Here is a 60,948-nt window from a genome sequence, read left to right as displayed (position 1 = left end):
AGTGAGATTTACATCATTCTCACAGGTGACGGGAACCAGTAATAAATTACCATTTATGTAATTTGTTTATGATTTGATAAGTGTCTATTTACTATTTTTGTGATGAAATGTTTATTTATTATTGACCCACTTGCTAGGATGGTGTACAGTGAGAACATAATTATTACTCTTATTTATTTGCTTTTCAGAAAATATTAAATAGCAGCATTAATTTTACTTCTCTCCTGTGAGAGTCCTCCCTCTCTATGAAGTAGTGTTGCAATTGTATGGCAAAGCTCTCGAATTTGTGCTTACCGAAAAATCCTTGAAAATCACATTCCTTTCCATTCCAGGAGATATAAAATCACACAAAAGTAGGAAAAAAAGAAGTTTATACTCCATATATATATATATATACAATACCCAATAAAGGACCACTCTTCTACGGTTCTCTTTCTGAACTCATTGCGACTGGGTTAGTATCTTAATCTACACATTGGATTGATTTTGATCCATTTTTATTTTCTGGGTTGATTTTGATTCGTTTTATTTTCTGGGTTTTGTTCTGTGTTTCGTTTTATTTTCTGGGTATTCCTTAGCTTTTTGTTTGGTTTCCATTTTTCTATTTAAGTCGGTTACTTCTTTATATGAAGATAGATCCCAAATAAGTACTAGGAACAGATTTTTTTGTGGTTTTGGTTCGTTTAAATTGTTATTTCGTTTGATTTTTCATGTGGGTTTGTGTATATGCGTGATCATTGTAGTATGCTACTAGAACCGCGTTATTGTTTGAATTATGAATCTATGTTTTTGAATAAGAATTTTATTTAGATCTCCCTTTTACTGTTTGGCGCTTTGCTAGAGGTAGTTCTGGGAAAAATCTGTTTGGGAAGTTTAGAGAACTAAGATAGTATTTGATGTTCATTAAAATTCACTGTTGGCATTCTTTTTTTGGTACAAAAGATGGAATATGGGGTACATATACATGTTCTAGGGTTGATTCTCATGACTAGGATCTATGATGTGTGAAAAATAATGAACAATCATTTTTATTGATTTTTGACAATAAAATCTAATTGGACTAAGTCCCATGGTTTTCCATTATGGACCATCAAGTACATTTTACCTATTCTCCTACTTGTGAGCCATTGTTTTGGTTCTTTACCCTTGTATATCGTTTGATTATTTAGGTTCTGCAAACACTTGGTTTTAGATTATGCTAGTGTGGCATGGACTTTTATCAAGAAAGAACATCAAATTCTACTGCTTAAAAAATTAATATGGGTGCATATCGTGGCAAAATTCGACGGAAGGCGTAATGATACAAGGCATTTTACTTATTTTGTTGTCAACATCATGATTAGCTCAGGTTATGCACCCTAAATTATGGGGCCAGTGATTAGCTTGTGTAAAACTAAAAACTACAGACATGGAGCTATCAAGCATAAATGATAGTAGGTGTTATCTGTGGCTGAGTAGGGCACCCGGATGTATTTGTAACCTATGGTAGAATTAGTAGTCATATCAGTTGATCATGTAATTTATGTTACTTTAACATGTTGCAGATTGTCCCTTAGCTTCTTTGCTGTGTTTTCGGTTAATTGTTGACACAGGAGTTACCTTTCTTTCTATCCAAAGGATCCTATTTCTCAAATTCTTTCATGAGAGCTAAACTACAATGCTCTTTAGACATACATAAATATATATGTCTGTACTTTAATACACATCCTTGGTCAGCTGAACAGAAAGGCTTCACAACTAGAGACGGAATACATTTTCCCCTGGTGTTTACTGGGCCTTGTTCATTCAATTCTCAGAAAGAATGTTAATTCTCTGACTTTCAGTTTTTAGTTATTTGTTGTGATCATGCCTCTGAGCCTGTGATTTGTAAGATGGTTTTTGTAGCATTCAAGTGGATATACTTCATATCCTTCATGCTTGTTAGAGATAAGGTCTTTTGGTTGTAACAGATAATGTAAATTCATTAATATTGTCCCATTGGTGTCTATGATTATATCTATAAAAACAAACTTGTGCACAGAAATGCTGTTCACACACACACACACACATATTGGGTGAGACCACTGCTCTTAATACATGACGGTGTTAGCCAGATCGTTTTGCTTCTGTCAAGAATTTTTTTTTTTTTTTTTTTTTTTTTTTTTTTTTTTTTTTTTTTTTTTTTTGGTTTAATTGTTAATTTTTACCTTCTAGCTCTGACTGTGTTCCACGCTCTTGAGTTATCGTATTACATTGTTTTTTTTTTCAAAAAAAAACCTTTTCAAATGACTTATCTTGCTGTATTCTGATTCTTCTTTAACAGAGGAAGCCATCATAGTTCCAATGGCTCATGATACTTCTAGTGCTGAATCAACTCGTCGAAAGCCTTGTCTCTTGAAAGATCAAGTTCGATTAGTCAAGAAAAAGGATTCTGAACGTCATGGCATTGTCCCTATCCAGGATTCCCTGTCATTTGAGAAGGGATTCTTTATTGTAATCCGTGCATGCCAATTGTTAGCCCAGAAGAATGATGGACTAATATTGGTAGGATTAGCTGGGCCCTCAGGAGCTGGGAAGACTGTACTTACTGAAAAGGTACTCAACTTTATGCCAAGCATTGCTGTCATTTCAATGGACAACTACAATGATTCCAGTCGAATTATTGACGGCAATTTTGATGGTAAAACCTTCTCTCCAGGCGTTCTGCTTTTTGGACTTTTTAATAGCACTTCTTGACTGGATTACTGATGGTTTTTATTACAATCAGGTTTTTGTTTTTCAGTTGTTCCACAGTGTGGAGAAAACATGCTTTTATTTTTATTGAATTTGTTTTCTCTCTTCTTTCTATATGCTTAATATGAAGCTTCTAAATTTCCATGATTATTTAATCTCAACTCGCAAGAAGTGATGAAAAACAATAATTGACCTTAATGAAAACTTGAAAGGTGTATAGAGCCTATAGGCAAGAGATACTCCTTGTTACTATGGTCGAATATGGTTATTACTTTTAGGTATATAAAAATGACGAGTGCTAATATTGTCATTTAAAATGCTGGTTTATCATGCATCTTCAGAAACCCCGTCCAGTGCTATTACTTTTAGATGGAATGCTGGTTCATCATGCATCTAATATTACTTTTAGATGCAATGTGACGTGAAACCTCCTGTCAGGTGCTATGGTCAGGGTTTGAGTCAAGAAATCTTCGGAATTGTTTTTTTTTTTTTTTTTAACTCTTGCCAAGATTATTTTATGTGTAGGTTATTTTATTTTTGCTCAAGGAAAGGGTAGCTACTTAGAAACTCATCTTGGAGATTGAAATTCCAGGACAAAACGATGCAAAACAGACCAAGAGGGGTTGAGACTGTCCTAAATTAAGTAAGAGACTAATTGTTGCCTACGAAGATTATTTTTAAATTTGTACAAATAATCAATATGCTTTGTGCCTCAACTGAAGAAAGAACAAAAAGGTGTCACAAGGGCTTCTAGCCCAGTGGTATAACCTCTCCTCCCCAAATGCGGAGGTTGAGGGTTCAAGTCCCTCTAGGCACATGTGGATATGGGTGTGTGTGTTTGTTTTAACTTCCAAAAACCAAAAAAAATTTTAATAAATAAAAATAATACTAATAATAAAAAAAATACAAAAGGTGTCACTTTTTCATTTACAAACAATCACTTTTGTGACAGGGCTTGATCTACTTTCAGCTAAACTTGTTTGCAAGCTCCTAATATGTAGAGCATTCTTTAGCCCTTATATGGATCTTTACAGTTTGTTCGCGTTCACATTTCTTTAGCATGCATCATTGATTTTTCTCAGCTTGGTCCTTGGGCATACAACATTTCTTTCATTATCAGCATCATCTCATGCCTTCCTTTTGGCCATTTAATGAAGGGTAACACTGATGCTAGAACTGTTTGGTTGATTCATTGCAAATCCAAGCAGATCATGGGCAATTACTCTTGGGAAACCACAGAAGCAACAAAAAACAACACTGCCCTTGAATGAATGAATGAATGAGTGAAAGAAAGAATTGATTTCTTGTTTTCATTATCATATGCATTTAGCCAAAAATTTATGATTTCATAAATATCTTAAATTTTGTGTGTATAAACTAGATTGTGTAAGTGAGAACGTATCTATGTATTTGCTGATTTCCTTTTTTCTTTTTTTAAAATCATTGACGTCTTGCATTTAGCCAAGGCTTGTATGACTTCATAGACCCTTTCATGTATCTTCTAGATTGTGTTAGGGAGTAGTGGGCATGCATTTTTGTGTGTGTTTGTTGTACCTACCAGTTTAAATTTGAGATGGTTCAATTCCTCTAGATTTTTGGCATGCAGAGAACATTCTGGAACTCAGTGTCCCGTCTTCAAAGTAGGCTAACTATTTGAAATTGAAATACAGATCAATTTTTAATGGGGTCTAGTATCTCTCTCTTTTTTTTTTTAAAACAGATCCACGCTTGACGGACTATGAAACTTTACTCAGGAATATCCATGATTTAAAGGCAGGAAAGCAGGCTGAGGTTCCGATATATGATTTCAAGTCTAGTTCTCGCACAGGATACAGGTGGAACTTCTTTTCGTGTTATACATCTGAATTGCTAACTGTATACCAAAGGGCTTCATTACTTTCTTAGAAGTTATTGGGGGCTTAATAAGCTTGAGAAGGAAACTACATTTGAATAAATTTCTAATTTCTTGTTAAAATATATGATCAATTTTACCATATGACAAGCATCAAAAGTGTTATTCTGGTTTACTTATAAAAAATATTAAAATTATTCTGTTTCTCTTTGTTTTGCTTTCCTGATGAGTTATTTGTATGGTCATTCAGTGAAATGTTATTTCCTTGGAAAAATAGTAAATAGGGATTGGTTTGTGCTTCTGTTTTTTTTAAGACGATACTTTTCTCAAAGAAGAAAGTGTACTAGTTTATCATCCTTTCTTTTCTCTCTACTGGTCTCAAAACGTTGACTTAGAGCTTGAGAGTTAAGACCCAAAGCCCCTAGGACAAAGGTAGACCAGTATACTAGCCTATCATCCTCGTCTGGATCAATCGATGTGGATATCCTTCTTTTCCTTTCATTAATTTCACATTGCATGTATTCATATCTGACCTCCACAAGCTTTTGTCATACTGTAATGTTCCAAGTCTTATTTCCCCGCACAAGAATCCAACTTTAAGTTTGCTTTCGCTTTTGTTACTTTATTATTATTATTTTTTGAGTTACTACTTAGTCTTAAGATGCTCTCTCTGTCTCTCTCTCTACTCACGCATATGCACACCCACACACGCCCACACAACGCACCATGTAGTAGATCTTAGAACTCATTTCAGTATTTGCTGGTAGCAGGACACTTGAAGTCCCAAGCTCCCGAATTATGATTATTGAGGGCATCTATGCTTTGAGTGAAAAGTTGCAGCCTTTACTGGATCTTCGTGTATCTGTTACCGGTGGAGTTCACTTTGACCTTGTTAAACGGGTTATACGGGACGTACAACGTGCTGGGCAAGAACCAGAAGAAATAATCCACCAGATATCTGAAACGGTTTTCCACTTATACTCTGTTAAATATATTCATGAACTTTGATGATCTTCTCTTTGAAGAGTTCTCAATCACACTCTTTTATGCAGGTATATCCAATGTACAAGGCTTTTATTGAGCCGGATCTCCAAACGGCAGATATTAAAATCGTCAACAAGTTCAACCCATTCACTGGATTTCAGTGTCCTACTTATATTTTAAAGGTTAATCTTCATTACTAAAATTACTTTGTATTTACTTCTTTAGTGGTGGTCCACGGAACAGCCAAAAATTATATTCAATAATGAGTTAAGAAATCTATATTATAAACTGTGTGCTACCTGTTAATTGTAGTCATCGAGAGACGTGACCGTGGATCAAATCAGGGCCGTAATGCCTGAAGGACTGAAAGAAGCTATGGAACAGACTTATGATATATATCTTCTTCCACCTGGTGAAGATCCAGAATCATGCCAATCATATCTAAGGATGAGGAATAAAGATGGAAAATACAATCTCATGTTCGAGGTTTGCCCTTTTGTCATAATAACTGGCACTTTTGAGAAATAATAGGCAGTTATTTGTTATAGTTTAGTCTTCTTGTCATGTCTGTGCTCATTTTGAGAAATTAATTGGTAGGTTCAAGGATCCTGAATTTTATGTGTATTGTTGCTACTATCACATAGTGATATGTTTACAGAGATGCATAAAATGTTAACATATTTTCAGCTGGTAATTTGAGATATATATAGATATACTGCATAAACATGTAGGAGTTATCATAGAAAGCAAAGCACAGAGGTGGAGGACGCACTGTCAATGTGTTAGCTCACTAGTTGAACTGCTCTAAGAAAATTTGATTGAAACCAGAGGTTTATTGCAACCTAGAATGGAGGAAAGTAAGAAATCAAAGAGTTGGATGATATTAGTTTTTGGGTGCTGATGAAGAGCAATTGAGGCTTTTAAGGTGTGTCTTCTTACTATTTGAAACAAAGTTAGGGCTGAAGATGAATTTGGGTGAGAACAATGATGGGTAGTGTGGAACCAAATAAATACAGTACACCAAGGCCCAACTCTGCGGTTCCATCACTGTGGTAAGTTGGTGGGGTGTTGTAGGGGGCAGAGGCCCCCTGCCTGAAGGTGGGGGTTCGGGGGCCTGCCCCCGACCCGAATTTATTGGGAGGTTATTTTGGCAATTTCCGTACTTGTTATGTTGCCCTAGTGCGAGGGTATTTATTCATTCTGAACACTCTGTATCTGCTGCTATTTTTTATCATCGTATTTAAATCCTTGCAACCCTTGGACATAGCCCTAGTTTTGAGTGAACCAAGTAAAATTCGTGTGTTCTTGTTGTGTGTTTGATCTATTTTTTTGCTTAATTTTGCAACAAACAAGATGACACTGGTGGAGAAGGTGGATAGCTTGGTAGCAAATTTGAGGGGTTAGGATCCCTTCCATCTTCTTACTGAAGACACATGTTAGGTGCACTCTTTAAAGCTAAATATGTTAAGAGCACTATGATTGTAACATTTGAGCCTACATTGATGATTGGAAGCAACAATATCTTTTGAAATGGGATGGGCTCACTCCCATGAGAAGCACCCAATCAAGCTTCCCAAGTTTTTGTCCATTTTCTCATTCTTGCATCAATTAATGAAAAGCTCAAGGAGCTCTAAAACATTTTATTGAAGGAGAGAAATGAATCCAAGTACCATTTGATAGAGTGGAAAAAAGTCATGAAGTTTGCTTACCAAGCAAAGAGGGATGTGTATCAGGAACCTTAGCTTGTGTAGTTAAGTTCCGTTAGGGATATGGTTGTAGAGATGCATGCCAAGGAGAGGAATAGCCTGTTGAGGTCAATAGTTAAGAGGAAATATGGGAATGATAGGGGTGTCAGTGGAAGTCGTGCCTCATGTGGGATGTGAATTTGAAAGAGAGATAGTGGATATAGAGAAAGGTTCTCTGAGTATATTAGTGTGGATATAGAGAAAAGTGAGATAGTGGCTTGACCATTAGTGTGGATGATAGCCCTTTTAGATCAGCTTTTCCAACTCTCTTTAGGCTCACTGTTAATAAGCAGGGCCTTGCTGCAATTATGTTATGCTCTGAGAGGGTGGAGCAATTTGGGATCAGAATTCAGGAGCCTGTTGTAGGATTACAGGGTGGAAGTTGTGGAAGCCTTTCCTGGCAACTTGTCTGCTTGCTGCTTTGTTTGGAGGTCAGATGATTCCCAAGACGGGAGAGGAAAGTTTAAGGTTTGCTCCTATTGTAGAGTACCAAGGAGTCTTCGTGCTTCTCTTGAAAGGTCATTTGGCTTGTGGAAGTCTCTTCTAAGATAGTTTTTATTTTATTTTATTTATTTTTATTTTGTTGGACAGCATCCCTAGATATGATTCCAACTATATAGAAAAGTTGGGGAGGAGGGGAAAATTCATCCCGAACTAGTTTTGTATGTGCAATAATGCTGAAGAAACATTGAATTATCTGCTCATCCCTTTCTCGATGGCTATTGATTTGTGTTTTATTCTTCTATCTTTATTTTTTTCACAAGGTCATGCCTGGATTGAGTTGCCGGTTGCAAAGTTAAAGCACTTCATCCAAAGTTTAGCGTTCTTTTTAATGATGTATATTTTATCTATTTCGGCTGATTCTTTTGTTGATACTTTGAGATGGATAAGATTACAGTTCTATATAGTTGGATTTCTTTTTATTTTTATTTTCTTCCTTCCTTTGTATAATTGTGTTTTCATATGGCACCGTCTTGTTGTAGTGGTTTCCTTTTATTTATCCAGAAAAAGAGGAGTCCTTTGTATGGCACCCTGGATTTGCTAAGAATTTGAGTGACTGGTAGAACTGGAAAGCAATTCTCCATACTGACATCTGATCAAATTGATTATGCTTTTGTATTTCAGGAATGGGTTACAGATACTCCATTTGTTATATCACCAAGAATAACTTTTGAAGTTAGTGTCAGGCTTCTTGGTGGGCTGATGGCTTTGGGATACACGATAGCAGCTATTCTGAAAAGAAGCAGCCATGTATTCTGTGATGAAAGGGTTTGTGTGAAAATTGATTGGCTAGAACAACTGAACCGTCATTATATTCAGGTAGTACAAATATTTTTCATCTTCGTCTTTTTGCCGGTGATTTAAGAGGAGTAACCATATATTAGAATTTTCTTGTCTCCTTTTCGCTAAAGATGATGTTGCTTTTGCCTTCTCTTGGTGCTTCCTGTTTCATGTTGGTTATATTGCCTTTGTTTTCTGTGATGAATTCGAAGCAATTTTCATATTCATAATTAAGCTGAAAATAACAGCACTTTAGTCTCTAGTTGGCCACGTGCCAACAAATCTTTGCTGTAGGGTTGATCAGTGCTGTTTGTTGCTGAGGAATATAATGCTTAAACCGGTCTTCTATTTTATGCCTTCAAAATTGTTGAATGCTTGAACAACTATTTCATACTTATAATATAGGATTCACATCACTGTACTAGCTGTATTATTATTGTTATTTTTAATTTTCTTCAACAGCTTGAATGATGACTCCTCATTTTTGTTGCTTTTAAACTCTCCCATGTAGTTTGTCATGCATTGTGTGCTAAGTAGAGCTAAATTTTAACAAGAAGTTTGCCATTTTGATAAAAAAAGGTGCAAGGAAGAGATCGTCTAGTTGTGAAATATGTTGCCGAGCAGCTGGGATTGGAAGGTTCATATGTTCCTCGGACTTACATAGAACAGATACAGCTGGAAAAGCTTGTAAATGAGGTTATGGTATGACAACTTCTGAAGACTATTATTATTCCTTTTCCTGCATTTGAGTCCTGATCTAATCATTCTGCAGGCATTGCCAGATGATTTAAAAACAAAGCTCAGCATAGATGAGGATCTGGTGTCAAGCCCTAAAGAAGCACTTTCTCGAGCCTCTGCAGACAGGGTGGCCATGCGAATTAAGCATCTCAAGAGGTGCAATTTCCTGATCCTGCCATTGTCTGGGCATTAATTGGATAATGATGTTTGTCTATATGGATAATGAGGCTTGAAAAACATAACTGATCATATTAATTGGTTTGAGGCTGCATTTATATTTAATATGTCTATATCATTGTTATTCAAGGTTACAACACAAGTCAGCTTCTTGAATTTAATATGTCTATATGTCTATCAAATTCTGCTCCGCTGTTCCATCCTGTTGAGACATGTCTATGAATTGAATCATGGGTCTTGCAGAACTTTTTGACTATGTGCCGATCTTGATTTTTTACTACAATTATTCATTCGTTTTTGTTTCTTTTGATGATGTCAATATATCTACTTGGAATTTATTTGTTTTTAATACTTTCCATGAGATTGAGTGCTTTTTTTTGCCCACAAATATCATACGGATATCATTTCTCTACTTTGAACCTCTTTGACAGTCAGACTGCTCTTTGAAATTTATCTTTGTTCCATCTCGCTCTTTCAATCTTGAAGTGCTGATAAGCTAGTTAACAGATGATGTGCATAATTTTGATTCTATTTGTTCTTGCGATGGGGTTTTCACCAAGCTTCTAGTACTTTTATTATCTTGATAATTGATTGAGTAATTTTGTCAGCCAGGCCAGCCCAGTATCTGAACCTGGATTTTCACTCCGGCCTACAAACTCTCTTCTCTTACACCTTGCCATGTTTCTTTTTCTTTGACAAGTGTGATCTACGAAAGTTATATATATTGCTATTTTGTTGATAGTTCTTAGTTCGATATTAAAACGGATCATAAATTATCTTGTGTTATGCACAATGTGCCACTGAGGCATGGAGGTGAATTTGGACCATCTGATGCTCGAAGATATCTAGGACATCTATGAGAATATACTTCTTGTTGTATTTGAGAATGCATATCAGTATTTAATGCACCAAATTTCAAAAAAAAAAAAAAAAAAAGACTTGACGGAATAACCTTTATTTTGTTGACCCATTGGTTGATGCCAATTTCCAATGCTCTATTTTAACAGGGGATGCACATCCCAATTAAGCACTCACACTTCCATATTTTAAATATGAATGAGCTTATATGTTGATGCACTTTTTTTCTCTCTCCCTGGACATTTGATGCTTTCTTAAGACCCACCTTCGATGCTATGTCAAACTAAATTGTGGTTTATTTATATTTTGAATACAGGGGCATTTCCCATTCGTATTCAACACAAAGAGACAAAAATTTTCCCAGGCTAAGTGGATATGACAGGACTGCAGAATCGCCAGCAACATTAGCAAACCCGGTGATTTTATGCATGCTTCAAATATATTTTGTGCCTTGTTTAATCTTTTGGTTTCACTCTGGCATCTAATTCTGTACTAATCAATCTCCTTTGCCTTTTTTTCTTCCGTCCAGGGAGCCATCACACAGCTCTCAGAACAAATTTCCACGCTAAATGATCGGATGGATGAATTCACATCTTGTATTGAAGCGCTGAATACCAAGATAACTAACAAGAGTGTTTCTAGCAGCCAACTAAACATGGGTTTGCAGCCTGAAGCCTGCAATGGATCTGCTCCCGCTTCTTACTTCATCTCTGGTTCAGGCAATGGCTACCTGCCTGGATCCATAATGCGTAATTCATCATCTTCCTCTCAGTTAGCAAAGGAGTCTTCCTTGATGGAAGAGGTACCATGACTAATCTCATTATACCTTTTAAATTTTATAATGATCATTTTCTGCAGATCTGATATATATGAGAAGAGTTGCCCGCTATAATTCTAAAGTGAAAGGCAGAAATGAATCATTTTCCTTCCATGATGTCAGACAAAGACTTTTGTTTCTCCATGAAACTTGAATAACAAAATGAAAATGAATTCCCAATGAAGGCCAACTATTGTTTCACAAAAAAATTGAATGGGTTAAATAGTGATGGAAGTCATGTTAGTAGAATAAAAATAAAAAGCTGTTAAAAAAATGGTTTATGATATCTTACATTAAAAACATACATGAAACTTTTTATTTGCCAAAAGAAATGTTCAGATTTTTGTTTATCAAACAAGTCAAGAATATTATAGTGGCTTGACAAAATGTTGGAAGAACATAGAAGGTAGTACACAGGACCAAATTTTGAGGCAATGGAAATTTGAGAAGAGCGTTGAAGCATAACTGAAGTTAGTGACGCTGATAAAATATTTAGAATGAAATTAGGACAACTGAGTTATCTTCTTGTGAAAAAATTGAACAACACTAGTAATAGAATGTTTCCTGCACATAGTTTGATCCAGAGTTTACTATCACAATTACTAGGTGCTCTTACTACTGCATGAAAATTTGATATTTATGATCAGGTAGTATGTTACAAGTACTCAAAACTAACGTGAAATAGAAAATATCGTGTTCCCGTCATGATTTGATTTTTTTTTTTTTTTCGTCAATTTCCCATTTGGCCAATTACTCAGATATGTGACAATGTTCCAAAGAACTGATATAAATCTCTTAAAAGAATTTATTTGTTGATTTTTTCCTTTTTAGGTTAATAGAATCCTACTGTTTCTGGATACATATAGTTTTTAGGTTGATGATTGATATCGATCATTCAAGGTACTAAGTTACTGACTTGGGGCCTGAAGTTAATTCCACCATTGTGTATAGATTCAGTGCCAGGCGATACGAAAAGATACACTGCAAGGCTCGAAAAAGTCCAAAAATTATGAAAAATTAGAACAACATAACTAGCAGAATAGATATATAAAATAAAACCAAAAAGCAACATCTAGAAGACATAATATCATGTAAACGACCAATATAAGCACTATGACACTATTCTACTACAGTATGCTATAACTGTTGGATAATAAATATTCAATATTTATCATTACATAAAAACCCAACGAACCTAGATATATTCATATTTCATTATGAAATTGAAAAAAAGATTGAAACAAAAGTGCACCTTCAAGTGTGATGAAAGAAGATAATAGAAACCGAACCCAGAGAAGTTTGATTGTTGCTCGAATTAAAACTCCTGCTGGAGTTCTGAAAATGGAAGCCTTTGTTTGTTTCTCATTTATGTAGAGTAGAGATTAAAGAGAGAGAGTGAGAGAGAGAGAGAAGGGTGTCTAGGTGGCTGACCGGTCAACTCGGCAGATCTCGAGTGATGACTTGCAATATCACAATAGGTATTGCAAGTCACGGTGAGTTGGCTGAGAAAAGAAATGCATCTAAGAAGCCATTAGAATCTCGAAAAAACTGTCTACTACATGATATGTTACAACAGACCAACAACAAACCAAGAATCATGACAGAAAATTAAACACGCTACACTCAAAGAAAACGAAGATTTACGTGGTTACATCCACAGTAAAGATCCGGTGAAAGATTTCATTATGCGAAAAACAGGAGATTACAAGTTTCAGCCCCCAAACCCTAGTTCTCTCACTCTCTCTTTTCTGCGGTTTTCATTGTTCTCTTGTTATCCCACTCCAAATTTTGAAGGCTTGATATAAGGGTTACAAGAGTCTTGAACAAGGTCCAAGACCCGCAAGAGAAAATGGGTCAAAAAAAATTTCCACCCATTTTTCAGGCCAAAACAAAATTTGGTCCACAACATCATATGATATCATATCGGACCCCTCAAAATACGAGCCGATTCAGCCACATCATCTCAGCATCAACAAAAGATTTGAAACCCACATGCTATGCGTTAACACTTCACACACATGGATAGGGGTATGAGTCCAATTGGTATGGATAGTATATACTCGAGAAATCTGCAATTAATATGGATAGTGGTAGTGATTTTACTGATGTGGGATTGAAGTGAACTAAGCATCTTCTTCTTGCAATCACCAGTCCTGGACTGTTGAGTCATTAACTCTCTCATCAATGGTTGGTGTTGTGAAGAGTAATTGATCAATAATAAACTTCAAAGCAAGCTAAAAATGCTCTCTAGAGAAGGGTTCAGCAGTCCAAATATATATATATATATATATATATATATATATATATATGTATGTATGTATAGAGTGGTGTTCGACTGCTCCGTGGTGAGCAGGGAAAACTATACTCACTTTTGATTGTAGCATCTTGCAATGTTTTAGGAAATTTGCTTATTTAAATTACCCATTAATCAACATTGAGGTAAAATGACCATAATGGACATATTCATAAAAAAAAATAAAAAAAAATAAAAAAAAAAATCGAAATCAATTTTCTTTAATACAACCTTTCAAGATTTGGTCGGAGTATCTCTCTGTAGAATTTGATTAACGGTGGATTTTCTCATCTCTCTCAAATATAAGATTTCACCAAAATTATATATTCAGATTTGGCCTATTTGTTGAGCCAAAGCTATCATGGCCTTTAATGGCCGCCTGAATAGCATGACTCTGTTTGAATATAGAAACTATATTTAACTCTATAGAAATTAATGTTCTTCAACCATTTTTTTCATAATCAAAACTGAACATTAATTTCTATTGTGGTTTGGAGGTACAAAAATATCCCTCTTAGCGAAAGTATTTCCAAAATGGTACTTCCATCAGAATTCTAGTAACAAAACCTTCTTCTCTATTATTTGCCCACAAACGGAAACCCCTTAAAGCCTGTATCAACTAATTCATGATCTCCAATAAAACTCAGACAAAGAAGAAATTAGGGGGGAAAATTAGATTAGCAAATCCAAAAAAAAAAGTTTTCTGTTATATCCATCCTGCAAGTTTCATCTATCAAATTCTATTTTTGGTATTTTCTTTATTGACTCTTATATTTAAGAGAAATGAGGAAATTCACGATTAATCAATTGTAGAAGGAGATACTCGGACCAAATCATGAAAGGTTGTTTCAAAGAAAATTGATTTATTCTCTTTTACGAATTTGTCCATTATAGTCATTTTACCACAATAGTAATTAATGGCTAATTCAAAGAAAATAAGTTTCCTAAAACAGTGCAACGATTCTATTAGCCATAGGATTAGATCATACGGCTACAATGACAAGTGAGTATAGTTTTCCCTGCTCACCAGGAAGCAGTTGAACACCACTTTGATAAATAGCCCCTTCAGACATTAGGAGTAATTGGATTGGCTATAAATAAGTGATGTGGTTTACCACAGATGGCTATATGTATTTGGTTTACCTGCTTTATTTAGGAAGTGGTTGGCTTTCAATGTTCCAGTAATTGCAAGATCCCTGATTATTACAAAGATGATCTGATTATGGGGTTAGTGGCATTTTTGTTTGTTAGAAGTTAAAAGAGGCATGAATCAGTTTTGAGATGCCTGACTTTTATTTGGTTAAATATTTTTTTATTTTCTTTTCTATCTCTCTCTCTCTCTCTCTTTTTTTTCCCCTTCTGATTTGTGCTCACTCTATTTTAAACAGATATCAGGTATTGCACGGGGGCAACGTCAAATCGTGCATCAGTTAGACAATCTTAGCAACCTTCTCCACGAGAAGCTGGGAGAGAAGTCTGGTCGTGTAAAATCAGAAAAGAAAAGCATAATGGCAGATGTTGAACCCATTAGAGTTTCTCTGATTTTAACGTTGGCTATTGGGGGTTTTGGAGCCATCTTGTTTAAGGGTTTTCTACCCCGAAATTGATTCTCTACCAAATAATTCACATTTAGATCTTCACATCTTCTTTTCTTTATTTCTTTTTAGTTTTTTCTGATTGGGTCCCACCGAGCATCTTGCAATACTACCTTCTGATCGTGAAGACATACTGTTGATTGACCATATGATCTGTGGTCGGAGATAATGGAGGCAAATATTCACCTTCAAGCTTCTCTTAAGAGTTGTTTTTTTTTTTTTTAGAAGGGCATGCTTAAGCAAATTTTTGTAACTTTGTGGGATTCCTTGTTCCCGGTGGAAATGTTTCAACACGACGCTTTCAAGAGTATAATCCACACTAATATAGGATACAATTATAATTTCCTTCACAAAGTTTACCCTTCAATGCAGATTATAAATCCGAGACCAAGTTGATATATATAGACTTGCTTAGTTCTTTTGATTCTTGTTTCCTACCGGCGTTCTGCAGAAAGTTTTATATGTGCAGAATAATTTGGAAGCAGGCTCTGTATTTCAGCTGAGTTAGAGGGATTGGGAAGCTTCTGTTGATATTGCTTATACTTTTTAGATGATTATATGGTCATTTTGTGTAGAGTGGCAAAGATGCAACATATATGACTACAGTACAGAAAGCAGATTATTATGGGACATTTTAGTGCACAGATATATTGAGACATATGAACAGGATGCTAGATATTTCCATTTGGATATATTTGATTATGTAGAGTTCTGTGCACTAAACCTTAGTTGGATTTGAAGAACATGTCTCCACAGGAACATTCCATGGAAAAAATCATGTTGGTCTCTGTTTAACGTGTGTCACTTCTTGTATCTGTAGATGCGTTTTGAAAATTGTGACTATATAGATTGTGCAAAGTAGACAATATATGCACATTAGGGCAGACGGTGATAGATGATCCTGTTTCAGTATCCTTGAGAAACACAGGCACAAAAAAGTACAAAGGAAAGAAAAATCTTCAAGTATTCAGAGAAAAGCACACAACAATCGAAGTTTTTCATAATAGTTGAAAGCCCCTTCTCTCTTGTGTAAGTCACAGAAGTACAAAGATTAAACATTCTTCTGTAAATATATATATATAGAAAGTAAGATATAAACTAACTAATGCCATTTTGGAAGAACTTTATTCTTGCAGTTTTAAGACTACTAGGAAATCCCCAGAAAAATGCTTCACTCTCACAAAAAGAAAAATGACATGTAACACTCAAACTGTCAGTTTCTCAAAATCAGATTCTGTACAGTCAGAAATTAACACCACCCTTTGGAGCTTCAATACCATGCTACTATACAACAAAACTCATTTCAACACTCAAATTTCTTTGTTATCACATTCTGTGATAGATTTTTCTTCTTTTCATGCTTATTCTCTTTTCTTCTCTGAGATTTACTTCACCTAGGTCCTGAGAGCTCCATGGCTTGGACAAGTAATGAAGAGTCATCAGTGAGATCGGAGTATCGCTCTGAAGAGGAGAATTCATTGGCTCTGCACCTGGTTGCCTCGGCTCTCTGGGAAGCTTCCCATTTCTCTGCTAGTCCATCTCCTTCAAGCATCCGAACCACTTCAGACATCTTTGGTCTATGACTGGGAAGATACTGAGTACATAAGAGAGCCACTTGTACCATTTCCTCCAGCTCAATTCTATCATAGTTGTTCTTCAAGTCCTTGTCAACCAGCATGTCAAGCTTCTTTTCCTGGTGGATTTTCTTAACCTGCAATCACAGCGAAAACCAAATGAATCGACCAAGGCAGAAAATTTTCTACCATATTTGAGTAAAAACATCGCTGTTTCACTCACCCAATCAAGCATAGCTCCTTTCTGGTTTGCTGCTTTTCCGAATTCTAAGGCTCTTTGGCCAGTGATTAATTCTAGGAGAAGAATTCCAAATCCAAAAACATCTGTTTTCTCGGAAGACTGGCCTGTTGAGAGATACTCTGGAGCTATGTGCCCCACGGTGCCCCTAACAGCTGTTGTGACATGTGAATCGCGGTGATCCAAAAGCTTTGCCAATCCGAAATCCCCTACCACAGCTTCACAGTAGTCGTCAAGCAATATATTTGCAGCCTTCACATCCCTGTGAATAATCTTGGGGTCACATTGCTCGTGCAGGTATAGCAAACCCCTTGCAGCTCCCAGGGCAATTCTTTTCCTCGTGCCCCAATCCAAGGCCGGTTTGCCTGCAATAGAGAGCGATGAATCTAACTATGAGTTGCAGAATTTATACTCACACAAGAAAGAATTATGTTTATGCTAGTGACATATATGTTAGTGACTTCATGTCATTGAACTAGACATTTTGATGGCTGTTTTACCTTTGAGACGCGAAGCAACACTCCCATTGGACATGTAAGGGTACACCAGAAGCCTCTCTGATGTTGTCATACAGAAGCCGTAGAGCCTCAGGAGGTTTCGATGCACTGCAAGGCTGATCATCTCGACTTCAGTCTGAAATTGGATCTCCCCTCCGATGGCATTTCCATCTTTGAGCCTTTTCACAGCTACAACAGTCCCATCCGAGAGGTACCCTTTGTAGACATTTCCGAAACCACCCTTTCCAAGTATGTTCTTGCTGCTGAAGTTGTTCGTGGCGGTCTGAAGTTCTCTGAATGAAAACCTCTTCAAGTTTCCAAGGCAAACTTCTTCGCGGTGTTGTTCTGTAAGTTAGCCAAAAAAAAAAAATGTCTGTTCATAAAAAAGTTTGAAACTAGCTAGTATTTGCCAATTTGTGAGGTTATTTAATCTTTTACTAACCATTAACGTCGAAGAATATTTGCTGGTTGTGTCTGTGCCTCCACCAGAGAAGGAATCCGAAACCAAGAATCAGTAGACAGATGCACCCAAGGCTAGACCCAAAGGCTAAGGCAAGTTTGTGACTTTTAGGCCTTCCTAAAGGTTGAGAATCTAATAAAAGCATACATATAATTACTCCTCCATGAGAAGAAACAGTTCAAACCAATTCAACTACCAAATAGCTGCAATGACATATGTAAAACTCGAAAGAGGGTGAAGAATTATCCGTTATATGGAAGTTCAAAACCGGGAAAAGTTTCAAAGAGAAGCAACAACATAATATTTGGAACCACAAGAACAGAATGTTTCAGCCAAAAAAACTAGTGATTGTGTTCTTACTTAGCGAATTGTTGTAGGGGAAATTAAGTGGCATTGGTGCTGTTCCATTGCAGTCTGCCTCTTTCCCGGTCGCGCATATCATAGGGTTTCCCAAGATGCTGTGCCATTGAAATAAAATAATGAGCAAAGAGAGAGTTTTGGTGATCCATCTTCCTAATTCAAAGCCAAAATGAAAAAAAATAAAAATAAAAATTCAAATAACTTACCTGAATGTTTTGGCAAGCCTAGGCACTGGACCACTCAAATTATTGAAAGACAAGTCCCTGGAACATGAAACAGAACCCCAAAAAAGAAACTGTCAAATAAAAATTTCAGTTGATAAATTCAGAGAAACATATCAATTGTAAGAGGTTAGAGGAGACTTACAGAAACGAAAGCTGAGACATGTTTGACAAAGACAAAGGAATTGCTCCGAAAAGACTGTTATTGTTAAGCCTCCTGTTCAAAATGATCTAAAAGATTATCCCTTCACAACTAAAAAAATTCTATACAAAATTCACCAATACAAATACACACACACACACACACACATATATATATATATTCATTTAGAACTTACAGATATTGGAGACTTTTGAGATTGGCTAGAGAAGAGGGAATTTCACCACTGAAGTTATTGTTAGAAAGATCAAGTGTGTGTAGTTTTGGAAGCCTCCCAATCTCAAAGGGAATTGATCCTGATATGTTGTTATTCTGTAGAAGCCTGCATAACACCTCATTTATATATATATATATATATATATAAATATACTCTAAAACACTTACTGTAAATCATTGAAATCATTCTTTTGTTCTCTTTTTTAGGGTACTTACACAATTTGGAGATTTGTCAAGTTCCCAATACTCGGTGAAAGAGTACCGGACAAATTCTGGCTAGGAGTTCCTCTGCAACAAAGACCAAACTCAGTATTACTGATTTTAGCTTTGATGGACACCATTTTCAACTTTATTGGTGTATATGAATTTGGAAGTATGATATAAATTTAATTGTATGTAACTTACAGTCCAATAACTTGATTATCAGGTAATGAACATGACACCATAGTCCAGCTACATGGATCAACAGCATTTTCATCCCAATTCTCAAGAACATTATGAGGATCCATTAAAGAACGTTTAATATCCATCAAAGCTAGCACTGGAGAGAATCAAAAGAAACCGAAAATTTCAAAAAAACAAATTTGTAAAAATGAAAAGAAAATAGAAATTTATGATAATTTTCCCAAATTAACAAACATTTTGTTTTATATGAGATTGGGGGAAAAAATCAAGTTACCTTCATAGTTGACACCTTTCGTGGTAAGCGCAGCGCTTGCACAAGTCAACAAACAGAACAGAGTCACACAACACAAAACATTGCCATATCTTGATATTCCCATTGTATCAAAGGTTTGAAAAATGAGCTTGTGAGTTGTTAGGATTGGTTTGATGGATTGAAAAACACAACCAAATTTGAGATGGGCTTATTTGGTATTTTGATGAGCTCTGCTCATGCTTTGACAAACCACAACTCGTGCACTCACTCACAGCTTCTGATCACAAACACAAGGGAGATAACAGAGGCTTTTGGTAGTAAAGTGAGGGAACTAACATGCCTGCCACTTGTTCAGGAAAGTAAAGAAAAGAATATATATATAGATATACAATATATAAAAGCAAAGACAGAATTCACCCAATCTAGTTAAATTCAAAAGATGATGGAAAAAAAAGAAGAGAGAGAAATTCCTTCAATCATGCATTGGTTTAGCAAAGAATGACTTTAGAATTTTCTATGCTATTCCCAGAATTTAAAATTAAAAGCCACTGAAGTGCTAACCTGTTAAGCACTGTAAGTAGTTTATTATTAAGTGGTTCAATCAAAAATTTCTGTGGGTCAGACATTTTCTCAATAAACGTGTTATATATATATATAAACATGGCCAACCAAGAACACAAATATCAATCTCTCTCTAAACCGGTTCTTTTTTGTTAATATACCCGACTAAATTCTTAAAATCGGGTCCAAGACCTGCAAGGGCGAAACAGGATTTGGGTCACAATCCAAACCCTAGATAATCTTATATACTCATAGTCCTAAAATTGGGTACATGTTCTGCAGTACCCCTGTGAATACTACGACCTGCAAGAACAAGGTGAAACAAAATTCGGGAAACAATTCAAATTAACTTGCCCGCTTTGTCCCGCCTGCTTCTATTGGATGGATTTGAGATCATCCTAATTGGGTTTAGAAAAAGAGTTTAAAACCCATTGAAACTGCCCAAGTTAATAATTATTATATAAATAAATATTATTTTATTAACTATAATTTTTCTTTTTCTTTTTATTTCCTATGATAATTTTAAATTTTAACGATATTTTTGTTATTATTATTATTATTTGATATAAGACTATACTATAAAAATTGACAAAATTTATCTTAAATTTATATAAGTTTGATTTACTTTCCTTATTAAAATATGTATAATGGGGTGCTTCGAACCGTTCGACATCGCATCGGGCACCACAAATCGAATTTGAAAAAATATTTTTATTAGTGGGACGGATTTGAAAAATAGGTACTCATCACAAACTCGTCCCATTGATATTCCTAATACAAATACTCAAACCCTAACCGAATCCAGGACCCGAAACAAAAATAGGTGCACAATGTGTATATATTTAAATTATGTACGGGTGATACACAGGAGAGAGAGAAGACAGCACAAGTATGTTGAGATTGCTTTGGTTTGCTAAGCTTCTTTACAGTGGCTTATGAGAAACCAACATTCCCTGATTTTGGCTATTCATTAAAGTCACAAATATCATTTCTTAAGAAACAAATACACATGCATAGTACATAGATACACATATACATATATATATATATATAGTGAGAATCTCGAGGATATGACTCGAGATTGGTGAAGTAGTGGCTCCTCGTGAGATCTTTATCGAGTGAAATTATATACCCAACTTTTTTCTTTTTTAATTAGGTGAGTTGGGTTTTGCTTTATTGATTCTATAAACACTCACAATGTCCACATCGTCAAGAGAGTCCAACCAAAAAAAAAAAAATCAAAAGCAGGCAACTTTAAAAAGCAAAAGCTGCAATTTACTCACTCTCTCTCAATCTCGACTTTCTCTCTCTAAACTGAACTGTGGGTCCATCATATATCGTAAGCTTCTGTAAAATAGAAACTTTCTTGAATTAATGCCTTCGATCAAGAACAATGGTGACTCAAGTGTGCCTTGCTAGGACTGAAGTTTAGGACTGAAGTTTAAGTGCATGAAGTCACAAACACACCCTCTTTTATAATCATAACATCTATATATATTGTATAGATATAAATATATATGTGTGATTATGGAGTATTGTACCCACGTACACGTGCAGTGTGGACCCTATATGCTGTTGACTTGATCTTCAAACGGATTGATTAAATGTTCATGATTATTAATAGAGAGGAAAGTACATTAAATTAAATGACCATCATTATTATTGATCAAATGTGAGAATGTTCATAAGTATAGCACTAAGCTTTAGATTAGAGACGTTATTATGTTTAGAAGCAAATTGAGGGTCTGATTGGATATAGAGATAACCTAGCACAACCATTTTGAAAGCATACTTTGGTGCAACCGAAAAATTCCTTACAAATTCAAAACAAGGGACAGTTTCTCTCATACTAAAGTACTTTTGAGATGTTGCAGAGGCCTCATGCATTGGATTAGTCCTTCAATTAGGTTCAGAACTGGTCGTTGGTTATAAATATATATATATGTGTGTGTGTGTCTGTGTGCAGGAAACAATTATAGTCATTAGGTGAGAATTGAACAGCTTACGGCAAGACTAAGTAAGCATGAAAAATCAGTTCCAACCACTAAAGGGGAAGTGTACGAGTCAGGTGGGATGAATTATAAGTGAGCCCTAGTGATTGGAACATGTTCCCCAATGGCAAGAGCAGGACAAGCATGAGAAAAGAAGGTCCTTATATTAGTGCATTAAGGGTTAATGCACTAGGACTAGTTGGCTATTTATTCATTTATTGTCAATTCTAAATACATCCCACCATAGGCCACAGCCAATAAAGACATTCCACTGGCTGGATTCTCAAACCTTGGTATAGATATGGTTTCTTTTCTTGTCTATTCACTCCTTCCAATTTATTATTATTATTATTTTTTATAGGTCCTTTAGCTCCATTTCATGCCCCTTTCACTTCCCCACCCCACCCTTTTTTTTCCTTTCCCAAAGTGAATTCCCTTGCGTTTGGAGGGTCATGTCCATCAAAACAACATCGTTTTGATACATAAGTATGAAACCCAATTCGCAAGAATGGAGCCAAAATAAGCCTATGGGGTCATGTGCCCGCTGGCTTGGCCCCCTCTATAATATATGTGGTATTTTTAAATTTTTTTTCAATATATATAAACAAATTTATAATGCCTCCTAAATTTTTTAGTCTCTTAAATTATGTCTTTTAACTTTTTCTTTATTTTTCTCTTTTACTCTTTAAATTTTTTTCATTTACTTAAAAGAGAATGCCAAATTTCTTTCTTTTGTCTTTTTATATTTCTTAAAATTCTTTTTTTTTTTTTTAACATGCCATATTTAAATAATTTTCTTTTTTTATATTTTATATTTGTATGTTATATATCACTGTGCTCCTCCTACTAGAAATCCTAATCCGGTCCTGCCAATGTAGGACCCATGTTGGAGCTCCATGCAATTTACTTTGAATTTCGTACTTACGCATTAAAACAACGTCGTTTAATGCACAAGACCCTCCAAACAGATGGGAATCCTTATCTTTATAATTAAATCTTCTCTCATGAATTTACAAAATTCACTGTCAATCAACTAAGGGACTCTCTCTCTCTCTCTCACACACACACACACACACACAATATTGTAGTCAAAAGAGAGTCAAACAAGTGGGTTTGGACAAATTGACCATAATCATAATGAAGATATTCACTAAGTGGGTGGTAGCCAAATGAGTAGGAAATAATTGTTCTTTTACAAATTGGTTAGTTTGAATAGAGGGAAAGAGCTTACTACTACTACTACTCCTCTAGCTTTGAACAATTTGTACCAACCCATATCATATATCATATGCCTTTGGAACTGTCCCTTAAAGAAAGGGAAACATTATAGAGCATCCAAAACAGTTGACTCTCTCAGACCCCACCCTTGTCTCTATCTCTCTCTCTCGCGTTTCACAACCTGCACAGTCCACTCCACCTCTGAATTTCCTACCAACAACATCACCTCTACTTTTGTACTCTGTACACAACTCTGTCAATGACATCAACCACTCACCTCCTAGCAGATCTGAATCACTCAAGGACACAACTACTTGTGTTACATTTTAACACATATACTCCTTTTCAATGGGTAGCGCGGACTCGTGTTACATTTTAACACATATAATCATTTTCAATGGGTACCGCTCTCATGCTACGCACTCGCTCTTACCCACATTCTCTCTATTTGTAACTTAATGTTATCGTTTTTACGCTCTCGCTCTTGAATTCTCTCCTGTTCTCGTTTTATGTGACTTAAGTTATATTATATATATATATATATATATATATATATATATATCTGTTATACTGAACGATCTGATATACAAAAAACTCGATGGAGATCACGCTAGAGTGAACCCCACCTCCTCTGGATGGTTGGGGTTCATAGTTCATTAGGAGAACATGACTTATATGTCACTCTTGAGACAAGTAGAGTCGATTTAACGATAAGAAAGGGCAAAAATATTATGTTATGTAGTGTAAAATGGCATCTTATTTGACTAAATATAGTATATTAGAAGGGACCATTGTCACTTTCAAATTTTAATAAGGTCTATCCATGAGTGAAGATAGAATATATTCCTTTTTCAATGTTGTGCCGTTAAAAGCTTAGGATGCCTCACACACCACCTATGCTTTTCTCACTCTTTACAATCTAAATTCTTCATACCACTACATAAAGTGAGAAGGAACGGTCATCTCCCTCTCATAATGGATATTTAAATTTGGGTTTCGATTTAAATATATATATATATATATATATATATATATATATACTCCGTATAATAAAAAGAAAACAAGAAAAAAAGGTGATATAATTCAAATGCAGACAGGCCCATGTACACCCACATATAGTACCATACTACCAAGGAAGAAGCTAGTTTGAGGAGACATGGGTCCCACTAATTTCCTTTTTGATGAATGATGATGAAACCTTGAAGAGGACCTCTCTCAGTCAGACACCTTCTTGCAACTGTTGACACCCCAACCACGCTTCTGCTGTAATGGTTTGTCCCTTATAACATTTTGTCACACACACACACACACACACACACACACATATATATATATATTGACATAATATTTTGTCATTAACATAGAAGAAAATCTGCTCTATTTTGGCTCTCTCTATATCATTCTTTGCTTTTTTAAGTGCAACAATAATGATCACAGTTTGAACATGTCATGTTGATTTATATATAGTTGTGTGATTTAACATGACTTTTAGAAGCATTAGCAAAAGAAAAAGTGAGGAATGAGGATCAAGACTGGGACAAAAAAGATTAATTGGAATTTAAAGTGAAAATTAAAGAAGCCACCATCAAACAAACCAAGATTTGCCAATAAAATCTACTACTACTGTTGGCCTAATTGGAAGTTAATCACTATCTTATCAGAGTGATAAAGTGTCATTGCTGGCATCCATATATTATACATATGACACAACAAAAAGATGCTTAACACGCGGCAAATTTTGACCAACTATTCATCTATTGATTTTATTTAGGCTAATATTCTACTTTATGCGTAAATATATAAAAAAAAAATTTGACAAGAGAAAATTCAAGTGAAATGGGTATGGATGTACGTAGAGCCCGGATCCTCTACTAAGGGTTTTGGGCATGATAGTTTCTGTAGTGTTTTTTAATACGCTTATATATATTTTAACATATTTTATTTATGTAAATTCTATAGTATTTTTCAACGCACTAACGTCTATTTTCAACAATCCAATAATCGTTTCATTTACATTATTTAGTGATGCAACTGCATTAAAAACGTGTTAAAAATAGATGTAATTTATCGAAAATCACTACAGCACCTAGGCATCGAAGTAGCGAATTCAGGCTCAATGGCACCTCAGTTTATCTCGTTTGTATGGCACCGGCCAGTGACACAAGCTTAAGCATCTGTTTGGTCAATTATTCCATCAGAATTGTTTAATACAGATTCTTTGATCATCTAAAACAAGAGAGAAAAGGCCACCACACAGACACAAACACTTTTGATTATACATGATTTTCTTTTCACACACAAACAGATTTTCTGGGATTTGAGTTTATTTTGGGCCCATGACTGTGTCACGGAGGCACAGTTTCTGCTTCCAACTAAGAAATAGCAATGCAATGCTAGTGTTTCTTTACCTATTCAGTATTCGTCGGTGAGTAAGTCATTTATATTATCGTTGATGTGGTCCAATCACAAATGCATAAATAGTTCCTAATTACAAAATTAGAAAATCAATAAATAAGGACATTAACTTTTAATTTTCTTATTTATTACTTTCTTGATTTTGTAATTGCAGACCACGTGTACCTTTGTAATTGGACTTTATTAGCAGTTGGTGGGGATGACCAAGACGCCCCACAAATGCACTATCCATGGGGCTCAAACTGTCACTTCTCCTAGGGAGAAGAGGTTATACCACCTGAATCATCTATAATCAATTTTGTTACATTTCGTTGGTAATTACAGTGAGGTTGTGTTTGACGGCATATAATTAGAGCCTTGGAATTGGTAAAAAAGTTGGTTCAATTTTTTGAATTGCTTTTTTTTTTTTTATTCCAATTTCAAAACTCCAATTTCAATTCCAAAACTCTAATTCTATACCAACCAAACAAAATCTGAAAATTTTGTTAAAATAATTACATGCCTGTCTTCCAAGTTCCTCAATCAATTCAAGAGGTCAATAGTAACAAGGAAAGGAACAAAGAGATGATCCATAATAAGGCAGAGCTATGTTGCAGAAGTGACCACAAGGTCCACAACCATGGGTACTGATTTGAAACAAACAAAGCAGAGTACGGCCAAAAAAATAAATAAAAAAAAAAAAAAAAATAAAGAAGAAGAAGAAGAAGAAGAAGAAGAAGCAACCAGCTCCTCGAAAAGCCAAGTTTTTAGTGGAATTGGTGATTAACATGGTTTTAGAGCATGCTGATAAATGAATGAATGAAAAAATTAAGTAACGCAATCTTTAATATAGTTTGCCGTATCGGTCGGTTTGTAACCCTTTTTCAAGGGTCCGATATTGTTACACATCTCTATGAACCAGCCAATTTAGCAGACCCGATATCTGTCCAAGTTTGTTACATCGCGACCGCGAACAATACCACGACTGCCAACCATCATCACTAACAAGTTTTTTTTTTTTTTCTTTTTCTGTTAGGGGTTTTTTTTGTATTGCATGAGTATCAAATTTAGGCACGCAATTAGTAGCATAGTCAAAAGGGTGGCAGTGGTCCATGTCCACAACTAGCATCATGTTCATTTTAGTGGAAGTGTCAACCCCAGTCCCACTTGAACTAAATTTCCAAAAACAAGATACACACATTCCCTCAATCAATATCACCTAAAATATGGCCATTAAGTGAATGTATTGGCATGGACATGGTTTTGACAAAGATTTCTTGAGATGTGAGGACCATTTTTAATCATGTCTTTGCATCAAACACCCTCCACAAACTCAGCTTTATTTACCCGCCTCCCTTATTTACTTGAATTTCAAATATTATTAAACTCTAAAAGGAACATAGCTCATCATCCTTCTAGGTCCACAGCACGCACGCATATATGTTTAGTCAGTCTTCCAAAGAACTGAACATACGAATTCAGACACACTGATCAATGTGCTCCTCCTGGCCCAATTCTTAAGTAGGCTGGCCTGCAAATGAACCAAATCTTTTATAATAGTTTGGGCTACGCAGCTTTATAAGAAGTTAGTTCGTTTTCGTTTGTTAAGTAAATGAGCCAAACTCTAGCTCGAATTTGAGCTAAAAATTGGTTATACGAATAACATAGAACCAAGCTCAAGCTTCGATAACAATGTCTGAGCCTCTTTCAAACACAGATATCTAGATTCCGCTCGAGTTCGAATGATTTTTGATAGATTCACAAAATGATCACAAAGGCTACCTGAGCACCTACGAATATCTAAACTCAACAGATTCTAGGAGGGCAAGATCTATTTAAAAGCCAGTATTTTCAGTTTTAGGAGAACTAAAAATCAAAAAATTGGGGTTTGCTTGGTTGAGGCTGCCGTTGAAACCTGGCACTCCAAATTCTACCGGAGGCACTAACCCACTCGACTATAAGTTCTTTCTTTGTTTATTCTCTTCTTTGTTTAATAACATTCGATCAGTTTCCATAACCGGGGAAAAAAATGCAATCTGATCACTTATCACATTTAGCTGTTTAAAAGATGATCAAATTATTGAAATTAGTAATCTTGGTCAAAAGAAGCTAATTACATTGTTACCCAACACATTGAAACCATATATACAGTATATAGAACAAAGAAATAAGGCCTCAACTCTGATTGAGTGAAATATGAATGCAAAAAGTCTGCTTTTCAATCTGCCATCATGCGGATGCCTTGATAGTCTATTAAGTTAGTGCCTCCGGTAAACTTTGGAGTACCAGGTTTCAACTCTTTGCATCTACTAATTTAACTTCTAAAATGCAATAAGCTAAAAAAATTTACAACATACCTTAAGATTGATATGAAACCTAACAAATAGGCCCCGTAGTGTTATTCATTCATTCATTCTTCTAACTCTAAGAACTCATACCTAGTTAGCTTGAAGTTTATTCCAATCTGTTGAAGCATTGTATCAAGTACAATATAAGTATCAAAAGAAGAATAAGAAGAAAAAAAATTAAAGAGGAATAAGAAGAAAAAAAGAAGTTAAAAGAGTAAAAATAACAAATTTGAAATTGACCGGGAAAAAAAATGATTAGCAATCTTTTTTGCAACATGATTACATCACCTTCAGTTGAAATAAGCTCTCCATACATTCGGTAAAGCAAAAACTTGACTTTGAATGTCTTTTTACAGGTAGGTTGCAGTATCTCAGTTTGTTACTTTCCAGATCATGATCATAACAAATACAATGATCTGAAGATACATCAATGTGCTCCTCCTTCCTACCAAACAGATCATGATCATAATAACACATTCGGTATGGTATGGACGGTACCAACTCCAAAGAACTGAAGATACATCAATGTGCTTCTCCTGGCCCTATTCTTAAGTTGGCTGACCTGCAAAGGAACCAAAATATTTTAAAAAGTTTGTCTCTGCAGCACGATAAGAAATGAGTTCATTTTTTATTGTCAAGTACAAAGGAGCCAAACTCAAGCTAGAGTTTGAACTCAAAATTCGTTTTGTACAAACAAAATGAGCCAAGCTCAAGCTTCAGGAACAATTTTTTTTGCCCTTTTCATTCAAATGACAAGCTTCAGTCTGGACAGCACTGCTAAATGAACGCTTTAATTTTGATGAAATTGGAAACCAGAGGAACTTGTACAAATAAAAAAGTAGGTTGCTAGACATGGAAACTATAGAATTCTTTTGTAGACTAGAATTGATAATGCAGATCATTGCACTCTGATCCAAACAGGCTAGTTTCTCAATCTTATCTTAATAACAAAGTTAGACAAATCCATTGAAATATGTAAGCATAGCATCTAGCCTTTCCTTCTCAGTATCTGCGTTACAGGATCAATACTAGGTAATGGCATTTTATCTTCGACTCCAACATTCATTTCTATACCTTCTTTCATTTTATAAAAGAAGACAGCTATGATTAACATAAGATACGAAAGTCAATTTTTCGTTACAAGATTAATTACAAAATAAAGATAAAACAACAGTGTACCAAATAAAATGTGCGCGCGCGTGTTTATAGTTGAAACATTTGCAATAAGTTTTATATTTAAGCACGAGTTGTAACAATTTGGAGCACATGGTGGCACAGACATACTATTTTTCATCTGATGATGCTCCACAAAATCCTACAGTGATGTCAGAGTAATTGCCAGTGGTAGATGGGCAGCAAATTTTTAGATACTCAATAGTACTCACTAAATCTGAAACAAGTACCAAAAGAGAAGGAAAAAAAACAAAAGAAAGGAAAGATAGGTCATCAGAATGATCACAAAGGCTCCCTGAGCATCTAAGAATACCTAAACTCTGACAGATTCTAGCCTCCATTTTTTAATAGACTAAAAGAGGGCTAGAGTTATCTAAGAGCCAACCATTGTGACATTGCCACAACCATAAGACTCCTAATCTTTCCTATGTTTTCTAAGCATTGAAATAGAGTCCACACTGCAACTAAAACTTGTGGCATCAAATTTATTGAATTTTCCAAATGAGAATAATTAGAACTTATTTATGCCAATCAAAATGTTCAACAATCTCTTAGTTACATCCCCTGCATGTAACAACCCAAGCTGATGCCAAAATTTAAAAAAATTTCAGCATAACCTCCCCTAAAAATGGTCCTTCAACAACCTGTCCCAATACACAAAACACATAGTACAATCCAGCATCCCATTCATCCGTTCATTATACCTCAACATAGTTCCTCTCATGGTGAAACATTCACACACCAATTAGTCTAACTTGTCATAATTACAGTCCCAAAATACATAGTTAAGATCTAAAGTCCCTATCTTATAACGTTACATGATACAATTGCATGGAAATATATACCACAATTCCATTAGTTTCATTTACATTAAACAAAAGATAAATTCGTTCTTAAGTTACAAGGCCATGAATACTAACTTAGTTACATTTCCACAACTATGAGTATACATAGAAAATACAAAATAGCAAACAACCTTCTAACAACTTTCAAGCTTGAGGTGGATTGTCGTCCACCGGTTCATTTCCAAGACCTGAAAAAATAATATAAATAGTAGGGTGAGCAAATATGCTCAGTAGGTGACGCCTAAGACGCACCTCTTGAAACCCCGTGAATCCAAACAAAGCATAGACCAATGGGGATAGGGATCATACAATGTAGGGGAAGGATACAACATGGTTACCAATCTCAACACAAATGACAAGATGCAATGGAGATGCAAATGCATGCCGATGTCGCTCCCCATTTTCAAATTCAAGATCATCACTTTCAAACTGTTAATACAGCCCGCCCTTTGGTGACCCCGCAGCGACACGAGAGGAGGATTGGCTAGTGTCCCTGACCCTTGGTAACCCCGCGGTGTCATTATGGGCCCAGCTAGCTCAACCACACTAGGGCGACTCCCTAGTCCCCTCTAGGCTATATTAACATCTGGCCTGTTGGTAACTCCGCAGCGACCGGGTTTGCATAAAACCATTTCATCAAAAACATATCTCCAAAATTCCTCGTTTCCATTTCAAAAACATTTTTCCATCATGCAATCCCATGATTCACATGTATAGCTCATGCCTTTAATGGTAAATCAATGAGGGATTATTATAAAACACACTAGAGTATGCTTTCCTACATCATTTATAGCATAAGAACAATACAATACGCATAAACTCATGGTACAACATATTTCTCATATAACAACATTAAAACAAGCCTCCACATATTCACATAGGTACTAATCATGGCATTCAAAACAATAACTAACACAATTAAGCATGTTATATCACATATAAAGTAGAAAACTCACAAGGGTGCAAGAAAAATGTGAATTAGGAAGCCCCTACCTCAAGATTGCACAAAACCCTTGAAATAGGTCTTGAATTTCAAAATCCAAAGGGTGCACAAAAACTGAAATTGATGGTATGGATGTGTAGAGCTCGTCGTGGGCTTCGTTTTGCCTCAAACGGCACCTTAATCCGATAAGAGATGAGGGATTAATCAAGACTTGAATTTGTAAACTAAAAAAAAAAAAAAAAACAAAAAGCCGAGAAAGATATAGACAGAGACGGGAGAAGAGAGAATGAGATTACAGAGCTTTCAAAAACGTGGTCTTATGACCACTTAAACATTAGTGGGTCCCACCTATTTTTTTTTTTTTTTTTTCTTTTCTCTTTTTCTTTTTCTTTTAAATTACAGACATTACATTCTCCCCAACTTTAAAAAAGATTTCATCCCCGAAATCAAGCCATACCTGAGAGAGAAAACAACTCTGGATACTTGGAGCGAACCTCCTATTCGAGCTCCCAAGTAACCTCCTCGACTCCATGGTGTCTCCAAAGGGCTTTCACCATTGGTATCATCTTGTTCCTTAACACCTTCTGTTGTGTGTCAAGAATCTGAACTGGTCCTTCCTTGTAGGAAACATCCTCATCAATGTCTACATCAACCCAACTCAAAATGTGAGATGGATCTGGCTCGTACTTTTGTAACATCGATACATGGAAAACATTGTGGACCCTGTCCAACTGTGGTGGCAAAGCAAGTCTGTAGGCAAACTCTTCTACACAGTCCAAAATCTCAAATGGTCCAATGAATTATGGCGACAACTTGCCACTTTTCCTAAATCTCATCAATTCTTTCCGTGGAGAAACCCGTAGAAAAACATAGTCTCCCACCTCAAAGGATAAAGGCCGTCTCCGCTTATCCGCATAACTCTTCTATCGGCTCTGAGCTGTAAGTAACCTCTATCTTATCAACTTAATCTTCTCAGTAGTCTCGCGTACAATGTTGGGTCCTAAGGCGGCTGTCTCGCCTACCTCAGTCCAATAAACAGGAGACCTACAATGTCTACCATACAACGCCTCAAATGGAACCATCTGAATGCTCGCCTGATAACTGCTGTTGTAGGCAAATTCAATAAGTGGAAGGTGATCCTCCCAACTACCACCCAAATCAAGCACATATGCCCGAAGCATATCCTCCAAAATTTGGATAGTACGCTCCGACTGACCGTCAGTCTATGGATGGAATGCCGTACTCAGATGCAACGCTGAGCCAAACGCTGCTTGAAGTCCTTCCCAGAACTTTGAAGTGAACTTAGCATCCCTATCTGACACAATGGTTACAGGAACTCCATGTAACCTCACAATCTCCTTCACATAAAGAACAATAAGCTTCTCTGCATCATCTGTTGCCTTAATAGGCAAAAAGTGAGCCGTCTTGGTCAATCTGTTAATGATGACCTATACGGCCTCATTGCCCCTCCGTGACCTTGGAAGACCTGTCATAAAATCTATAGTGATATGTTCCCATTTCCACTGCTCTACAGGCAATGGTTGCAATAAACCGGCTGGTCTCTAATGTTCGGCCTTCACCTGCTCACAGGTAAGGCATCTAGCCACAAACTGTGCAACATCTTTCTTCATCCCGTTCCACCAATACTGACGTCTCAAATTGTGATACATTTTGGTACCATCTGGATGAACTGCAAAGCGGGAAATGTGAAACTCCCGTAAGACGTCTTCACAACAAACCGTAGGAACCACCAACAAACCTCTGAACCGTAGACCCTTATTTGCATGCAAGGCCCAATCTTTCACTATCTCACCATTGGAGATCAAAGCGTAAATGGTATCTAAATCCGGGTCCTGTCTCTGTGACTCAATCGCTCGTACAACAAGAGTAGGCTGAGCTACAAGACTAAACAAGAATGCTGGCTCACTGTCAACATCGTCATCAAAACAATATAATCACATCTCTGCCAAATCCTTAAGCATCTTCCACTTTCGAATAGCCAGACTAGCCAAAGTTCCATGGGATTTCCGGCTTAAGGCATCTGCTACCACATTTGCCTTGCCTGGATGATACTGTAAGTCAAAATTGTAGTCCTCCAAGAATTCAACCCATCTTCTCTGTCTATTGTTCAAGTCCTTTTGGGAGAAAAGGTACTTGAGACTTTTATGATCCGAGTACACCTCGAATCTTTCACCATACAAGTAATGTCTCCAACACTTCAAGGCAAATACAACTGCCGCTAGCTCCAAATCATGAGTAGGGTAGTTAAGCTCGTGAGTCTTCAATTGCCGAGACCCATAAGCCACTACTCTACCATCATGCATCAACACACACCCTAAACCATCACGGGAAGCATCACAATATAACACATAACCCAAGCCACGCTCAGGTATCACCAACACTAGAACTGTAGTCAATCTTGTCTTCAACGCCTGAAAAGATGACTCACATGCTTCATTCCACACAAACTTAATCCCTTTCCAGGTCAAACGGGTCATAGGCACTGCCAAACGGGAGAAATCCTTCACAAATCTCCGATAGTAACCCGCCAGGCCAAGGAAACTTCGGATCTCAAACACGAAATATAAGTATGATTTAATATTATGCATAGGGCCTTATTTTTAAATATCTAATTATAATGAACATTTAATATTTTTATTTTCATGAGAAATCTTAACTATTTTGTAAAACTTTAGTTACCATTTATAGGCTCGGATTCCATTGGTTGTTATCCAATGGTCCCTTCCGTGCATGGTTCCTCGCATGTACGATATAGTCCTCGACTGTTTTTCCCAGCATCTCATCAAAGATCTTGTTAACAAGTCACTGATTTCATCCAAACTGCGCTCGTAGCTAGCCAGTACAGTAGCATGATAGTGCCACACACCCGCCTACAAACGTACCCGCCCACGAAAATTGCAATCTCAGAGGAGAAAAAATCTAGAGTTTGTTTTGGATTAGTTATCTAGAAGACTAAAAACAGTTTTAGAAAGTGAAAACTGCTAATGTGGTTCTTGGAATTGCTGACGCGACTCTTGGAAAAGCTAAAGTGCCATTTTTGTTAACAAACATACCAAAGCCTAATGTAAAACTTTACGGCAAATCATTTCTGCCTCCCTAATCGCCTCCAAACTACAAAATCTACAGCTCCTGAATGTGGTTTGGGTTATGTGATCTTTTGTGATGCTTCGCCAGAAGGTTTGTGTTGTGTTTGATGTAGACAGAGCGGGTGGTTGCTTATAGGTCTTGACAGTTGTCGTTGGGGCTACAAGGTATACAGACATTCTCCTTCTTCCACAGTTGGTTGTCATAATCTTCTAATACCCAAATCATAGAGTGATCATATAATGCTAGATTTCCTCTAACTTCTGCTACATGATCAGTGGCACCCTTTGGGATATGTATAATCCGAAACTTCTCATGTTCTACCTCAAAAGCTAGTATCATTTCCTTGAATTTGGAAACAATATAAAACGGAATATATATAACGCCCCCAATGCAACAAGAAGTATCCATGTACCAATAACTATCCATTGTCATTCCGCAATAAGTATCCATTTGCAATATCTTTCAACGAGTTTGTACCAAGAGTTAAAATCTTGCATTCAACTCGAAACTCAGATCGAGAATGCCCTCTATATTGAGATATGTTTAACACTTTATATTTCTTAGTGGAAGGATCAAACCCAAAAAAGTGTTGCGAAATAAAATCCTCTATCGCGAAGAAGATGTCAAACTTGGGTGGACGGATATTGATTATTTCACTTGTGCTAGGGTTAGGGTTTGGTATTTGGTTTTCAAAACAGACTGAAGGTTTGATAGAATCTACCTCAGGCAGTGATGGTATTTCTCAAGTTTCACTCACTGGTGGAAGGACATGGATTTCTCTTGTGCTAGGGTTTAGTATTCGGTTTCCGAAACAGACTAAACCATTAATATATTGTAAAAGTTTGGTAGAATCTACCTCAGGCAGTGCGAGAAGGTGAGTGGCTGGTCCTCCTTCTGGATCTGCAGAGTAGAGATCATAACTTGTGTTCTGATCAAACTGTGAATCCGAAACCAGAGCGAGGGTGTTCGTACCGTGAGGCCGAGTATGTGAACGAGTTTGATGAGTGTCGATGAAAATGGGATCGTCAATTGTGGAACACCAAAGCTTTGAAACACACCTGAATCTCAGCAAACTTTTTACAGGAAGTTCCTTGAGTATCTCCAAGATAATTTGTAATGGAATTGAGAGCTCACGGTCCATTTTTCTTTCATCCATGAAATTAGCAGTTTAGGGTGTTTTTGTGGTGTGAGTTGTGAATGTAAATACGCCTTTATAGGGTGTTAGTTTGCTACTCACAATTACTATAATTACATGTTTATTTATTAAATACCTTCTATCTTTATAAAAATTAAAAATATAAATTTTTACAACAAAATTATCCTTTAATCTTTTTTTATCTCTCACATTTAATTCTCCTCTTTTTTTATTCCTTATATGAATAACAGTCTAAATTGTCAAATATATATATATATATATATATAGGAATATACTATTTTCTTTTTTTGAATTACCAAAACAAATAATATTATAGAAATGGATTATTTTATATCTTTTTTTAATTATATTTTAACTATATCTGTATGTGCAAAGTGTTTCAGTATTTATTTATTAATATAAAAAAAGAATTTTTATAAATGAAAAATTACCTAAAAATTATTTAAAGAGTTTAATTGAAATTACAAATTACCTAATAAAATTTATAAAAATTAATTTAAAGAGTTTAATTCAAATTACAAATTACCTAATAAAATTCATTTCTCTTGTCCCACATTGGTTTTAAGTAAAAGGATTACATAGAAGTCTCTTATAAAACTATAGACCTAAAAAAATAATAATCACACTTTTCTCGGCCTTTTGACTAAGATCAAGTGTAGTACTAAATTTTTTTTGTCGACCTTTTGGCTAATCTTTCTTGGTCCTTTAGTTAAGATCAAAAAATTACTTAAAAATTATTTAAAGAGTTTAATTCAAATTACAAATTACCTAATAAAATTTAGAGTTTAATTCAAATTACAAATTACCTATTAAAATTCATTTTTATTGTCTCACATAGGTTTTAAGTAAAAAAGATTACATGAAAGACTCTTATAAAACTATAGACCTAAAGAAATAATAATCACACCTTTCTCGGCCTTTTGGCTAAGATCAAGTGTAGTACTAAATTTTTTTGGGTCGATCTTTTGGCTAACCTTTCTTGATCTTTTGGCTAAGATCAAGTATAGTACTACTTTTTCAGTTTTTTGACTTTTCAGTATTTATTTATTTATATAAAAAAGAGTTTTTATAAACAAAAAATTGCCAAACTGTTCAATAGGCCAAGACATAAAGCACGAATGTGTATGTATAAATACGAAGTGGTTGTTATGTTGAATACTAATAATGGTCTTTGGATAGTCCAAACAAATGATAAAGCACTGTGTTTGTCTTGGCTTAGGTCGGCCAACTTAAATTGCCAAAACTGTTCTTCATATACAAGCATGATGCTTTACCAAACAAACAGTGCCTTACCTATTTTTTTTTTTAAATAAAATTATATCATATAAGACAAAGATATATTTAAAGAGTTTCTATAAAACTATAACACAAAGTTCCTATTAATCTATTTATTATGAGTTTTTAATTAAAGAAAGCCTAATTATACAAGTATTATTAATATAAAAATATATTTATTAATTAATATAAAAAGAGGTTTTAAAAGAGTTTCTATAAAACTCTAACACAATTTACCTATTTATCTATTTATTATGAGTTTTTTAATAAAAGGAAATTTAATTAGACAAGAATTATTAATATAAAAAAATATTTATTAATTGATTTAAAAATAGTTTTTAAAAGAGTTTCTATATAAAACTTTAACACAAATTACCTATTTATTTATTTATTTATTATGAGTTTTTAATAAAATAAAATCTAATTAGACAAGAATTATTAATATAAAAAATATTCATTAATTAATATAAAAAATAAAATAATTTTTCTAAAACTCTATCACAAATTATGTTTTATTTTGAGCTTCTTTAATAAAAGGTAATCTAATTAGGCAAGAATTATAAATATAAAAAAATATTTATTAATTGATATAAAAAGAGTTTTAAAAGATTTACTCTAACACATATTACATATTTATCTATTTATTATGAATTTTTTTAATAAAAAAATATATAATTAAACAATACTATATTTAAAGAAAATAAAATAATTTCTATAAAATCTACCACAAATTAGCGGTTTTATTTTCTATAAATCTCTATCACATTATATATTTATTATGAGTTTTTTAATAAAGTAAAATCTAATTAGACAAGGATATATTTAAAGAAAATAAAATAATTTTATAATACTCGATCACGAATTAGCTATTTTATTTTATATAAAATACTATCACAAATAACCTGTATTTATTTATTTATTATGAATATATTTACAGAAAATAAAATAATTTCTATAAAACTCTAACACAAATTACCTATTTTATTTTTTAAAAATATATTATTGTTTAATTATATTTTATTTTATTAAAAAAATTCATAATAAATAGATAAATAGGTAATATGAGTTAGAGTAAATCTTTTAAAAACTCTTTTTATATCAATTAATAAATATTTTTTTATATTAATAATTCTTGTCTAATTAGATTACTTTTTTTTAAAACTCTATCACATATAGCCTGTATTTATATATTTATTATGAGGGTTTTAAAAAAGGAAATCCAATTAGACAAGGATTTATTTAAAGATAATAAAATAAATTTTTAAAAGAGTTTATATAAAACTCTAACACAAATTACCGATTTATCTATTTATTATGAGTTTTTAAACTAAAGAAAATCTAATTAGATAAGAATTATTAATATAAAAAATATTTATTAATTGATATAAAAAATAAAATAATTTTTCTAAAACTTTAACACAAATTACAGTTTTTTAATAAAAGAAAATCTAATTTCTATAAAATTCTATTACAAATTACATATTTTATTTTCAATAAAACTCTATCACATTAAATAAGGATATATTAAAAGAGTTTCTATAAAACACTAACACAAATTACGTACCACAAATTAACTATTTTATTTTCTTTAAAACTCTATCACATTAAATAAGGATATATATATTTAAAGAAAATAAATAATTTCTATAAAATTGTACTATAAATTACTTATTTTATTTTTAATAAAACTCTATCACTTTAAATAAGGATATATTAAAAAAAAGTTTATATAAAACACTAACACAAATTACCTAAACTCTACCACAAATTAACTATTTTATTTTTTTTAAAACTCTGTCATATATAATCTGTATTAATCTACTTATTATGAGTTTTTTTAATAAAAGGAAATCTAATTTGACAAGGATATATTTAAAGGAAATAAAACAATTTCTATAAAACTTTATCACAAATAACAAATTATTTTATAAAACTCTACCACAAATTACTTATTTTATTTTCCATAAAACTCTATCACATTAGACAATAATATATTTAAAGAAAATATGTAATAATATAATAACACATATAAAAAAAATATAACAGTGTAAAGAGTTTTAGCATTTTAGTAAATATCTTTTAATCTAAAAAATATTTATTAATTAATCTTAAATTAGAACTCCATCACATATAATCTTAGTATTTATTTATTTATTATGAATTTTTTAATAAAAGAAAATCTAATTAGACAAGGATATATATAAATAAAATAAAATAATTTCTATAAAATAATTAAAAAATATATGAAAAAAAATTGATAAATTACCAAACATTCATCACGTGTACTGCACGTGCCTTTTACTAGTGTATATATATATATATATATATATATGTGCTATATATGGATTCACGTTCAATTCATTTGATCACAATTCATATTATTTTCTTTCTTTTTAGATTTGCCAAAATAAGAAACATTATGAGAATTGATTATTGTATTTCTATTTTTAAAATTATATTTTAACTATATATATATACACACGTCCAAAACAACATACCAAAACTCAATTAGTCAATTTCACTTTATTACTTTAGTAAACTTAACCATAATCAATAATGTTAACTTTAATGGTCAATTTACCAAAGTTAGCCAATACCTTTATTTCATCTTATGCCTCTTTAATCTCTTCCATCTTCCTTACAATCTCAACCACTACCGCCATAATACAACTACCATATTTATTCTCCAAAATCGAACTACAATGCTACCAGATTCATATTACTCTCTCTTACTCTCTTTTCTTTTAGCACTTATGATATATTTATTTTTTTGCTCTCTTAAATTTTTTCTTTTCAATTTAGGGGGATTGTTTAGCTTTTGCGCTTCATGTTAATCAGTATCAGCACTTTGATTTTTTTTATTTTTTATTATTTTTATTTTTTTTGTTTGCTTTGTTAATTTTTTTCTTTTTAATTAAAATTTTAAAATATTAAATAAATTTAGTTTGAAAAGTTGAAGCTTAGTTATGTGTAGTTGTGTTGTGGCTGTAGTGGTGAAGATGGTTGCTGTGATGGTGTGGATATGACAGTAATGGTTGAGATTGTAAAAAAGATGGAAGAGATCAATTAAGGAAGAGAGAGATTGAATAAATGTATTGGCTAACCTCTCACACACCATGCTTGGGTCTCACCTAGCCATAGAGAACACCCCCATTACCTAGGAAAATGTTGATGCCCTTGAGGAATCCTTAGATAGTATAGCTTTTGCTTGGGCCAAGAAGATTGTTGCTGAGGCCCCGGCAAAAACATTGGCCAATGCCAATATGGAGTTGACAAAAGCTAGACAGAGAATTGCTATCTTAGAGTTTGCTTTGCAGCATGGCCAAAGCTTCGCCCCTGGAGAGAATCACAGAGAGGGTAAACAATCCCTCAACTTTGAACCTCAACCTCCTGTGCTAAGAGGAAGGGGTAGAGGCTCGCTTGCAGAAGCCAAAAGAGCGGGGAGGAACCAGCATGGATCCTTCACCACCTATGTTTCATACGCGCCGCCTAGGAGAGTGGACAACCCCACCTCATCTCAGTCAAACCCTAACCAATCTTCTGAAAAGGTGGCATGGCCTCCATGTGAGCAGTCACTTCCTATTCACCAAAATAGTCTTAATAACACTGTTATCACACCTCATCTATATGACCATACCATTCCTAGCTCTAGCTTGCCTCGAGTCACGCATAGCACTTGGGCCAATATTGCAGCTGGCAACCAGAGATCTGCTCCAAAAATGATCTTTCAATTTTTCCCTCCCACTGTTAAAAATGGTTCCACTATCTTGGTTGATCCTTCAATTAACCTTGCTGAAGATGGGATGGAGGAATGGAAGCCCTCTTTAGTGGGTTGTTTTATTCAGAAGAAACTTCCCTACTCAATGGTCAGAGATGCCGCTATGAAAATGTGGGGAAACCTTGGTCTCCAGGAAGTTCTTGTAGATGGGAAGGGTTTCTTTATCTTTAAATTTGGTCTTCAAAAAAAGTGTGACATGGTCCTATCCAGTGGTCCTTGCTTGGTGGTGGGGATGCCTCTCATCCTCAAGAAATGATAGAAGGGAATGGTGCTAACTAAAGAGTCTTGCAAACTTATCCCTCTATGGATCAAATTCTACAACATACCATTTGAATACTGGACTGCTAGGGGATTTAGTTACATTATTACTGCTATTGGAAGACCATTGTTTGTAGATGAGCTAATTGAGTCCAAGAGGAGAATTAGCTATGCCAGATTATGTGTAGAAGTTGATGCTTCAAGGCCTCTGGTGGAGCACTTCAATTTTAAGCTCCCCATAGGCGAGATAATTAATATTGATGCTGAGTTCCAATGGAAGCCCCTAGTTTGTTCATCATGTTTATGCTTTGGCCATCTGGATTCCAAACGCCCCTCAATTAATATCATCTCTAAGTATGTGCCTCAACCTATCCCTACGCAAGATTGGGTTCCAATCAACAAAGGGAAGGGCATCAGGAATGATATGAGAAATTATGCAGGTGCTACAATTATTGATGGCTCCTCAGGCCAACAGAGTAACGAAGTGATGCTTACCCATGATAATCACAGAATATTACATATTAAAGCGCCCTTAATTGCATTAGTTAAGTCTATTATTTAATCAATTTATATAGATTATCTTCAGTTTTGTGTTTTTGTTTACTTTTAGGTTGGTTCCCCAAAAAGAGTTAAAAGTGAAGCTTTGTTGAGTTTTTAAAGATCAAAGCATGCCATTGCCGGGGACTTTCATTTTGGCTAAGCTAATGATCCATTGAACTCATGGTTATCCCTGCAAAAAGTGCTAAGAACAATGATCGCGTCAACTGATCGAGCCAAAAACGTTCGACTTTGTTCTTCATTTTTGACCCATCACACTTGAGAATTGGACTCCCATTAAAAATGATCTACTTAGATCTTTGAGTTAGCTTTCCAAATCATCAAACGGTTATGATCTTTTACCAAAGGTGCGCGGGGCTAAGGACAACCTGCGGGCACCCACAAGAAAGCTGCAAGCGCCCGCCAAAATGGGCAGCGGGCTCGTGAAGCTGCGAGCACCCGCCAAAATGGCCAACAAGTTTGTGAAAGCGTGGGCGTCAGCCCTGCGCCTGCGGACCCCCGCAAAATCTGCAGACATCAAAGCATGGGCTTTCTTTTTCCCACCTAATGTTATCCCTTGATTGGGGGGATTGCTCTGCAATTGTCTAAGGGATTTGGACCACGAAAATGAAGTGGTTGGGAGGCTATATTGAGTATATAGAAGGCATGTATGGTTGTAAAAAATATCTTACATTTTGTAAGGTTCTAGAGAGAGAAATATTGTGAGCAAGAGGGTTTGTGTGTCTTGTGGCCTTGAGGTGCGAAAATGGTGGGGATAATGATCTATTCTCCTTCATCCCTTGCTCCTATGGGTAACTAACTCCCTTTCTAGGGAGGTGATGAAACCCTCCCTTGTAAGCATGCCTTAGTTTTGATTTATTTTGGGGGAATGATGTATATATTTGGTCTTTCCATAATCTAGAGCTATACACATGTTGTAATGGATTTTAATGTTTATAAATGATCAATTTGAGTTTATTATCTTGTCTTCGATTATTTTCTCTCATGATCATATGGCTTACATTTTCATAGTGACAATGGAAATTAGATTGTGGAATGGTTTAATGGCATGTTGTTTTGGAAATTTGATAGTCCATAACTTAGGACCTTCCTTTGATGGACTATACTTGGTTTTTAACTTCATATGCTCTTATCATTTGATTTAAGGTTTGATAATCTCTAGCTTAGTAAGCATGTCTAAGGCTACACCCTAGTTTAGATAGTTCAAGCATGTACAACTTTGATAAGTTATTCTTGCCATTGATTTCATGAAATTTCTTGAAGGTAATGTAGCAACCATGTGTAGCTACATTTCATAGTCACATATAAATGTTGTTTCCCTGAGTTAATCATATTCTAGCATGTTTAGAGGGTTGGTAGTGGATTCACTTCCCTAGTCATCTCTACCTAGATTTCTTTCCTCTTAAATTCCTTGTATTTATTGTTTTATGCAATTTTCAATTCTAGTTTCGAAGTGACAAACAAAACCAACACTTATACCCCCTTTCATCAAACTAAAAGTGATTTTACAATCTTGGTTGCCATAAACTAGCAATCCCAGTGGTTCGACTTACCCGTCCAATAGCCCTATTTTACAATGATTTGTGCTATTACAAAGGGTTGATTATTATTGAGATAGTCGACGAGACCGATCAATTTTTGGCGCCATTGCGGGGGATTACAAACGATTTTGTAACCGAGGTTCAAAGATTAACTTTGGTTTGATTGTGAATATTGTGTCTTGTGAATATTTTCTTGTTGGTTTCGGTGACATTGTGTTTAATTTTTCTTGTAAAATTCTAGGGACTCAAGGCTTGCCGAGGGAGAACTGAATTGTGTGATGAGAGCTGAAAAGTGCGTATTTAAACCCCTTAAGTTTAGGCATTCTAGTACCTTTATCTATCTTACTTTACCATTTTAAATTGATTTCGTGTTATTTCCATTTTTAGGCACTTATTCCGAAAATAAGCTAACTCAGCCAAATAAGAGCTTAATTGAAGCAATTATGGGATTAAACAAAGAAATGAGCAAAGTGGAGAAAGAAGGAAGCAAATGAAGCCAAAAGTGACAAGCAGCAAAGTTCGATCAATCCAAGTTCAAGGTTTGATCGATCGAACAATGATCGATCTCAGCACTTCAAGATAGATCCAAGCCTTGGCCCAAAAGCATAAAGTCCAAAAGTTGGATCTATCCAACACCATCCTTCAATCGATCGAACACTTTTGTCCTTATTCAAATAATTGATCCTATCCACAACTGTACCACCCACTAACCATTTTTGTCCTTTTGCCATAAATATCTCTCCAAAATATCTCGGATTTGTCTTTTCCCAGAAAGCTCAACCAGTTGGATCGATCCAACCTAACTTCGATAGATCTCAGCCAGTTCGATCCATCCAAGTTTAAGGTTCGATTGATCGAACTTCCTCTAGTGGGAAAAAGTTAAAATTGCATCTCATTGAAATTTGTCCTTTATCCAATCATTAGGGAATATTGTGTGTACGACCCAGCTCATTTTGGGTGTCATTTTGACCTACATATATAAGGATAAGGATTACTTTTTACAAAGGAGCCAACATTGTTTTCATATCATCTCTGGGAGAGGAAGCTTAGAGGAAGAGGAGGCTAGAGACACCATAGGAGATTCTTCATCAATAAGGAGCATATTTCAACCATGGAGTTAGCCCTTGAGGGTTGGAGCATCATCACCATGAGTGGCTAGACATCCTCTTGGGGCTAGAGTTAGTCCCAAGCATGCTTTCTATATCTTAATCTTGTGTATTATTGAGGGATTAGTGTTGTAATTAATGTTTTGACATTTTGATATATTTAGATCTTGTTTATTCAATGATTTATGTAGTTTAGTGCTTCCAATTGATCATTTCATTCTATCCATATGTCTATGTATGCTAGAATAGATGTTCATGTGCTTGTCTCTAGATTTTGTGTTATTGGTGCATGTCTATGTGTATTGATGCTATAGATTTGGAGATTGTCAAAATATAGTGCTTAAAGGAATACTCTTGTGATTCTCTTGATGGTTCATACTTATTCCTTGATGGATTGTGCCTCTCTCCTAGTTTATTTTCATGCTAGTAGTGTAGTTGTAGTGTAGTGTTAAATGGGAGGACAATCTATACTTGTTGCTTGATGATCCAAGCTTTTGAATGCAAGTAGCATATGTCTCTATCCTTGTGTTGTAATTGGATTGTGAGCTTAATGAATGGATTAATGACTTGTTTTGATTTATTGTGCCTTTCACATGTTGTTTAGATAATATATGCTTTATTGCTTAGATATATTGTGCCTTTCACATGATGTTTAGATAATACATGCTTAACTAGTCATCCTTGCTTGTTGAATCAATCACATACACACACACACACCAACATTGCAACACACCATTTGCCCTCATTAATCACTTGTCAATGATATAGAAATGCATTGCTTGGTGGTGATCTCTAAACCCCAATATCTCTCTCTCTTATTTACTCTTAATTGCATTCTTTTGCTATCACTTAGTTTAATTTAGTTGCTCTTTAATCAACCAACCAACCAATTGTTTGATCACTCGACCTACTAGCCCTAATAACAATTCCACGACATTGCTCGATCCTCACAATCCCTTGGGACGATCCCTACTCGCCCTAGCTATAGTTTTAGTGAAAGATAGTAGTGGCTTCTATAAATGTAAAACTCTTGGCCCTCGCCTTAATGCACACTCATTAAACTTGATGTGGTGGGGCGGCACGAATACCGCATCATTGTGAATATTTTTCATGTGTTTAAATTAGTCATCTTTGATTTGTGAGGCCCCTGTTGAAACTATTTATTTTCTGTTTTTCATTTTTTGCTGAATTGAGGAGAAATGGATCATTGCATGTGGATGTTTTGATGAAGGGTTGTTGTGTATCTTGTTTATATTGTATATATGTTATGTGTGAATTTTTTATTTTTTATTTATTTTTTATGTATCTCAACAAAAGGTTGAATTAGTCCTAAATTGAGGGTAATATTCCTTCAACTCAATTTTACACACCACATGAGTTTTATGCATTTTACTTTAGTCATACACATCATACAAGAGATTATTCTCCACCGAGACAATTTTCAGATTTTTATCTAGAGCAACCAAATGTAAATTTCTTTGAACGAGGTAATGATCCATACTTCAATGGTTATGACTTAGGTTGGGGAGATCATCAAAACTTTTTGTGGCATGACATAGGAAATTCAACCCCACAATCTCATGGGCAACATTTTCATGCCAATTTTCAATCATCTTCTTTTTTTCCACCGTCTTCATTGGATGAGTTACTTGATGCCACCAAACAAATGATATAGAGTCTCCCAACAAGCAAATGTTGGATGACATTGTTAGCATGCAATCCTCCACCTATTTTCATTCCCAATCTAGAGTTGAGCTTGCTGACCAAATAGCCCAAATTCAACAAATGGTTCATGCTCTAAATCATGAAAAGGAAGAAGAATTTCCAATTGAACTTTTGACCAATCCAAAAGAAAATTCAATGAATGATAAGATTACTCCAAGTAACTTTCATCATGAGAATGATCAAGTGGTTACCACATGTGAAAATGAAGAAATTGTGGTTGAAGATCAAATTGTTGCCACACAAAAAATTGAAGAATTTGTGGATCAAAATGAGGAAAATAATGATGAAGAGATTGTCTCCCCTAATCCAAAACAAGCTCTAAAGAATCATTTGCTTGATACACTTCCTTTAATGGAGGATCCTCTAAAAGTTTGCTTGGCTCATTTCAATTATGAGGATTTTGATGTTGACAATTCTATTTGAGAAGTAAATTCTTTGCTTGATATTCCTCCATTCATTCACTTTCCTCATTGGGAAGCATCAAATGTATCTCTCTCTTGGGAGCTTGCATCTCCTCTCATTCCTTCACTTGAGTTATCTCAAGATGTTGAGCCCGAACCATCTGATAAGTGTGAGGAGGATGTTGAAAGTTTGAAGGATATTTTTTCGAAAATTCTCGCGCTCAATATGACCCTTCACAATCCTTTGCTTGATGTGCCCTCACTTGATCACCTCCCCATAATCCAAAGCTCCTCATTGAGGATGAAGAGTGGGTTGAAGTCTTTCCTTTACCTCTTCTCATTTTTTCTCTTTAAGCTCTTTTTCCTCCACTTCTATAGGAACTTTCTTATTTGGGGAAGTATAGCTCTCTAGAGAGACTTGGTGTAGGGTAAACCGTACTTTGAGATTCGTAGTTAGATTTTAGTTTGTTTTTCTTTGCATTTTAATTTTTAGAAGTTTTGATTTTACTTGACAATTTTAGATTTGATTTCATGAATTTGTGGATATGCATAGTTTAGTTTCCTTTGCACATTTTCAGTTTGTTTTTATGTGCCTATGCTTTTATACTTGTGTGCTTTAGTGTTGTTTTCATAGGTTCTTATGTCCAAGTTTGGGGAAAGATCATTTTGGTATCTCTTTACGGGATTACATGCGGCTACAATGCTAGAGTTGCCTCACTCACTTGGTATTATTGTTCCTTTTACCCCTATACTCTTTATTTATACATTTTTATCTTCACACATTGAGGATAATGTGACATTCAAGTTTGGGGGTATTGTGTATTGTGTAGTGTTTGCATTTGCTATTTTGTTCAAATAGATTGGTATAAAACTAAAACTTAAAAAAAAAAATGGAAGCAATGATTTTGGAATTTGTTGGAGATTGAAGCATGTGTTGAATACTTTGTGTATCGAGAAAAATGATAGTTTTAAGTTGAGAAAAATCTGAAATGAACGTATGGATTCAAAATGGTTTGTATAAATACTTTCATTAGATTATCTTTGAATATCACTCTCTTCTGTGCTTCACACTTCACATATGCACACCGAAAATTTAATTGTGAGGCATGCAACCCGATTTACCTTGAATAATGAAAATGACTTGTTTAAGTTTGTAGTCTTGCTAACTCGAGTTATTAAGCCCTTGGAGTGTCCTTATACTTAGCACCCTAAAGCCATCCGGTTTGGGAGTTGTTGGCCTAACGCTTGCTACATGGGTTCGTTAGAAAGCTTAAGAGACTTAGGCATTACACGGTCATTCACGAAATAAAAATAAATAAATATGGTTCGTTGGAGTTCGTAGTCTTGCCAACTCGAGTTATTAAGCTGTAATACCCCTAATTTCAAAAGGATAGTAACGGTATTTACTTTATTGTTTAAATTGCATTTTTAATTGCTGAAGTGCTTATGTGTTAATTTAATTGATTTAATTGTTATTTTAATTGACCTTTGTTTTGCTTAATTGATTATTTGATTAATTGTTTTCTTAGTTGCTTTAATTATGGATTTAATTGTATTCATTAATTGTTTGTTTTAATTATTAGTTTAATTATATTAGGTACAAACTTGTTTAAGTGAATTTAGTTATATTAAATTTAATTAGTGTCTAATTTAAATTATTTTCTATCTTAACGTAACTGTAGGAAAGGTTGCACACAGATAGTTATACATTAGGGTTATAGTTCATAGCCGACATTGAATTTAACCTAGATTGTTCTATGGGCCGAGTTATGCATGGATTAGGGTTAATGTCTAAGCCTTTAAAAACATACGCTTACTGGGGTTAGGGTTTTAGAAATATATAAGTTTACGTCTATAACACAAGGGACTGCTAAGAAACAGAAAGTGAGCAAGGGGCATAGCAAAGCAGAGCAAAGGAAAACTCAGAGACGTGGAATTTGTGTTTCAACTCTGAAAAGGCAAGTCTTTGTTCTTCTATTTCCCTTTAATTCGTGTTCTGTGCATGCCTAGTTAGACTCTAGGGATTAATTAAAGGCTAACAATGGATTAAACAAACATTATATCAAGTCTTGTATACATGTATGAATTATATAAATCTCGTTGAAATAAGTGATTTACATAATCCTTGATGTTTCTGTTATTTGTTCTTCTCGGTGGTTGCGTTTAAGCTTAGATTAAAATTGAGATCATGATTATGTATTGATAACTTGTAATTAATCTGGGTCTAAGATTAAACCCTGAATCAAGTATTAAAAATAGTATTCGACTTTACTGAATAAATCTGTTTTGAATCGCTTAAGTTTTTAACTGAGATTCTGTAGTCGTTGCTTTAAAAGGTTGTGTTCAATACATGTTATGGTGGGATGTCAGTGGTTTAAGTTGTACCTAGGACTGAGTTTGAACCTAGAACATGGATTTAAAAACACCACAAAGGCTCTGTTAATCACCGGAGTTGGAGAAGAAGATACAGAAACGGATGACGGCATCTAAGGGAGGAAGAGCAGGTCTCCAAAAGAGAAGGAGCTAGCTCCTTCTACTCCTAGAGCCGGCTCTCAAATTTTAGAGCCTGCTCTTGCCCAGAAATTTCATATTGTGTGATTTTTGTGCGTGGTTTGGACTGTACAGAGTATTAGGACTTCATTTAAACTGTTTTAAATATTGTATGGAACTGTTTTAGACCTAAACTGAGTATAGAGGAACATTAATCTAAACTGGGATTAATTTAAGGAGCAATATAAAGTTTAAAGAAAACTTAGTCAATTGCACACTGTTGTATCCACCGGAACTTAGCAAGTTTTATGGATGATTTAATTATGTAAAATCATGTTTCCACAGGGTTACAAGCATAGTGAATTAATTAAAATTACCTATGCTTAGTTTGGGTTTAATTGATACTTAAATTTCTATTAACTGTATCAATTCATGGACTATGTTGGAGGATGTGAATGCTTGAATTTAATATAGCAATTTACATTATTGGAATTGGATTTTAGGCTCTATATTGAATGCCTGTTATTTATGTATATGCATTAAATTTATCTTGTGCATATTCTGGAGTATAGTTGATGACTATTTAATACCATATGGTCAACTGCATTAACTGGAGGATTGTATGTACCGGTATGGGATGGTCACATACTAAGTATGGACTAGTTCAAACACTAAGTTCTACCTAATTTGGATTAAGGTATGGATTAACCATATTGGTTAAGTCCATCACCTACTTATGTCATATCAATAAAATAATTGAATGACTCACTTTGGATTCAGGATGGATTTGTTACATATATCAAACCATAATACAGATGGTTGATATTTTGTATTAAGAGTACAGATTTTATATATATCTATTATATGGTGCCATGGTATGAGCTTTAGTCTCAGGACCATGGTTAGGGCGCGTATATCGCGTAGGATGGATAACTGGACATAGGTGTTGTTCCCTGGTAGGTTTAGGTACTCATGACTACGTTATGTGCGATTTGCATGGTATCTCTGCTTAGGCTGAGACAGACCTACTGGACTAGCGAGCGTCCTGTAGGGTGTACTATATATACATATATGGACTACTCTAGATATTGTTGAGTCTTTCTATGATGTATCTGCGTATCGGATTTCTGTTTAGATTGTAGTAGATCAGGACTTGCATGTGGGTCTAACCCACTCTTTATTTTTCAGGTGTTTGTCAGGTCCAGAGTTAGAGCTTGGGCGTGCAAAGCAGATACAGACACTCATTCCTCCAACTACGTAGGAATCTTCTCTATGTTTAATGTTAGATTATTTTCAATTGAGGTTTTAATAAGGGGTCCACTGGATGGATTCCCGAGTTGTAAACATAGAGGTTTTGACAGTTGGATTTTACTAAGTTTTATCATTTGAGGATTTTATTTTAGTATTCTTTTCAGCTTTTGTTATTTATTCTTATTTCCTCTTGTATTCTGTGTTCATTAAAGTATTAATTGTTTGATATTCCTTCTGGTTTAGGCCTGGGCTCTGATACCAACTGTGATACCCTTCGGATCTAGAGCCACGGGTGATCAAGTTCGAGCACAGATCCGAGGGATACCAAACGTCAATATGTAAACAAGCAGGAATAAAAACTAAATTACGAATAAATTAATAATATGCTGAAAGAAATCTAAAATAAAAAAACCTTAAACCTTAAATAATAAATTAATATCATTTATATCCTTCAAATCCGTACAACTCGGGAATGCATCTAGTGGACCCCTAATAATTCCAACTGGTAAAACGTTTACAAAATTAAAATCCAAAACTAAAGTAAGAAAGAAAATCCTATGTAGTCAGAAGAGTGAGTGTCTGTATCTACATCAACACGATCAAGCTCTAAGCCTGGTACTGACGAACACCTGAAAAATAAGAGTGAGTCAGGCCCACATGCAAGTTTCAATCTACTACAATCCGTACATAAACCCGATACACAGATACATCCTAGATAGCTCGGCAATATCTAAACATAGTCCATATATATATATATATACACACTATAGGATACTCACTAACCTATAGTCATCACACCTGAGTAGAAGGTAACACGCAAAATGTCATCGCGTCGTCATGCACAACCAGACCTACCAGGGAACGTCTTTAGGTCCAGTTGTCCCTCCATGCGATATACGCACCCTAACTGTGATCAAGAGACTCAAGCTCGTACCATGGTACCATAAGTATATATATAAATTCCTTCCTAATACTGGAAAGTAAAGCAAACATCCGTCATGTCGTTCAACTGTCTTAGTTGATAGGACATGCATCCATGTAGGATTTAACTGTTTTAGTTAATCCATTCTATATATATGAATGGGTAGGAATTAGCATTGTGACCTAATCCATCCTTCCGTATGACACCGTCCCATACCGGTGCATACATGCAAATGATCCGTAAATGATGCAACATTTTATACAATACATCATATAAGGTCCACATAATCTATATAGTTGATAAACACAGATTTTAAACAAGTCATCAACTAAAAATCCAGAATCCATTCATGTAACTAACGAAACAAAGTTTAATAGTTCATCAAGTTAAAGTCCAGCATCCATCCAGATAATTCAGCAGAAAATATATAATTAATTCTGTAATTAATTCCAGGCCAACATCCAATTAGATTGACAGAACTTAAGTATTAGTTCAGCATTTTAAGTCTAAACCAAAATCCAATAATTACAGGGTAGTGCTTAATATTACAGTAATTAAAACCCACGCTCAAATCCATGTATTGTAGAAAAGAATTTAGTCTTTCAACAATTAACATCCAAGGTATGCATAAATCAAACATAATATATTAAATGACCGTAGCATACAACCATAATAAGATTTACATATATATATATATACTCCATTAAATTGCTGATATTAAACTGGGCAATTAAACTCATTCCTTTCGTTAACAGCCTGCACCGCTGTACTTTCTTACGGCTAAATCCATGAGTACAGAGACATTAATTTATCAAATGTGACTCTAATATAGCATGGTACAATGTTTGGAATCCATGTTCCAACCCTTTTTAAAAGCTAGACACAGTTTGGCCAAAAAACTCCTTCCGGTCCGTTACGTCCGTAAACAGCCTGCGACTTGTTTTATATGTTTCTACTGTTTAAGACATTAGCACATAAGTAAAGTGATGCATCCTAGGGCTTTAATACTCCATGGATTAGTGTTTAAAAATCATCACAGTAGCCAAACATAGTTCAAAAACTACAGTTGAACCAAACCGTGCACAAACTGCTCCAGCATACACACAAAAACATAGAGCCTGCTCCCAAAACAAATGGAGCAGGCTCTAACTGCCTAGAGCCGGCTCCCATAACCTTAGAGCCGGCTCTAATAGAGTGGGAGCCGGCTATTTGCTTCCTAAAGCCGGCTCTCCCTCCTTGAGAGCCTTCTCTACTTCCTCTGCTTCGTTCTGCTTCGTCCGGTTGTTGTCTGTGATTCCGGCGAAGTCCAGTGTCCTACCCCAAACATTTGTAACATTCTTAGGGTTCTATTCAAGTTTTTAAAGTCCTAGAAACCCTACATATTCCAGTGTGATGTAATTGACAAAAAACCAAAACCCCTACAGAACAATTTATAAAAACAATCCAGTTTTAATTTCAAGAACGCAGAACCGATTACTGAAATAATCTAACATGCTTAAAGTCCATTTTAATATTTTAATTAAGTTCCTAGAGTCTATATAGGATGCACAGAACACAAGTTTACAGGAAAGAGATAGACTGAAACTTGCCTTAAGATTCCGGTTTGAAATCTTCATCGCCGTCTCTAAGTTTCAGAATTTCTCCAAGACTGTTCCTTCCTCTAATCACTCCTCCAGTTCTATCTCACAATAAACCATTCCTTCCTCCTTGATACGACCTTCAGTTCCATTGTTGAAAGCCCTTCCCAGTTTTCCTTTCATGTTTTTCCCCTCAGCCTCTCTGTTTTTCTCTTCTCTAATTACGGGGAAAATGATTTGTTTTGTTAAAACCCTTGCAGACACCTAATTTATATATATATATATAGGCCCCTAGAAAAACCTTAATCCTAACTCCATCCCAAGTATAAGTCGGCCAATTTAATTATAAAATAAACCCTAAACTTAATTATAACTAAAACGATGCAATAAACCAAGGACTAAACAAATACGTCCACCCTACAACACAACTGTAATTAGAATTTAAATAAATACCTTTAAATAAATACCATTAAAACAAACAAATAAAATCAAGCAAATAAATAATTACAACTCAACAAATAATTCAAAACAGATAAATAATTAATTGACATTAAAACAAACAAATAAAGTCAAGCAAATAAATAATTACAACTCAACAAATAATTCAAAACAAATAAATAATTAATTGACATAAAACCAAAATTAAACAATTACGTAACTACACACATAAGTCAAATTTCCATTAATAAAACAAAATGCACATAAATTAAATTTAAATTTCCATTTTATCCCTTTTGAAAACTAGGGGTATTACATTCTTCCCCCCTAACAAAAGGAATTCCTTCCTCGAAATTCACGAACCTTTGAATTAACGTCTTGTCAAAATTCATTTCCGTTTTCGTGTGGCACAGCCTTGGATATGAGCTCCACCAAATTCTAACACATCCAATAATATTCAGGTTCCTATATTTAAGAAAACCCTAAATGTACAACTCCGAGGTCGTATCTAGCAACCATCCAATCCTACCCAAAATTTAGTGAAGGGTAACAATCCCTATTCTCCTAAGTTCCATAGAACACACGCATAAAATCTCTAATGCATCCAGTGCTTAACAAGTTGGTAACGCTATAGTATAAGCAACTGCCTAACTTGATTAACAAAATCCGTGAAAAGGCAGTGTAATACCGAAAACTGACCTTCCCCCAAAACAACCATTTCCTGATAGAGAACTCCTATGTACGAGTTCAACTATCTACAAAATTTGACTGCCGCCTCCAAACCACGCGCAGTCCTTTATAAAAGAGAGTATTTCTCTCCGATGTATCCTTAAATAAAGTCCAGGTTCTTATTATAGAACCTCACTTCCATGCCAGACCATCCAGTGAGAGATCTGTACCACTTACTCTCCAGAAATCCCAAATATTGTCGCACTAACCTCCTTATGCCAACAATAGCACAGTTAATACTGAAAAGCAAGATAACACTTTCAATTACCCATGCAAACCTAGGATACATATGTCCTAAGCATATCCTCCATGATCAAGTATAATGTCGCGACCAAACCACCCGTCTAGAGATACAAAGCAAAGTTGTTGCTCTAACATCTTCAGAAAATTCCTGTAACATAGCACCTTTTATCTACTATAATGAGTAACCACATGTTATAACTCCGTTATCAATGCAATGTAGAACTAATAAGAAACTCCCAAGTAAATACTACTAAAAGTAATATCCACCAGCGAACTTGCTTTATCCACCACACTTAATCCATAGAGAATGAAAATATCCAACCAATGGCGGTAACTTTTACCCACCACCCTCTCCTGATTAGTCCTACTCCCATTTTGATATAGGAAGTGGTTAAAACCTCCAATGATATCCAATTATCAATTTCCCACCTTGCTAACAGGTGATACACTTGGAGACAGTAAGATACATGTCCCTATCCATACCGGCTCACCAAGACGAACCTGATAAGTCGTGCTGTAACTCCTATCCATTTGACTGCACTGCAAAATTTATGAATTTTACATCTCAGTCACTCCGACTTTCCTAGAATCAGAAAAACAACTACCAATCCTCCTTCAGTACCCTAAACTCATCTGAGTAAGGTACGACCTCCTGTGGGGTCAGCTCAAACATTCCAAGTTAACCGCCTCCATTTCTCCGGTAATAGCAAATGTTATTATTCCACATGCTAAACTGCAACGGATTGCGCAATAACCACCGAAGGTTCAATTACCATATCAGTTGATAAAATCATCCTCCTCCTTATTACTTTCACCAGATGAAGCTTAATGCAAAGTGTAAATCACCACATCTATCAATCTAAGCCGTCTTGTGATCCGTGCTATTCGTAAGAATTGATATCTTACCAATTCCAAAATAGACAAAGTGAATCTAATTTTATTTTATTAGTCAAACAATATCCCCACCAGAATCCTGACCCTTGTGTAGAATCAGAAATCTCTCATCCAGATCCGTGGAAACTACTCTGTCAGTCCCGTTCTAGCATAAGAAGTGGCTGCAAGGATCGAATGATCTCTTACGGTCCATCTATATAATCTACTAGATATCGAACTTTGAGACCAATCCCTATGTCCCTCCTCCTACCTACCCTCCAAACATCTGTTTCCCTCTGTAAAGCATTATGTTTCCTCCAGGTGCAATAAAGAAATAAAAGTTATGAACCTCAGTCCGTACATCCCCTTTCCAATTTGTCTAACGAAAGTATCGTTAGTTTGGTAACACCAGCTTCTATATTTAGGTGTTTGATCCCACCTTCATGTCTTTGACACCCTACTTCCTAACACAAGTAAGTGTCAATTAGACTTCCCATCTAACTTCAAAAGAATATGGATTCTTTCCGTCCTCCATATAGTCAATAATTCCCAGCAACAACTATTTGTTGCGAACTGTGACCCAAAAAAAAAAAAAAAAATTCCATATTAGTCGTGCAAATGAGTGACTTTGCATCCTCCTTGATATGCAACTCCAGCACCTCCTCCTAATGACACCCCCTGATGAAAATAAAATTCTTGATTAAGAATTGACTGATGACTAGTAAATCTGTCTACTATCCTCAGTCGGTGTCGTTCCAACAAGTACTTAAACCAGTACCAAAATCCTCCTACTGATTTGGGACTACCTCTTTTAAAATCTCCAAGAAGATATTCAGCCAAGTCAGTTCCTCCGATAAAACATCGTGACTTTACAGTTTATCAAATGAATCTATATCATTTGACTTGAGCTGCTAGTTTACTTATCCCATCCTGAAAACGTACTATACCTGCGCATATCTAAGTTCATTAGATTGGCTCAAAGTAGATATACTTACCAAATCCTATGATCACATGCCTAAAATCCTAGCGTGATTAATGTTATTCCTCCAAAACGGTAGTTAACTGATCACTCACTTGTGTCCCCAACTAAACCGTATTCCCAATCCTGAATACTTGACGAAAAAGAAACATATAAAGCACACTGATAAGCGCTGAATACTGTATATTCAAGCGCCCTAAATTACATTAACAAAGTCCATTAATTGATTATTTTATGTAGATTAACTCCATTTGCATGTTTTTATGCATTTTCAAGTTAAAGTGCAAAAAGGAAGCAAAAACGATGCCTTGTGAAATTTTGAACAAAAAGGATGCCATTTATGAATTTCTGGCAGCAGTGATCCTGACTTTTGTCGCCATTTTCGACCTAGCAAACTCAAGAACTGGACTTCCATCATAACATGAAAGATTTATATCTCTGAATCAGCTTTCCAAATCTTTAAGTGGTTTATCATTCGGAGTTCGGAGCAGAGAGTTATGATCTTCTTAACAGAGGTGTGCAGAACTGCCTGGCAGCACTAAAGTACTGCCTTTCTCCCCATTTTCGACCAACCAGACTTGAGAATTGGGTCTTCATCAAAACATGAAGTTTTTAAAACACTGAATTAGCTCTCCAAATCTTCAAACAGATCATCATTTGGAGTTCAGGGTACAAAGTTATAGCAGTTTTACCAAAGTAGGTCAGCGTTGAGCAAGAAGAGCATGTTGCACATTACACTAATTTAGAGTGGTCGAGACCACTTTTCGAGTGCTCGAAAATCAGGCAGATTGCACTTGGAAATGGCTCATTTTCAGCCACTTGCACATTGGTTTCCTCAATGCCATCTTCCTTCTTTATGAAGTGGTTGGAGGTGTTCCTTGGAGGAGAGAGAGGGTTTTGTTGGAGAATAAAAGGCTACCAAAGGCCACACATTTAGATTATGCTTCATTTTGGGAAGATAAAGGAGAGAGAAGAGAGCAAGGAAAGAGAGTTCTTCAAGCTAACAAAGGGAAGCTCGAAAATTGGAGATGGAGTTCAAGCTTCTTCTTCATTCTAAGGCTCCAATGGGTAACTAACTCTTCTTCTAGGGAGGTGGTGAAGCCTCCCTTGTAAGCATACTCTAGTTTTGTTCTTAATTTGGGGAATGAAGTATGTATATGGTATTTTTCATAAGCTAGAGCTCTACACATGTTGTAATGGATCTTAAATTCTATTAATGATTATGTTGAGTTTTATCATCTTGTTTTAGGTTATATTCTCTCATGATTTTATAGCTTGCATCTTCATAGTGGGAATGGAGATGAGATTATGAAATGGTTTTCTTGGCATGTCTTGTGAAGGTTTTGATAGTCCATTCCTAGGAATGATGAACCATACTACACCCCTAGTTTAATGTAATTAAGTAGATGGTTCATACCAACCGTGGATGGATTATACTTAGTCTTTGATTACATGTGCATTTACCATACAAAGTAAGGGATTTGATAGGCCATTCCTAGGGGATTATACTTAGATGGTTTATACTTAGCTCTTGATTGTATGAACTTCTTGAAGATAGTGTAGTTATCATGCATCTCTACATATCATGGTCATTTACATAAGTAGCTCCCCAAGTTAATTGCAAGCTAGCATGTTTATGAGGTGTGTGGTGGATTCATTTCCCTAGTCCTCTCCACCTAAGTTTCACTCTTTTTAATCTCCTTCCATTTATTATTTTATGCATCTTTACATTTCTAGCTTAGTGACAAACCAATCAACAACTCTTTATTACACCTTATCACTCTAAAATGACTCTAGACACTTAGGTTGCCATAGATTAGAGCAGTCCCAGTGGTTCGACTTACCCGACCAATAGCCCTATTTTACAATGATTCGTGCTATTGCGAAGGTTGATGTATAGTTGATCAACCGATCACACACACAATAAAACACAATAGAACCCTACATAAAACATCGTTCCTCCTATCAAAGAAAATCTCTTTTAGAAATCAACTTTACTTGATTGGTTCACAATCTCCTTTCTACAGTTTCGGAGGTAATTATCCAACCTTGAAACATAGCTCAAAATAAATATCAAGTATCCTGCTCTGATACCAACTGTGATACCCCTCAGATCCGAGACACGGGTTGATCAGGCCCAGGCCCAAACCCGAGGGAAATATCAAACAATTAATACTTTAATGAACACATAATACAAGAGGAAATAAGACTAAATAACAAAAGCTGAAAAGAATACTAAAATAAAATCCTCAAATGATAAAACTTAGTAAAATCCAACTGTCAAAACCTCCATGTTTACAACTCGGGAAACCATCCAGTGGACCCCTTATTAAAACCTTAACTGAAAATAATCTAATACTAAACACAGAGAAGATTCCTACATAGTCGGAGGAATGAGTGTCTGTATCTGCTCTGCACACCCAAGCTCTAACTTTGGAACTGACGAACACCTGAAAAATAAAGAATGGGTCAAGCCCACATGCAAGTCCTAATCTACTACAATCTAAACAGAAATCCGATACGCAGATACATCCTAGAAAGACTCAACAATATCTAGAGTAGTTCATATATGTATATATAGTACACACTATAAGACGCTCGCTAATCCAGTAGGTCTGTCTCAGCCTGAGTAGAGATACCATGCAAATCGCACATAACGTGGTCATGAGTACCGAAACCTACCAGGGAACAACACCTATGTCCAGTTATCCATCCTAGGCGATATACGCGCCCTAACCATAGTCCTGAGACTCAAGCTCATACCATGGCACCATATAATAGATATATATAAAATCCGCACTCCTAATACAAAATATCAACCATCTGTATTATGGTTTGATATATGTAACAAATCCATCCTAAATCCAAAGTAGGTCATTCAATTATTTTATTGATATGACACAAGTAGGTGATGGACTTAACCAATATGGTTAATCCATACCTTAATCCAAATTAGGTAGAACTTAGTGTTTGAACTAGTCCATACCTAGTATGTCACCATCCCATACCGGTACATATAATCCTCCAGTTAACACAGTTGACAATATGGTATTAAATAGTCATCAACTATACTCCAGAATATGCACAAGATAAATTTAATGCATATACATAAATAATATGCATTCAATATAGAGCCTAAAATCCAATTCCAATAATGTAAACTGCTATATTAAATTCAAGCATTCACATCCTCCAACATAGTCCATGAATTGATACAGTTAATAGAAATTTAAGTATCAATTAAACCCAAACTAAGCATAGGTAATTTTAATTAATTCACTATGCTTGTAACCTTATGGAAACATGATTTTACATAATTAAATCATCCATAAAACTTGCTAAGTTCCAGTGGATACAACAGTGTGCAATTGACTAAGTTTTCTTTAAACTTTATATTGCTCCTTCAATTAATCCCAGTTTAGATTAATGTTCCTCTATACTAAGTTTAGGTCTAAAATAGTTCCATACAATATTTAAAACAGTTTAAATGAAGTCCCAATACTCTGTACAGTCCAAACCACGCAAAAAAATCACACAATATGAAATTTCTGGGCAAGAGCAGGCTCCAAAATTTGAGAGCTTGCTCTATTAAGGTGAGAGCCGACTCTAAGGCTGCAAGAGCCGGCTCCCCACCCTTAGGAGCCAGCTCTAAGAGTAGAAGGAGCCGGCTCCTTCTCTTTTGGAGCCCTGCTCTTCCTCCCTTAGATGCCATCGTCCGTTTCTGCGTCTTCTTCTCTAACTCCGGTGATTAACAGAGCCTCTGTGGTGTTTTTAAATCCTTGTTCTAGGTTCAAACTCAGTCCTAGGTATAACTTAAACCACTGACATCCCACCATAACGAGTATGTTGTTTAGAGGATTGTATGCACCGGTATGGGACGATGGCATACTAGGGATGGATTAGTTAACACACTAAATCTCACCTAATTTAGAATGAGTGGGATTAACTATAAACATTTAAGACCTACTTACATGGATGTTTATGCACTGGTATGGGACGGTGGCATAATAGGAATGGCTTAGTTCAGAACACTAAGACCTACCTATTCTGGGGACGGATTAGTTCTAATACTGAGTCCTACCTATATTGAAATAAGATAGATTAACTACAACAGTTAAGTCCTACTTATAACTATGTGTCAGGTCAATAAAACTTTTGAATGACACATCTGGAACGGATTTTATATATCTATATTATAGTGCCATAGTATGAGCATGAGTCTCAGGACCATGGTTAGGGTGCGTATATCGCCTAAGATGGATAGCTGGATAGTAGTTGCTGTTCCCTGGTAGGTCTAGGTACCCATGACCACGTAATGTGTGATTTGCATGGTATCTCTACTCAGGCTGAGACAGACCTATTGGACTAGTGACCGTCCTATAGTGCGTATTATTGATCGGTTGATCAACTATACATCAACCTTCGCATCTGCACGAATCATTGTAAAATAGGGCTATTGGTCGGGTAAGTTGAACCACTGGGACTGCGCTAGTCTAAGGCAACCTAAATGTCTAGAATCATTATAGAGTGATGAGGGGTTTATAAAGGGTTTATGTGTTTGTCACTAAACTAAGAAATTAAAATGCATAAAACAATAGATTGCAATGAAATTGAAGAAGTGAGATACAAGTAGAAAAGACTAGGGAGATGAATCCACACTACACCCTAAGTACATGCTAGATTAGGTCTAAATTTTGGGGATAAATAGCATATATGCAATGGTCAAGAAATATGAAGCAACTCCATTGCTTCATAATCATCAAGAATTTCACTTAATCAAAACAAGAATGATCCATCAAAAGCTACCATAGTTGAACTACTTAAACTAAGGTGTAGAATCAAATACACTATCTCAAGCAAAAGACCATCAAGCTTTCCATCAAATGGTGAAGCACATGAAGGTAGGAATCAAGTATAAACCATCAAAGGAGGTACCTAAGCAATGGAATATCAAGTTTCAAAATCAACATGCCTTGAAAAACATTCATAGTCTATATTTTCATTGTCACTATGAAAATAAAAGCAATAAGATTGATCCAATAATCATCAAAGATATGACAATGAACTTACATCAACCATTTACACATTAAAATTCATTACAAGAGGGAATATGCTCTTAGACTATGAAACTACCATACATTATACATTATAGTCCCCAAAAGTATAGCCTAATCTAGAACATGATCAAAAGAGGAGGCTTCATCACCTCCCTAGAGAAGATTTAGTTACCCATAGGAGCAATGGAAGAAGGAAGAAGCTTGAAGACCTCCTCCATTTTCGTGCTCCCTTCTTCAAGCTTGAAGAACTCTCCCTCCTTGCTCTCTTCTCTCTCCTCTAATCTTGTAGAATGAAGCTTAAATGAAATGTGTGGCTCTTATCCCTCTTATCTACCACCAAACTAGGCCCTCTCTCTCCTCCAAAAACATCCCCAACCACTTCATAAAAGAGGGCCATCCAAAATTGGAAATTTCAGAGCACAAGTGGGCTATCTCGTGGAGCAAACTGCCTAAATTTTGAGTGCTCGAAATAAGGCCTCGAGCACTCGAATTTAGTGTAAAAAGCTCCATGCTTCACTTGCTCCGCCCAGACCTACTTTGATGAAATGGCCATAACTTTGCACTCCGAACTCCG

General features: G+C 35.3%; 3 protein-coding genes and 1 pseudogene across 7 annotated transcripts; 2 read left to right on the top strand and 2 right to left on the bottom strand.

Annotated features, from left to right (window-relative positions):
- The first annotated feature begins 215 nt into the window (after positions 1-215).
- On the top strand, positions 216-15,365 carry LOC132302696 (inorganic pyrophosphatase TTM2-like). The gene is made up of 12 exons (XM_059799617.1): positions 216-454; positions 2,303-2,659; positions 4,433-4,547; positions 5,335-5,530; positions 5,617-5,730; positions 5,861-6,034; positions 8,419-8,613; positions 9,154-9,276; positions 9,347-9,468; positions 10,664-10,763; positions 10,877-11,149; positions 14,846-15,365. The coding sequence occupies exons 2-12, from the start codon at positions 2,323-2,325 to the stop codon at positions 15,062-15,064; spliced, it is 1,968 nt and encodes a 655-aa protein (XP_059655600.1). The 5' UTR covers positions 216-454; positions 2,303-2,322; the 3' UTR covers positions 15,065-15,365.
- A 653-nt stretch (positions 15,366-16,018) lies between these two features.
- On the bottom strand, positions 16,019-20,020 carry LOC132302697 (protein NSP-INTERACTING KINASE 2-like). The gene is made up of 11 exons (XM_059799618.1): positions 19,458-20,020; positions 19,184-19,319; positions 18,995-19,066; positions 18,741-18,884; positions 18,548-18,619; positions 18,388-18,444; positions 18,182-18,279; positions 17,804-17,953; positions 17,365-17,706; positions 16,850-17,229; positions 16,019-16,763 (listed from the first exon to the last, which is right to left on the bottom strand). The coding sequence occupies exons 1-11, from the start codon at positions 19,558-19,560 to the stop codon at positions 16,443-16,445; spliced, it is 1,875 nt and encodes a 624-aa protein (XP_059655601.1). The 5' UTR covers positions 19,561-20,020; the 3' UTR covers positions 16,019-16,442.
- An 8,134-nt stretch (positions 20,021-28,154) lies between these two features.
- On the bottom strand, positions 28,155-35,190 carry LOC132302695 (putative F-box protein At5g62060). 5 transcript variants are annotated; one of them, XR_009480899.1, is made up of 3 exons: positions 34,874-35,190; positions 30,098-30,154; positions 28,155-28,510 (listed from the first exon to the last, which is right to left on the bottom strand). XR_009480899.1 is itself a non-coding variant. In XM_059799615.1 (3 exons), exons 1-3 carry the CDS (start codon positions 34,933-34,935, stop codon positions 28,471-28,473), a joined length of 228 nt encoding a protein of 75 aa, XP_059655598.1. In that variant the 5' UTR covers positions 34,936-35,190; the 3' UTR covers positions 28,155-28,470. The 5 variants fall into 5 exon arrangements, 3 of the variants coding, with proteins under 3 accessions (XP_059655598.1, XP_059655596.1, XP_059655597.1); XM_059799615.1 differs by lacking the exon at positions 30,098-30,154 and adding an exon at positions 30,960-31,085; XR_009480900.1 differs by lacking the exon at positions 28,155-28,510 and adding an exon at positions 30,960-31,085 and having other exon boundaries at positions 28,529-30,154.
- Positions 35,191-36,076: 886 nt separating this feature from the next.
- On the top strand, positions 36,077-36,213 carry LOC132305593 (U2 spliceosomal RNA; annotated as a pseudogene).
- Positions 36,214-60,948: the final 24,735 nt, after the last annotated feature.

Source organism: Cornus florida, unplaced genomic scaffold, assembly GCF_030987335.1.
Source record: "Cornus florida cultivar Cherokee Brave unplaced genomic scaffold, ASM3098733v1 CherokeeBrave_3.0.0_Hap2_Chr04, whole genome shotgun sequence".
Classification (NCBI taxonomy): Eukaryota; Viridiplantae; Streptophyta; class Magnoliopsida; order Cornales; family Cornaceae; genus Cornus; species Cornus florida.
The sequence above is the reverse complement of the archived record's forward strand: the minus strand, read 5'-3'. Positions and strand labels throughout refer to the sequence as shown.

What these genes read in the sequence shown, in the direction of transcription:
- LOC132302696 (XM_059799617.1), top strand. Translation starts at nt 2,323, where the DNA reads ATGGCTCATGATACTTCTAGTGCTGAATCAACTCGTCGAAAGCCTTGT. An exon ending in TATTGACGGCAATTTTGATG is followed by an intron (nt 2,660 to 4,432) that starts GTAAAACCTTCT and finishes TTTTTAAAACAG; the next exon opens with ATCCACGCTTGACGGACTAT. An exon ending in AGCTTGTAAATGAGGTTATG is followed by an intron (nt 9,277 to 9,346) that starts GTATGACAACTT and finishes ATCATTCTGCAG; the next exon opens with GCATTGCCAGATGATTTAAA.
- LOC132302697 (XM_059799618.1), bottom strand. Translation starts at nt 19,560, where the DNA reads ATGGGAATATCAAGATATGGCAATGTTTTGTGTTGTGTGACTCTGTTC. An exon ending in ATGTCTCAGCTTTCGTTTCT is followed by an intron (nt 18,445 to 18,547) that starts GTAAGTCTCCTC and finishes TTCATGTTCCAG; the next exon opens with GGACTTGTCTTTCAATAATT. An exon ending in CCCCTACAACAATTCGCTAA is followed by an intron (nt 17,954 to 18,181) that starts GTAAGAACACAA and finishes TGCTTTTATTAG; the next exon opens with ATTCTCAACCTTTAGGAAGG.
- LOC132302695 (XM_059799613.1), bottom strand. Translation starts at nt 35,173, where the DNA reads ATGGATGAAAGAAAAATGGACCGTGAGCTCTCAATTCCATTACAAATT. An exon ending in ACCTTCTCGCACTGCCTGAG is followed by an intron (nt 28,511 to 34,873) that starts GTAGATTCTACC and finishes GTTCCTTTGCAG; the next exon opens with GTCAGCCAACTTAAGAATAG.